Source organism: Bacillus rossius, chromosome 8 (assembly GCF_032445375.1).
Source record: "Bacillus rossius redtenbacheri isolate Brsri chromosome 8, Brsri_v3, whole genome shotgun sequence".
NCBI lineage: Eukaryota > Metazoa > Arthropoda > Insecta > Phasmatodea > Bacillidae > Bacillus > Bacillus rossius.
In genome coordinates this window covers 55,059,837-55,131,925 of record NC_086336.1, presented here as the reverse complement: position 1 = coordinate 55,131,925, position 72,089 = coordinate 55,059,837, and the positions used below count along the sequence as shown (strand labels likewise).

At 39.6% G+C, this 72,089-nt stretch overlaps 2 protein-coding genes across 8 annotated transcripts in view; both read right to left on the bottom strand.

Moving 5' to 3' along the window:
• LOC134534960 (uncharacterized) overlaps positions 1 to 5,698 on the bottom strand; it is a 56,803-nt gene extending 51,105 nt beyond the window's left edge. For both annotated transcript variants that reach the window (XM_063373720.1, XM_063373721.1), the window contains exon 1: positions 5,417 to 5,698. In XM_063373720.1, coding sequence (XP_063229790.1) covers positions 5,417 to 5,600 — 184 coding nt within the window. In that variant the 5' untranslated portion in view covers positions 5,601 to 5,698. The remainder of the gene's footprint in view (positions 1 to 5,416) is intronic.
• Positions 5,699 to 24,066: 18,368 nt separating this feature from the next.
• LOC134534959 (anoctamin-10) lies at positions 24,067 to 70,488 on the bottom strand. Of its 6 annotated transcripts, none has more exons than XM_063373714.1 (14): positions 70,179 to 70,359; positions 55,144 to 55,252; positions 47,518 to 47,804; positions 44,448 to 44,724; positions 42,245 to 42,361; positions 41,126 to 41,301; positions 39,930 to 40,088; positions 37,826 to 38,045; positions 34,726 to 34,856; positions 34,065 to 34,154; positions 31,712 to 31,948; positions 29,322 to 29,513; positions 26,891 to 27,139; positions 24,067 to 24,498 (listed from the first exon to the last, which is right to left on the bottom strand). In XM_063373714.1, exons 1-14 carry the CDS (start codon positions 70,236 to 70,238, stop codon positions 24,421 to 24,423), a joined length of 2,382 nt encoding a protein of 793 aa, XP_063229784.1. In that variant the 5' UTR covers positions 70,239 to 70,359; the 3' UTR covers positions 24,067 to 24,420. The 6 variants fall into 6 exon arrangements, with proteins under 6 accessions (XP_063229784.1, XP_063229785.1, XP_063229787.1 ...); XM_063373715.1 differs by having other exon boundaries at positions 55,144 to 55,249; XM_063373717.1 differs by lacking the exon at positions 70,179 to 70,359 and adding an exon at positions 64,223 to 64,483.
• Positions 70,489 to 72,089: the final 1,601 nt, after the last annotated feature.

Here is a 72,089-nt window from a genome sequence, read left to right as displayed (position 1 = left end):
AGTCGTTGACACCTCCGGAGACAGAGAGAGCGGCCGTGAGGTGCGACGAGAAGGTATGAAACAAGTGTGGAGGGGGAAGAAGAAGAAGAAAGAAGAAGAAGGAAGAGGAGGGGGGTTCTGGGGACCGCATAGACCGAGCCAGACCGAGCCAGAACGTGGGCGGAATCACAAAGCGGGCCCTGCTCTTCTTAACCACGCCAAGGTTGGCCAACCTCTCAGTCCACCAGTGGGACGATCATTGAAGTTATATAAACTCCGGTAGCGGCAAGCCCAGGCGATGACTCATCACAGCGTAGCCAAAGGTGCTACTACTCCCTGCAGTGGGATGCTTGACGGAGCAGGAATGATGATGTAATTCCGAAAATCGCAGTTAACACGGCGACAGTGACAAAAACGGCGGATCGCAGACAGACTTCCAGATTATAAAGTTGTATTTTAAATGGCGTCGCGGGCGTGATGTTACTGAAATATAGCGTAATAATTTGGTTTCCGCGTGTTTTGGCTGAGTTGGTGCAGTGAAAATAAAATCATTGTTCGAGTATTTTTTTTTGAGACTATATATTTAACGAATTCGTTTGGGAAGTCTCGGAAAATACGTTCACGTATATTAACGTTTGGGGAATAAATATTAAAGTTGGATCAAAACAATGTTTATTGTTCTGGTCCGTTTAAACAAACTTATTGTGAACAACCATGGGTGTCGTATGTCGGTTGGGTAAGTAATTACGGGGACGCACCACAACGCCGAACGTACAATAACGCCGAAAACCATAACACCGAAATGCCAAATTGACCACAACGCCGACAGCTAGAAAACTGCTGTGTACCACAAAGCCGAATTACCACAACGCCGAAATACATTAATCCCGAAAAATATCATTGCAGGTTATGTTAGGTTAGCACACAAATTCATTCAGTTGTTTTTCATTTTGCTCCTGTGCACCCCCCCCCCCCCCAGCAACATTTTTCGGCGTTGTAGTACACAGCAGTTTTCTAGCTGTCGGCGTTGCGGTCAATTTGGCATTCGGCGTTGTTATGGTATTCGGCGTTATTGTACGTTCGGCGTTGTGGTAACGACCCTGTAATGACCAGTTGTTTTTTCCGGTTTGCTGTACGATTAAATATTTCATGTTCACAAAAATGTGATATTAGCTGCCACATCGCGGCCTTCATTCTTCGCATCACGTCTGTTTCGCAGGGTTTTTTTTTTCTTCAGTCTCCATGTTTGTTACAGTCGTGAACCTGCGGTGCGGATCTCCATGCCAATTGAATTCATTCTTGAAAAAAAAAAAACTAAATACCATTCCAAGTTAGTATTTGATGTGTTAACTCGGCGAGATATTTTTCTTACGAGTTTAGTCATAACTAGAGACCTGCAAAATTCGCAGAATCATTTCGCGATAGGATACAGTCCAAATACTTTTGACATTATTTTGCTTCGGTGATTGGGCTACAGTTTATCTGAAGGACCCTGGGCCAATGAAATATCTTTAACATAAGAATTAGCGAATCACAATCATCCCAGTCAAAAGGTGTTACGAGTCGGTAACCAATGATCAGATGTAATTTGCACGAGTGCATAGAGGATCATGGAGTCTATTCTTTAGGGATTTGAAATCGCGAATTATACAGGTCTCTAGTCATGGCCTTCTAGTCGTCCAGGGCGTTGTCGAATCACCCGCGAGCCAAGTGACAAAAGGTCGCCCAAAGAAACTAACATTTGCACCATGGACGATCGCCAAAGTAACAACGCGAACAACGCGACTACCGCAGCTCAATGCTGTGTTTTAGTGTTAAAGTCATTTATTGGCTTATGGGCTGTCAATCTTCCTTTGAAGATGGTTGCATCAATTCACGCCGAAACTACAGGTTTCGCAGTTCGCCAAGCCCGTTCTACAATGACGTGGAAACGGGAGACGGATCACGTAAACCGAGACTATGATCTCCCGGAACATGACACCATCTCGTCGCTGCTGCTTCCACAATGCACGGAACAAACGTAACAAATGGCAACCAATGATGTTTCGTGTCGATGTTACGAAGCATTAATTTAATTTTAAAAAAAATTGGTTGTCTGTAAAGTCGGTTTACGGACGATAGTTTAACGTGGCGTCATAGCAAAACATTGATGAAATGATTGCATACTTTTATGAATAAAATTGAATCATTTTTATTGAATTATCACTATTTTGTATGCATACAAAGGAGGAGTGAAATGAAATCTACAATTTATTTGAGAAATTTACTTTGATTTGCACTCATAAATTCAAATGTGTTTATTACTTAAACGAAGAGATTATTTTAACTATAACTTTTAAACATGTTTGCTATTTAACTTCTTCCGATCTGTGTTAAGGATAGGAAGATGATAGGAAAAGTAGGAAAGGAATGGGAGTGTTTCAAGTTTAATGTGCCTCGAAAAAGTCAAATAGATGGTTGTTCCAATCAAGTGGAAGAGAGATAGATGCGGCGCAAGCGTACAATGAGCGTAACGGGACAAAGTGCAACGGGACAATGTGCTTAACGGGACAATGAGTCATCCTTCGTGCGTGCAGCCGGCGTTCATCGATTTATTTGACGTTGTCACGTCAAAAATATATTATATGCTTCGACATTATAGCACGGGCAGATATTACATATATAATAAACGACAAAGTAATAATAGAGTACTATAATTATTATAACTTTTTTTAAACATATTTAGAACATAAACAAACATGGCTACCACCACAGCCAATTACTCGGCTTCTATTGGTCACACGGAGCAACGTAAACGGAAGAACTCAGCATTGTTGAGTCAGTCTCCGTCTGCGTGCCATTGTACAAACTCAGTTCCGTTAGATCCGTCTCCGTTTAAGTGATCCGCATCCGAATCCGTGTCGTTGTAGTACGGGCCTTAGGGTCCTCCGTTGACGTATGGGAAGAAGTCGCTTGCACCTCACTAGGCTTTTTGTATGCAGGTGGTGGAACATTAACTGGCGGAATTTTTTTTTTTTTTGCCACCTCTTGCCGTTAATTTCATGTACCAATTTTGCTGTGTTCGTTTACACCCATAAAATTATGTTCTTGCTTGTTTTGATTAACTATCGTAATTTTGTTCTTCGTTAATAAATCGATACCGAATACGAACTATTACTTTCATAACTATGTTGCCAGCTTAAAATACACTTCTGCAGTCAAAGACAGTTTCCGTCTCTTGGCTCCACTCATTTCACCTACAACCAGATATTTACACTCCAGTTGTGTTCTTACCGTATCCCTGGCGCAAAGTTGCAATGCCCAAGATTCACTTACCCCCCGATTAGTCCCGAACATAAACGAAGTTCGCTGGTTGCTCTTGCAACTTCGCGGTTAGAATTTTTTTTTTTGCAAAAATACAATACATATTAACGATTTTTGATTTGAAATTTCACTGCCCTAATCTAACCATAATGAAAGTAAGCAAAATTTCATCCCAAGAGGAAGGGCGGATGGTGGGAATGACATTTTAAATATTTTTTTGGTGATTCACGGAGGGGGTGGGGAGGGGGGGGGGGGGGTGTAATATCTCCCATTCATTACGCGCCTGCTAATCAAACTTTATCTTTGAACGATTTGTGCAATGGGAGTGCATGACTTGATGTAAGCTTTTGGACATACGCCATTGCTAAACTTTCATTTTAGTTACATTACCTAGGTGCCCAAAATGCGAAAACCTGCCTTCCAAACAAAAATGTTTTCCGGTAATGCTATGCATATACCCACCAGTTTTAACCTAATCAAACTTACAAAAAGAAAGACAAGGGTAGGGAAGCAGGAGGGGGAGGGGGCTGGAATCTGAAGTGTCACGAACGCCGTGGTAGCTATGTTTGTATATGTTGTAAATTTGTCAAAAATTGTTTTGAGTATGAGAATCCCTAGTGTTTTATTAGTACTTTGTCGTTTATTTTTATTATAAGTGTAAATTCCGTTGGCACTAATATCTCGAAAAAAAAAAAATTATAGTTAGTTAAATATTTCGTAACCTTGAAATGAAATCTCATTGGTTGCCATTAGGTTTCGTATGTTTGTTCGATGTGGTTTTACGTCGTACGGTCATGAACAGACACAACCTCAAAGATGAAACTGGGCTTCGAACCACTTACGTAACCAAGTCGGTGCTCATGAAACTCAGTCATAACCAAGGCCGTATCAAGCTGGAAAGGGGGGAAGGTGTGAGGAAGAGAGGAAATGGGGAAGGTGGATGGATTTTTTTGGTACTCGATCTCTTTCATGGCTGTAGTTATTGTGTATCACAGATGACAGTGTGTCTCTTATTTCGTAATTAAGTTCCTTTCCAAGTGCAGAAATACCAATAGTGAATCCGTTAGTAAAAATTTTAATAATACATTTTTTTCTATATTTTCTTTATCTTCTTTTCCACTTCTAGAGACATCTGAGTACGACCTTGGACTCTAATCGAGGCTTCGGGAACAAACCCACGAACCAGATGGAATCCTACCCCAGGAAACTTTCGGAAAATAATTTTATCAAAAACCTATTCTAGTACAAATCTAACACTAAAATATCAAGCAAAAAAAAATTGCTTTTAGGGGAAGTTTTTAAAAATTGAAATAAAATAGAAACAGGACCACTATCAAATATTGTTACAACTACAAAGCTATGAAAATGAATCTCGTTCGTTGACGAGGGGAGAGACACGCAACGTGACCAAAACATAGAAGCTTCCGCCGGAAGAATTATTCGCAATAATTATAACATAGTTTTGATTATATACACTCATCGTTTAATATCCATTTATCATTATAACCTTGCAGTACCACTAGGTAATGAATTAATGTCAACTGGGCTTCTGCGAATACTGCTTCGAATATCACAATATTCATGAACATAGATTATTTTTCTAGTCGAAATTTAGTAAAGTTTTTTTTCCACACACACTTCACAGTAGTCCAAGAAAAATATATCCAAAAAACTGCAAATTAAAAAAAATGGCGGGGGGGGGGGGATAATTTACATGGAACCATAGAATAAGCGTAGAGTAAAATTAATTTAAAAAGAAACCTGGATGTACAAACCAGTAAAATCTTAATTTTGAAAGTTGCTTTGTTGATCTGGTTATAGATGAAAAGAGTTTTATAATTTTGCACGAAATAAATCTAATTTTTGTCAATGAATATTTTTAATTTTTTTCACTATTTTTTTTGTGAATGATTCTGACATATTGATAACACATATTAAAAAAAAGAATAATTCATTTTGAAAAGTCAAATTTTTAAATTATTCACGAATATTTATTTTTTTTCCGGATACTCGCGGACCTCTAATGTCAACTTATAATCAATATATTTTTTTTTTATTTTGTATTTTCTATTTCCTTAATTCTCCCCCCCCCCCCCACCCCACCCCTTTTTTTTCCCAAGATGTCCGACTGTACCTGACGTCTGCATCTCGTCATTGTTGAAGACGAGCCACAGCGAGAAGAACTTGTCCACGTGCAACCTGTCCGTGAGCACGAAGTCGATCCCGGACGTGTCCGGCAGCTTCGGCACGTCCGCGGCTGCCGCCGAGAGCGAACAACACGACCGCGCGAACAACAACAGCAGCAACAACAACAACATGGCGAAGATAGCGCCAAGGCAACTCGCCGCTCGCGCAAAAAATAGAGCCTCGCACTGTCGAACGCGTTCTGCCGACTGCCAGCCCGCTTTATCACGGCTTCCCGCTCCTTCCGAGGTGCCGTCTCCCCTTTCCCCCCTCCATCGCGACGAAAACCTTTCCTTTCCTTCCCCTCTTCCGTAGCGAACGACTCCCGCCGGTCGGCTGGGGTGGCATCCAAACGTACCATAACAATGGCACCGGTACCATTACAGAGTCTTGTGTACCGTAAATCAACTCTTTGGGGCACGTTGTTGAAAAAAAATGACGAGAACGCAACGAAATTTTCACAGGAAGATGGCGGACCCACGTGTTTGGACATAAACCCATATATAGTAAATTTCATGAAAATTAAGGGGCATAACCAAACATACTGATGTGCCAAATGAAACTTTATGATAGTGAAACTAACCCTGGAACATATTTGGTAAACTAAAAGAGTCATAATAGAGAGTAATTTCAAGTTTTAAAAAAAGATAAGGAAAATGGTATTAATTATAACAAGTATAATACATACTTTTATAACAACCTTATATTTGGCTTCATATCTCACTTGTTAAAGTGCGCAGTTAAAAGGCTAAAGGAACTTGGTTCAATACATGGCAGTGGAAAGTTATTTATTTTTTTTTAATTACTAATTATTAGATTATACAAATTGTGCTTTAAGCAAAAATACATGAATACATTTTGTTTATTTATCATATTGCTATAATATTAACAATATACATAGCTCATTCCATTGGATTGATTATTTCATACTAGGTAGGCTATATCTATATGTTTATTTAAAGTAATATTAAATTACTTACATTTGTTAGAAAATAAATTTCCATGAATTCGCATAGGTAATATAAAATAAAACTTTATAATAGTACGATTATTCTTTCATACTTAATCAATTATAGTCATCTAATGTGTGCAGAAAATATTAATTATTAACTTTTTAATGAATTTTAATAAGGTGGACAGTACTTTAGTAAAATTTCTTGTCATAAATCAAGTCTAGGCTGTGGTTAAGTATTTTTTAAGTTTTTTTTTTTTTTTTTTTTCGTTTTTTCGGGAAACAATTCATTATATAGTTTTACCTTCCGCTCTGCAAATCAAATGATTCGATAGTCGACGTATCTGCTGCAGTAGCGAATTCTTGTGGCGGTTGCGGAACTACGAGTGAGTCACGTTCAGAAATTTATTGATTGAAATTGAATACTGGTCCATATGATTAAAAACATTCATTTATTATAAATATTTGTGATAGAAACTAAGTTTATAAACTTTTTAAAGTGTATTTTCAAGGGTATTTATATAAGTGAGGTTATGTTCCCCTACGTATAACTCTTTTGTATTATAAATTAATGGTTAATTTAATATATAATTAAAATTATAAATTAAAATAATCATTCAACATATTTATTTGTTTTCGTTATTAACTATAATATATCTCGACTATTTTAGTAAGTTAAATAATTAATTATACTCACATGTCTTTATTAATACTGTATACTGAATATTTATTTGATTAATTTTTGTTACAAAAATTTGAAGATAGTTCAGTGTCTTAAATGAAAATAAAAGTATAACTTCTAACGTGCGTATGTAAGTACAAACACTTTTTTTTACTCCAACTAAAAATAAATCCAAATAAGCTGTACAACAGGTATGATCATTATGTATAAAGCTATAAAGATTTCTAATATTAGCATGTATATTTTGCGGGGAAAAAAATCTGGCCACAGATTAGACTGCAATAAGCGACTGTTTCCTTGTAATTGGCGGGCCGTCTGGAAACGAATCCATTGCCCTATTTGGCCGTGCCATTCAGGGTGCTTTTGATTCCAAAAATGGATGGCCGTGATTTCTATACTGTAGACTAGTGTCTGATATAAAGCCTGCCAATATTGGAAATTTTTAACACACAAGTGGCCTGAAAATCTTTTCGTGAAAAATAATTGGCAGCAAAATATGCCATTAAAATGAGGGCGCCTTTACCACCAACATTTTCAGAGTAATTTGAAACATAAGAAAAATGACGAACGCAATACATAGTAACCCATTCAAAGGTCAACACGGCGACGTGTTATCTGACCGTAATGTTCACAGTTTTGGCATTACAATTGCGCGTGAGTAGCTTACAACAGATGTTCAAAAATGCTTTCCGTCTACTTGGCGCGCGCTTGGCTGCACTCGGCTCGTGTTGCTATACTCGCACGTGTTGCTACACTGAGATTCACGCCCGCCTTTTGATAACTGTAACCAGGGGCGTAGCCTGGGTGGGGGGTGGGGGTTAGGGGTTCAAACCCCCCCTTAGCACCAAATCTTTAATTAATTTCTTATTTATCACTCAAACAAATTTCATATTAAAATTAAGAAAAATTTTACCATTACAATATTTAAATTTAAGTACCGAAAACTGCTAAAATAGCACTATTTTACACCTTAAAAACCAAAATTTTCCCGGGGGAGGACCCCCGGACCCCCCCGCTCTAATACTGAGGGGAGGGGGGGGGGGGGTGCTTATTAACACCCCCCATTCACAAATCCTGGCTACGCCACTGACTGTAACAGCACGCGTGATGAAGATGTTTGTGCTGTCCTTTTGTGGATAATGTCCTTCATCCATCCTCGTGCGCAATGATCTGTTCATTGCAAAGGCATTTTCGATTTTTCGAATTAAGTCACATAAATTTTGGGAATAGGACCCACGTTGACAAAGAGCATCTCGTCCCCAAATATGCCCCAGGAATAAGCCCAGTGACTGGCGGGTATATTCTCGTTGGTCACCCTGTGTCTTTAAAAATCGTCGTCCATTCAGTCAACGTGCATTTTTCTGATGTGTAAACATCTTAGCTCTCGCTATACGGCATTTTGGAAATGTGTAACCTCGGTGCTGCCATCTGTGGTAAATAGCGTGAACCAAAGTTCACAGAGACAAAGGGAAACTTTATGGTATTTACTGATTAATGAATTATAACAAGATGGGCAGTACTTTAATAAAATTCCTTTTTTTTTTTAAATCAGATCCTAAGACGGGGTTTATTATTTTTGACGTGAAAACGTCTAATAAATCGATGAACGCCGGCTGCACGCACGAAAAAGGATGAATCATTGTGCCGTTACGCTTTGTCCCGTTACGCTCATTGTACGCTTGCGCCGCATATATCTCTCTTCCACTCGATTGGAACAACCATCGATTTGACTTTTTCGATGCACATTAAACTTGAAACACTCCCGTTCGTTTCCTACTTTTCCTATCATCGTCCTATCCTTAACAGAATAACACAGATTGGAAGAAGTTAAATATCAAACATGTATAAAAGTTATAGTTAAAATAATTTGTTGGTTAAAGTAATAAACATATTTGAATTAATGAGTGCAAATAAAATAAATGTATCAATTAAATTGTAGATTTCATTTCACTCCTTCTTTGTATCCATACCATAGTGATAATTCAATAAAAATGATTCAATTTGATTCATAAAAGTATGGAATAATTTCATCAATGTTTTGTTATGACGTTGTCACGTTAAACTATCGTCCGTAAACCGACTTTACAGACCACCAATTTTTTTCCGCTTTCATCGGGAGCGTTTCATTATATTGTTAAACCTTCCGCTATGCAAATCGGATGATTCGATAGTCGACGTAGCTGCTCCGGCGGCGAATTTTCGGTGGCGGGTGCGGAAACTACGTGTGATTCGCGTCAAGAAATTAAGTTGAAAGTACAATGTAGCATATGTTTATCTCTCTCGGCATTATTTTAAAGAACTCTACAATATAAAATTTTTAGTGTCCGAGTTTCGTATTTTAAGTTTATTAGCAACATTTAGAACACATGAATTTGCTCGTTACCGAGGTTAGATGTTACACATCAATGGCGAGAACTGAAAGACAAGCTTACTTTTTTTAAAATCTAAATTTTATCAATATTTAATACGAGTAAATTAAAACTCTTCACGATTATGCAATCAATAATTTATATTTAAGACAATAAAAAAGATTGTCGTAGACGTACCAAATAATTGGCATCGGTGTACCGTTATTTAGGATGCTCTGTACCATTGTAAGACGCAGCGCGCCTGGCGGCGAGCGGGCGAAACGCTGCCCGAGCGAAGGAAAGAGAAATCGATCATCGTCCGTGCAAAGGCCTTGTTTTGGTCGCGGCTACTTAGCGGTTGTTTGCTCGTTTGCTTGTTTGCTTGTTTGTTTGTTTGTTTGTTTGTTGCGGTGGTCACGGAGGCCAGAGAAGGTTTTGGCATTGTCGCGTTAATAGAGCATTGTCTTGTAGCTCCGACTTCCTCATCATGGAAGAGAGTTGATAGTACGTATGGATAGGTATATGGCATAGTGGCATGGAACGTGGCTCAAATATGACCTTTCTCGAAAGAAGTATCACATTCCCAATAGTTACCTGCAAAAACATCCCAGTGATTTTTTGTTTGTTTTTGCGAACACTGTTGACAGAACAACATAGACATTTTGGAACTACGTTTTAAAACTTTGGAATACGAGACCAATTAAATGACACAAACTATAGCTACGTAAAGCGCGCAAGGAACACCCTCTAAGATGTGCTGCGTTAGAAGTGTTGGCGTGGTTCGCCATTTTTGATGTGTACATTTGGTTTACGCCTAGTATTGCGTGCGTGAAAAGAAAATATATATGCTGCTACCGCAGCTATATAGCTCGAAGATAAAACACCAGCATCGTTTACGGTATGAACATGGACTCACCAAACACAACTAGGCCTGGCTTATGAACTACGCAAGAACACAAGAAGTGTTAAATACAAGAAGTAAAACAACGAAGTTTTCAAATACCCGTTTTTAAATTACGGCAAGGAGCGAAAACCTATTACTTATCTCGAAAAATTTTAAAGATGGAGATGTTATGAGAAACTTTCTTTTTAACATACGAACCACGTTTTCACTTATTATAATATCGCAGAGTAAAAAGAAAATTATACTTTTAAATCACATTACAAAGAATTTTACCAATAAAAATTTGAAATGAAGCTTGAAGAATTTTTTTTTTCTGCAGTTTTAAAATTTCAGGTTGTATAATCAGTGATGTCTTGCGACTTACGTTTTATATAACACACCACCGTAGTTATCTTGCATTTATTACGTTTTGCGTTATTGTGCTGTTGCGTTTTTTTTTCTGAAGTTCGCAAACCCAGCCTTGTGTGAGACACTTCCAACATTTTTGAGAAAACTTATATTTAAACGTAAAGTATTGTTGCGAGGCTGCTAGAGACGAGGACGGCCGGCCAGCCAGCCCGACGCGCCAGCCTGCGGCATATCTAGGGAACCCCTTCCATCCTATCCTGGGGCGGGTGTGGTATTAGCAACCGCCTCTTTTTTTTTTAAAAAAAAAAAGATAGAGAGATGCCAGAGAGCCTTGGCCGAAGACGGACGTGAGAAAAGAAGCTCCGCGCTTGATATTGCCAATGTACTCGTACACTGGCCCGAGGTGGTATTCAGGGAGTGTGTAAGTAATAGAGTGAGCGCGCGAAACGCCCGGGGTGTAGCTGCCCCTATAGCCTAGCCGCTCTAAGCGCCTTCCCATACAGTCCGGGCACCTCTCGACCTATCTAGAGGGTTCGGCAGGTTCCCAGACTATGGGCGTAGATCCAAGGGGGGGGGGGCAGAGGAGCCCCCCCCCCATGCAATTAAGAAATTCTTCACTGAGGAGGGCCTACCCGCACTTGCAAAAGAGTAACTGTGAAACGGGTTTTGATGTCAGAAGTATGTATTACGGAATACTTTGTCTATGTTTTAAAGTTTTCTGCTTATTGCATGCATGTAGGCCAAAATACAGGCATTTTACAACATACACACACCGTATCCAGAGATGATGATAATTATGTCGTTTAACCCTGCGTGAAAAACTCTAGGGCCACCTCCCCTTCCTTCTGGACATTTCCGCCCCCCCCCCCCCCCCCCTTGGGAATCCTACAGATTTGCGCCCTTGGCTAGGACACCAATGTTCTCGAAAACTTCGAGTGATACGTCGAGGTCTTTTGGATGACACGACACTCCTGAGGGCTGCGAGACACTTTTTTTTTTCTTCCAAGGACGAACCCAGGGGTATAACAGGCGAGAGCCGAATTGCGAAGATCAGTGAAGTGAAGAGGGTGAGTGACCCCCTTGGCGAGCGATAGCGGGCGACGAGCGACGGGCTTAAGAGTGCGGAGATTGAACAATTGGAGAGTGTGTCGTAAAGCGGGGATGAGTGAGTAGTGCGAGGCATATGTTGGGACCGAGGTGCGGGGTAAGAGACGAGCCACTGTCAAGCCGAGCTCCAGTGTAGGAAGTAGGTTATATAGTGGACTCATTATAGTAAGATTAGTTTGTCAAAATTAATTTAGATTGTGTGACCTAGGAAAAATATAAGATACACGGTAGCTAATAAACAAACTCTAATTAATTAATTTGAGTTATCGTTTCCGGACCCATATTCCAACTCTTAACGGTGTAGTTAGGCCGGTATTCTAAGACACAAAAACAAGGGTTTAGGTGTTGAATATGCTACACCTGTACCCTAAACCGTATTCCTAGTGCACGATAGGACAGGGCCAGTCCGTTATTTTAAGAGAACGGATTTTATAGTGTCATATCTGTGATCTGTCTGTTGCCAAAATTCCGGGCATACGCGGAGCTCACTTTTTCGTTGATTTCGTCCTAATGGCGGACCCGCGTCTGAGGCCAATAACTCGTATATAGTATTAAATTTCGTGAATATAGAGGGACGTACCACTTGTATTGGTGTGCCAAATGAGACTTTATGGTAGCGAAACTATCCTTGTATACATTTTTTTACATTTTAATGGTCATAACAAGAAATAATCACAACTTTAAAAGTACTCCAGAAAATTAGAATAACGCCATTTGATTCTCGTGACGGTGCTGCTATCTCTAGGATTTTTGCCGTAACAATTGTATCGAGGGTTGCCAAACGTCCGCTAGAATGCGTGGAGATTTTTTTTTTTAACTGTCGCCGATCTTATTCCTAACTGTGGATTCGGTTTGTATACGTTCTGGAATACAGGCCGCGAGTTAAGGTTACGGTCGTATCCCATAAGGGCAGTGTTTATTCGCTACCTCACCCGAACGTCTTGGAATACCGCCCTAAGTCTCAGGAGTCTGGCGCCGTGTCGGGTCGTTACCACAACGCCGAAATACCATAACGCCGAATTTCAAAATTGACCCCAACGCCGACAGCTAGAAAACTGCTGTGTACCACAACGCCGAAATAAAAACTGAATGAATTTGTGTGTGTTTCTTAAATGTACCTTAACGCCGAAATAAAACAATCAAACCTAACCTAACCTAGCGTAATATAACCTAACTTAACCTAGCCTATACTAGCCTAGCCTAACCTAGCCTAGTCTTACCTAGTCTAACCTAACCTAGTCTAACCTAACCTAGTCTAATCTAACCTAGTCTAACCTAACCTAACCTTTGTGGCAGTCCTGCAATGATATTTTTCGGCGTTAGTGTATTTCGGCGTTTTGGTATTTCGGCGTTGTGGTATTTCGGCGTTGTGGTGCGTCCCCCCTAATCGGACAGGCCTTGGGCCGCACACGGTGAAACAAAACACCTGTTGTCGATTCGCGCCCGCGATTCAGTTTCAAAACAGCGAGTGCGGAACGCAAAACTTTCCCTTCGCGGGTGAACGACCCCGACACGGTCGGCCAAACGTCTCTCTCAAGGGAAAAAAAAAAAAAAAAAAAAAAAAAGCATTTTGAAAACGTGAGTTCTAAACGGCGCTTGTCGCCAGCTTCACGATTCGAAGCGCCTAATTGCACATTCCCAGGGACGCGTCGAATCGGCTACAGCCGGCAGAACGCAAAACAGCCTTGCGCGGTCTGTAGAAAACAGCAAGACCGAAAAAAATTTATTTAAAATTACGACCCACTTCCTACTTTTTTTTTCACGGAACTGCCCAGCAGGGTTCTTCGAGACCACGCGGGACAGCGCAGGAGAAACAACGCATAAATTAGGGTGGCGAGACGAGAAAAGGAGCACTTGACGGGAGAGAAAAAAACGGGAGAACCCGGAGAAAATCCGTCAAGAGTAAGGGAACGTCCGGCCACGTTACAAACTGCTTGCGGAATATCCTGGGGTTTAACCCTCTGGGAAGAGTGTTTCCAAACCCTAGGTTGAACCGCCGACACGTGCCTGAACAGACCTCTCGTTGTGGCCGCACCTCTTCCTAGAAATACAGTTTAACTGAACTGCTGTTCCGCCCTTACCGTATTTTTAAATGATTTTCGTAAACAGACCTCTCTCGGATATCTTGAGCAATTTTTCAAATCGCGTGTTTCTCTCTCTACCCCCCCCCCCCCCCTCCTCTCCCGGAATCTCAGCACACGGCAAGGCTGGGCTATTACGACATAATCTGCAGAAGAAAAAAAAAACACGCCAAATTTGGATTAGGCTCTATTGGCTCAGTGGTACAACATTTCCAAATTGAAAAATTTCACTCAAGTATTACCTTGTTTCTTAATTTCGATTAATTCACCAGTCGAGTGGTGGTTTTTTTCCTGTTGGTACGGGACTGGCCGTTGCCCAAGACTTGGTCGGCAAAAAAAAAAGATCCACTGTCCGCTCTAAACCCTTTTGTGGCCTCGGCGATGCGTTTGCGGTCACTCGGCAGAGCGGCAGAAACAAATGACCTTGCGGCGGGGGAAAAACGCCCAGAGATCGCCTCTGGCTTCCAACCAAGCGAGGCTCACCGCTGAGTCTTTCCTCGCTCCCGAGAAGGATTGTGAAAGGATGTAGTAAGAAGGGTTTTGTGTGTGTTGGGGGGGGGAGGGAGGGGGGAAGAGGCTAATAAAGCCACCGGTTTATGCCGAACATGCTCGATTCGTGTTCAACTGATAACAACGTTCAGCTCAACCGATGGTTCTGAAAAAACCAACCACATTGTTACGAGTGGGAAAAACAGATCCGGAAAGGTCAGTCCAATTTAATTAGAGTTAATAAATAAAATACTATGTACACTTTTCCCTTAGTTACAACAATTTAAATGACTGTCCACAAATTAATCACGCTTTAATATGTCAACTATTTAGGCTTCTTGCCCAACTGGAGCTCGGCTCGACAGCGGCTCTCTCTGCTGTTCGTCTTCCGAATTCGGGCGTCCGATGAGTTTGGTTCGGCAAAGCTTCGATATCTGCAACATGTTCTCGAAATGTCGAACTAGATTCCAAAGTAATGCCGACCAACTCGATGTGCCTCAACGGCGCAGTCAGTTGCATCTGTCTGACGCGACAGAGCTGACGGTGGAAACGAGAATATGGCATTTGCATGTGGTTGTGGATTGTCAGAAGACGGGCTTGCTGTGATGAGGGTGAAGTCACTTTTTAACCTCGCCATCGCCACATGGTTCCGCCAAAAAGCATTGCGGGAATGGTATTTGACCAAGTCCAATGATGGTTAGTAATCTCCGTTGATGAAAACAGTAACGTTAATAAACAAAGTCACTTAAAACTGTTTCCACGCTGCAAAGACTACACTTCAGCCAATGTTTCGGACGAATAACCAATATGTAGGGGCAGGCACTTTTCGCGAAAAGATCTGAACAGTTATTAGACTGCAACAAGGTATACCCGCACCTGTGGTTTCTTACTTGTGATTGGCGGCCGTCTGCGAGAGAAGTCGTTGCCTTGTTTGACCGAGCCACTCAGGACGCGTTTGCTTCCGCACTGAATCACTGTGATCGGTGTTGTTTCAATCGACGTGTACCTGGGAGAAACTCACCCAATCACGAAAACACAGACGGTGCTACAGTTTTTTAACTTTCATCTAGTCTAGAAATATTTTCGCGAAATCTGCATGCCCCTACCAATATGGCGTAACAATTAGCCCACGTAATCATGCAGGCGTGGCCACCCCTTGGGCATTTGACCGGTTCACGTGACCTGTGACGTCACAGTCGGTCCGACTAGAGCTGGCGATCTTGAACTTCCGCGGCCAGACCGGTCAGACCGCACCGTCAGCATCTGACGTCATGAACAACATTTGCCAAATGAGAAGCATTTTCCAAACAAACATTTTAATTTTAGGTTTTTTTCTTCTTCATTATTTTGTCTTGGACACCATTACGTTGCATTTGTCTTTCGTTAAGTTGCTTTGAATTGTAACGGGAAACAGCGTGGAACGTAAAAAAAAAAAAAAGCGTACAGAAATATAAATAACAGCGTTAGCCCAAACATGTATTAAAATCTGTCAAATTTTTAAAGCAATACATAGAAATTCCATTCATACGCGCTGCATATAATCTCTATTTTGTATATATGTATATGTTTCGATTCACCATACACGTTAACGTGGCACGCTGCTGCAAGAAGAACGAATCGGACAGCATGGTCGGACATCACGGTCTGGCAGATAGGACATTTTTTTCTAGCCTAAGTTAATCTAAGAGTGTAAAGGGGGGGGGGGGGTCCAGGTTAGGAGAGGATCAAGTGTCTCAGGCCGAAGCCTATACACTCGACCATGCAGAACAAGGGCGCGTGCATCGTGTGCTTATTGTGGTTTATTGGCCAGCCATGGCACCGTTTTAGTAATGACTGACGCCCCCTTAGGTTGCCTTAACCTAAAAGCTAACTAAAGTGACCCGACACAGGAAAAAAAACCCTGGGCCGGGTCATGCAGGGGTCAAATAAACATGCATCAAAGCAAGCAAGAAAACTACTGGACAAGAGGGGGAAAAAAGGTCCAGGTAAGAAGAGTTGGGCGGGGTAGAAAGAATCAACCATGCAGCGCCCAACCCCTGCACCAAGATAGGACAGACGCGACTACTTGAATGTGTGGCAATCGCTCTCATGCAAATGGTTTAAAGGGGTTGGGGGGGGGGGGCGGTAATTCCCCGTGCACGCGTGTTTTCCCGCCTCTCAAGAGATGGGATCAACACCTTGGGTATACCCCCTCCACTTCCCGTCAAGGCACAATGTCGGAGTGTCGCGTCCGTCGCATTCCAGAGACGAACCGTCGCCGCGTTATCGCATACGCGAGTCGCCCGCTCTCTCGAGCGCTATAGCGTGTCTCGCGCTTAGTTGGCAGTGCGCCCATTGTTGCCACATCGACATCACAATGCTTTACATCTAAACCATCAATAATCGTAATGTTCGCGGGCTTTCACGGCCATTGTCTGAAGTAGCTCGACTTCTGGGCTGTAGCCGTGTCCTTGACGAATAATTCACCGATGTTTCGGTCGACATTGCAGTCGCCATCATCAGGGAGCACTACTAGTAGGTAACTGACTGCTCCCTGATGATGGCGACTGCAATGTCGACCGAAACGTCGGTGAATTATTCGCCAAGGACACGGTTACAACCCAGAAGCCAAGCTACTTCAATTATTTAGATTGTTGTAATTTAGGAAAAAAGTGTACATAGTATAAAAAATAAATTTAGTTGATTAATTGGGCTATCCTTTCGGACCTGTTCCCCCCAAATTAACGGTAAGGTAGCTGAGCCTAATATGGCGCAAACTAAGGTTTGATAACTTACGTGCATAGGCCCCACTTCCAATGTGGATGCCAGCATTTCTAACAAAAATCGTGGCTTAGTGAGTAATGTCACGCACAGATATCTCAGGAAGTCTCTGTACTGTATCTGTACTGCAGTTGTGTACTTGTGACCTTGCTTACTTTACTTGCCCTTGTGACGTACTTTACGGATCCGGTTAGATTCAATGTTTGGTCTCTTCAAACTTTACTAGTCAGTCAAACAGGTTTTTACATTATTACATTTTTCAATGAATTGTTTGTAATGTTTAACAGAATTTTGCTTTTTAACCACTTTATTGGTGTCACACGAATTTACAGCAGTTTACTTTATGATTCTAAACTTTTTTAATAGTTATGATCGGTATATATGCATGTTCAGTATTATTAAAACTTCCTTATAAACTTTATTTTTTTATTAATTGTAATAACACTAGTAAAATATAAAGTGAAAATGACTTTGCGAGTCTTTAAAATATTTCAATATTGTAACAAATACAACCTACAACTTTTTTTCTTCAAAATTGTGATGTTTCTTCAACTCAAAATACGTGAGAAATGAAGATTCGTTTACCTGCACATTTCACTTCCAGTTCGGACAATCTTTGTGATGCCATTTCCGGGGACAAGTATATACTTCAGGCGAATTCGGGCACGGCCTTATTTTGGAAATATTCACAATTTTAAAAAAATTCGTTTTTACTGCGCACGATTCTTACTGGTCGATTCCGTCAAACATCCGACATATTTTTGAACCAGATTCGTACACGAAATATTTGTTGAAAACTCGTCATCCAAATATTCAAACAATGCCAAAAATTGAATTTTTTCCCATCCTAATTATAATTATGATGGGAATGAAAGTTTAACAGAGTTACAAGGCCTTTAGTCACATTTATGTTGTCATCATAACCCTCAAACTTAGATTTTTTTAAAAGAGATAGCTATTGGAAGCGAAAGTTTTATAGTGTGACCGAACCTTAAGGTTGGTTTTACAATGACGCGTAAACGGAGGCGGATGATCTCCTGGAACTTTTCACTATCGCGTTTGCTGCTTCCACAATGCAAGGAAACGTAACAAATGGCAGGCAATGAGAAAGCATAATAAAGGTTACGAAATATCAATTATATATAATGCTTTAAGGGGCCCACCTCGTCAGGGGTGTAGGTATGTGTGTTAGTAAGGCGGGATGATAAGCGCGACGCTCGCTGGTGCTTCCAGCGCGGTAAAGCCTCTAAGCGCAAGGCTCTGAACTGGCGCGCATTCGTCTCGTCGTCACAGGATAACTGTGAAATTTGAGCGGTGACCGTAACATTGTATGGCGGAGAAATGAAGATGAAGGTGTTATGCAAGCTTTCAAGAATCTGTACTGATTGTTTAATGCCTAAAAATTACTCTGAAAACATGCGTTTTAGCCATTTTATCGCTTCTAAAAATACAGTTTAAAAACTTAATCCGAAATTAAAAGTACTTTTCGGCCCTCAGCGAACTCTTAAATGCTATTCGTAAATAGGCCCCACTCGGATATCTTGAGTAGTTTTGAAATCGCGTTGTTTTTCCTGAAGCTCTGCACACCGCATGTGTGCCCAGGTAGGAGGGGCCCTTAAGATCATTGCATGGACAGGTTTACATATAAATTAAAATAAAACGACAAAATTCATAACATAACACTAGATAATCTTTAACTTGTACTTGAAACAAATTTGAACGTATTTAGAACATAAAACAAACATGGCTACCACAGCAACCAAATACTCCCTCTGCTTCTATTGGGCGCACGGAGCAACGCCAACGGAAGAGATCAGCGTTGCCGAGCTAACACGAGCAGGCCCGCCTCTACGTGCCATTGTAGAAACTCCTGTTCAGCTTTAGATCCGTCTCAGTTTACGTGTCATTGTAGAACGGGCCTTGGTGACTTTACCGTTGCCATCGTTATCTTCCAAAATTATTTGACCTTTCCTTATTGGTAGAGACCGGAAAAATTCGGTGGTTCATCGACCTTCAGGACAGACTCCAATATCCTCTGCACACTCGGGCAAATGCCAACCGTTCATTGGCTGCTGACTTGTGAGTCGTCTCGACTGGGTGGCCTGTGATTCGACACTTCTATGAGTGAGCGTCTCTTAATTGGCCCTCAGTCCTCCAGATTAACAGTGAACCAATGGCAGAAGCAGCACTTAGGTAATAATTATTTGAATTTTAGCATAACACGATATGAAGCCGCGAATTTTTCAGGTCTCCACTTATTGGAAGATGCTGGAAGCGAAACTTTGACAGTGTGGCAAGGTCTTTAAAAGAATTGGGAAGGATAAAAAATAAGAGGGAAAGAGAGAGAAAGAGAGAGAGAGAGAGACAACATACTCCGCGAAGTTTACTGTTGACTCACATCGATGAACGGTACCCGCCTCGCTGTCCTGTTACCGCACCGCTCTCCCCCCCCCCCCCCCCCCCCCCCTTATCAAGGTTACATACAAAGGTAACGCATCCCACGTGGTTCAAGGACCCGTCTACGGCGTGACGTCACACAGTCCCGTCCTCGGGGAACCGAAAGATGCGCAAGACAGGGCAGGTATACCGAATACGACGGGACAGGGGCTCAATTTCACCAAGGTAAATTATTTTATTACACTCATGCACACACACGCACGCGCGCACTTTCTCGCACACGCTCGCACACGCTCCCACACGCTCGTGCGCACTCATGCTCTCTCGCACACTCGCTCTCTCGTTCTTTCGCTCACTCGCACGCGCACGCCCACACACACACACACACGCACACACACACACACACTCGCGCAAACACACACACATACACTCGCGCAAACACACACACACACCTACACACACAGAGAGTGAGAGAGTTAAAAAGAGAGCGAGTTAAAAAGAGAGAAAGAGAGAACGAGAGAAAAATACAGAAAGAGAGAGGAGGAAGAGAGGAAGAGAGAAAGAGAGAGAGAATGAGACACAGAAAGTGAGAGAGAAAGTGAAAGAGAGAGAAAAGAGAAAGAGAGTAAGCAAGAGAAAGAGAGAGTTAGAGAGGGGAAATAGAAAGATACAGGCTTTCAGTGTTCACCAGTAATGTGTAACATCTAACCTCGGTAACGTGCAGATTCATGTGTTCTCATTTTGCAAATAAAATTATAATATGAAACTCGGGACACCAGATCGAACGTAGAACTTTTTAAAAAGTGCAGAGCGTGATCAACATATGAAAAGTATCCATTTTTTGGTAAAACAGTAAAATATTTTCCCTTTTTTTTTAAAAAAAAAAAAAACTGAACTCTAATTGTGATTACCAAGATGGTACAATTGATTTCTCAGGGCTAGCTGAACAGGCGTACCGAATGTGTATGCATGTAAATTCCTCAATGCTGGACGCATGACATTTTTCCCTAGACCGGAATTATAATCACCTGCGTTTTTGAAGTTATACTTTTTTAGGAATGTTGAGGGTGAAATTTTAGTATGCACCAGAAATGAAATAAGCAAGCATTATGCAATGGAAAATTTAACAGGTTTACAATCCAATGCGTTGGCATGCAGAAACTGCTATAGCCACGAGTCGAATTGTCAAGATGGCAGACCCATGTGTGACAACATGCACCTGTAGATATGATCTTTTGTGAATAAACACTTTGAATGCGGCGTTATCTTTTAAGTATTTTTCAAACTAAAAGTTGTGTTCAATAGATAATTTAAAACAAAATTAACCTGAAACATTTTAAAACATACATATATCAAACTAACAATATCTATGTATATTTGTTTTTCCTTAAACTACAGAAATCAATCTGTTAACCCTTCCTACGAACAAACATTAATTTTATTGAGCTGATTCAACATTTAAGTTTTAATTGTAAAAATTTTATCACTAAAAAAATCCTTTTGGGCACAGCCTACAGACGTAGGTATATTTCAAAGTAATCTTTTCTTCTGGAAATGTTCTGGAAAGTTTTATTAACATCTGGACCATTTTAATGACATCCTATATGTTGTTCTCCTATATTCCAAAATGATCAATAAAACCTTTTCTCATATTCCATGCAGTGAAAATGTTTAGCATGTTTTTAACTCAAAGCATCCAGCATTTCATATTATGCCTACTAAAGTACTTATGAATTTTTTTGACCTTCAAACACTATTTTTCATTCCTTGCACTAATACGTGGTTATAAAATGTTTGCTTTAGACCAACGTTTAAGATAACATTAAAATGGTTTAAAATAAATTAGAACAAATTTGATAGTAAGGAAGTTTTGATTTTTTTATTTCAACCCCGGTTTTTTATAGTAATAGTTTGTTTCAGCATTGGGGTGCTTTCTTCTTTCATTTTCATAGTGACTCTGTCCTAAAGATAAGCCATTTGTGGTAGAAAATTTAAGAAATCTGATATGAAGCGTATGTTGCGGTCTTCTTTCATTTCCTTAACGACTCAATCCTAACGAATAGACATCAGTGTTAGAAATTTTAAGACAACTGATATCAAGCACCGTATGCTTTTTTTCATTTAAATTAATTGATTAGTTTATTAATTGAGTCTTATTTTAAGCTTATTAAAAAAATTACATCATACAGAGTTGTAGTTCATTCTTTCACTTTTGAACAAATTACTTAAATTTAAAGATTTTTTTTTTTTACTTTTTAGTTCATACAACATAGAAAGCATGTTGTTTTATAGTTTTTTAAAATATAATTTTATTTAAGCTCTGCTTAGACAACTCAAAACATGGTGATTTTTGTGTTAACAGTTTACGATACAAGTTAGAAAAAAAGTACAGTTTGGCTATGAAAACAACATTTTGTCTGAAAATTAAACAAAATGAATGAGCAAAACACAAACTTTAAACCTACATGTTTTGTAGTGTGAGTTCAGTCTTCCCAAACACCTCTCAATAAAATGATGTCACCCATGATGAATTGATAATGCTATACAGCTTATCCTTAAAATTATTATATAGCATCACCACACAATGCAGTTCACTTAAAACAAATTACAAGGGCAGAGCAAGAGGGTATGCGTTGAAACATGATCAATACAACATACGCTGTCAACGTACGAGAGAGCGTGGGGTCCGTTAACACGAGAGAGCAGTACGCAATACGATGCACTCACCCAACGCTGAGGTCCAAAGTCACACTGAGCTTTCAGGTTTCGGTTTGTGGCGACATACCTAGAGCACAAATGGGCAGAAATCTTGAAACAATGTGCTGGCTGTATATCAACACTCTCGAACACCTTGGTGTGTAACTACAGTCTGACACATACACACAGTGGCATCTCTGCTAGGAAACTATTAAAATGTTAACTAAACTTCTGTGAATTCAGTTTTTTTAATTAAAATTTTTAAATATAATATCAAATTATTCACGAATGTCAAATATTTTAACACATAAGGAAACAGTTTTTTTTCTTCATTTCAAAGGAATCCACAAATAATTTACGCAAAATACAGTAAAATAAAAAAAAAAATTAATATATCTGGAACCATAATAAATAAAAATTAAAGACAAAAAAACCTGGCAATGCATTTTCTCAAACCAGTAAAATTTTAATTCTGTAATTAAATTTGTTGATCCAACTGATTACATACATAAAAAATAATTGTATTTAAAAATTTAAATATGTTTTAATCATAATAGCAGATTATTTGTTACATATAAGAAGCAGGTATGTACTATGTTGTAGAAAGAATCCAAATCTCTCAAAGAATCATCTTAGTTCCATACATAACAACACTATTTTTATTTTTTATATTTTTGTGAGCTTTTTTGTATTTAACGGTAAATAATAACTAAAAAAAAATCAATTTAAGCTGCTGAATCAAAAAGAAATTATTCACAAATATATAATATTTTATTGAAACTCACTGACACCTACTCAAAATCACAATGATACTCAGATGCACACTGTAGCTTGAAATTATGAGCTTGTCGTGTAATTATGCTGGGAACAAATATATCATGGGTGGAGGATAAGTTATGAAAAAAATTTGCAAAACAACAGTGAAGACAGTATGTTACAGTATGTTACAGTATGTTACCTACGGCTACTATTGTGAGCCCACAGATCAGTGTGTTGTGTCAATAGTCATTTATATATATATATATTTTTTTAAATTTCAAAATTCTTCCTGAAATAAATTCCTGTCTGTATCCACCACAGATATAAATTATATTTTAGTCTAAACCTAGCAACTAGTAACCTTCACTTGTACCTTTATAGTGATGGAAGCAGGGCCATTTTATGAAGAGGGGAAGGTAGAGGAGGGGGGGGAGGGGAACAAAATCCCATGGCCTAGGCTCCAGGAATGCCTGGTTGAGTTAAAAAATTTTTTAATGCTTGTGTGAACACTGATAGGATGAAAATTACAAGTACTACATATATTGTTAACAGAATTGACAAGAAACATAAAACGTTATGCAATTTGCTCAGATCATGCAGTTAAGGACACAATAATGTTTACAGTTTTTAAATTTTTAGTTAAACAAAATTATTTGCCTCCAGACACTTAGATTCTTTCATTGACCTTGGATGGAAGTGCTATATTATTTTATTTATAGTTAAAAACTGGTCTGGCTGGATAAAAATATTTAAGTATCTATACAATCTATGTCATGCCTTCACATTAAAAAAATTATTTATTATTTTTCCCTGAAAATATAACACAACATCGGAAATTCATCACTGTCAACAAATGTTCAAAATTAATTTCAAAACATATCCTGGTTTAGATCAGTTAAAACTATCAAAAAATAAGACAAGTAATTTTACATTTAAACTTTTTCTAGACTAAAAAAAATTACTCTTACAGGAATTCTAAAGAATACATATCAGCTTTTAAAACATCTGAGAATCATTAGCCTCCAAATAGTGATAATACATGTCAGGTGTGAAAATGAAATATATAAACGAGAATAACTTAACTATTTATTTATTTGTATTGTAAAATACAACACCACAATGTAGAAAAGACTAGACAAAAATAGATGGAAGTACAATTATTTTAGTAACAAATTTAATATTTTGGACAGACCAAAATACATTACAGTAGGTACTTTTAAATTATTTACACACACGCCCAACAAACACACAAAATAACACTTATTTCATAAGTACAAAACTTCGAAATATGTGAAAAATATTTAATGGAGTAGAGTGTTACCCTGAGTATTTAACAACAGTTTCGAGTACCAAATAATTTTCTTGAGCATTGCTGGAGGGAACACATACATTTTTAAAAGTTTTTTTTATTTTTTTTTTTTTATTAATTATCACCTGGCAGTGTTCTTATGTGGTCCATGCACTGTTTTGGATCGCCTGTGAAAAATTTTTCTGCGAAGTATCATCCTCTGCAACAGGAAAAAATAACCACAGTTAGCATTATAATTGTTTTACTACGAAACAAAAAAAATAATATTTGAGTTAGGCCAATAAAATCCTCAAAGATCAACCAAATCCAAATATTCAAATGGTTCGATTAGCAAGGAAAAAGATTTAAGAGAAACATTAGCGGAAATAAAGAAAACAAAAAAAATTTCAACACTGATAATCTCTGAAGTTTACTAGGTCAATTAGTTTCTTTATACCTATCCTGCTGCACTTTTAACAATTAATATAAATGTTTGTCTCGTGGCATTAGTATTGTCTGTGTTTGGTGATTGGTTGAGTTTCTTTCAGCTACATGTCTTCTGTCAGCACACCAATCACAATTGTTCAGTGTGGAAACAAACAAGTCCTGAATGGCCCAGTCAAAGAAACAGTTTCTCTTGCAGACGGCTGCCAATTACAGGGAAGAAACCATTTGTTAGGGCATACCATATTGATATCTAATGGACATTCTAATTTTTTTTCTTCGCAAAAAAGGACCTGCCCCCACCCATTGGTAACTGAAATATTTTCATCCGCTGATATAGAATGTCCTGCTGGGAAATCTCCAGCCAATAGCAGCTCTGTGTGTAAATGATAGGCCTCAGTCGATAACCATCATTAATCCACGGAACAGACTGTGTGATCATATTGTAGGCCCGTGCGAAGCTTCGACTGAGCGAATAAATCAGAGAATTATTTTTTTTAATACTCTATTTGACTTCGCCAGAAAATCTGTTATTCGTTTTACTCGGGGGCTTCGGACGTGATGCAAAGGCTTCGCCTTTGTCGCAAAGTTAAAACGTTGGAAACCTGGGATTTGCTTGTGAAAATACCTATTTAGCTTTTTTATTGTGTTGTATACATTCTGCTCGAGTGAAGTTGGGCACTTAAAAAATTCGAAAGAATATTATTCATGATTTTTCTATAAATTTATTGAATTATGTTATATATGTATGTATAGCCCAATTGAGTAATCATTTAATCAGTTAAAATATTAAAAAAATGTTTAATGAATATTTTTTTTTTTCACTTCAATCCTGTGTTTAAAAGATGTACTCGTAGCAAAGTTTCGGCAGAGAACAACGTTTGTACGGGAGCCGAGCCGGTAGCCGCGGTGTAGCGTCGGATTCGCCGCAACTTTGCTGTGTTTATTAACAATTTAATTGATTCTTGTTAACCTAATTGGTTCTGCTGTTAACGTGTTCATTAATCAGTTCTTTTTTGTGGCCTAATAAAACGCCAATGTTTAAATAATTATGTTAGTATGTCATCAAATACCATTCCTCAATCCTTGCCATGCTATATGGCCTCCCTCCTCGTATCCAAGCTTTAGGCTTTCAGCGGGGCCTTTGAATATATATACTGTATAGAAGTCGCGAGTGGATAGAATTTACTCTACGTTTTTCAGAAGCGTAAGATGAGCAGCTTGGGAACTTCACCGCTGCAGTGCGCCGCCGTAACGCCCTGTATCGTCTTAGGTTGTTATTTACACGTTAGAGCGCAGCACTGTCGCCTACTGTCATTCCCCGCACCACCCCACCCAACATTCACTGCAGCTCAAGGTCGTTCAACGGGAGGTGGAAGGGGTGTTTGAAGAGTTCGACACTTGTCCGCTAGGGACCACCACAAGTCGATGCCCTAGAGATGGTGCGATTGCGGCGGTGAATTAACCAACTACCTCAAAACTGTACTAGAAATTTTAACCTGGGCTGGCGACTTCTATACAGTAAACTAGATAATGCCCGGCATGCGTTGCAATGCCTCAATCAATTTTTTTTTGTAATTTTTTAAACGTATACTAAGCATCTCTCTTTATCTCTCTAATTCTCTATCTCTCTATGTATATCTCTATAACTCTCTCTATCTTTCTATTTATATCTCTATCTCTATATATCTTTCTACATATATATCTCTATATATCTTTCTAGCGGTCCCGACAGACATTGTCCTGCCCAAATGTACATATGGCGGTAAGTTTTCTACGCTGGACATTTTGTATCTTCTCATTATACATACCCCTCCTCTTGGACACGCCACTGCCATTACCAAAAACCTTTCCCATGTTTACGCAGAAGGCAACAACAATGCAAAAGCCCGTTGCCATGGAGGCTAATTATCAACAATGCTTAGTTTTTTTTTGCTTTTAAAGCGTGTTTTTTTAGTTTTTTCTTAACTCAGAATCGAGATAAAATATCCATTTGTGAATCTAAACCATCCTCGAATCCCCGTGAACTCACACAAAAAATTTCATCAAAATCGGTCCAGCCGTCTAGGAGGAGTTCAGTGACATACACACGCACACAAGAAATATATATATAAAGATATATTCATGGGGGAGGGGGGGGGGCGGAGCAGGAGGAGAGGAGGGCCCACCTCGTGCTTGAGCGCCTGCCTGGACTGGTAGTCGAGCCGGGCCAGCTGCAGCCGCACCCACTCGGGGCTGTCGGGGATGGCCTCGTGCAGCACGTGTCGCACGGCCAGCAGCACGTGCTCCAGGCACACCAGCGCCAGCACCCACTCCACCGGCGAGGCGCGCGGCGCGAGCCCGCGCAGCTGCGGCGACATGCAGAGCAGCCCGCAGTTGGTCACGATGGACAGGGCGCCCAGCGCCTCGAACGCCCGCTGTCCCCCCCGGACGACAAGGCAAAAATTAATATCAACGCTACATTTTCTCAAGTTCACATTGCGTGCACCACAATGAAAAATTCCCCCTGATTTTAACAATTTCCCACAACAACAACAACAACATCAAATTGGTTGACTGTAAAGTCGGTTTACGGACGATAGTTTAACGTGACGTCATAACAAAACATTGATGAAATGATTGCATACTTTTATGAATAAAATTGAATAATTTTTATTGAATTATCACTATTTTGTATGGATACAAAAAAAGGAGTGAGAAATGAAATCTACAATTTAATTGATAAATTTACTTTTATTTGCACTCATTAATTCAAATATGTTTATTGCTTTAATGATCAGATTATTTTAACTATAACTTTTATACATGTTTGCTATTTAACTTCTTCCAATCTGTGTTATTCTGTTGAGGATAGGACGATGATAGGAAAAGTGGGAAACGAATGGGAGTGTTTCAAGTTTAATGTGCCTCAGAAAGTCAAATTGATGGTTGTTCCAATCGAGTGGAAGAGAGATAGATGCGGCGCAAGCGTACAATGAGCTTAACGGGACAATGAGCGTAATGGGACAATGAGTCATCCTTTTTCGTGCGTGCAGCCGGCGTTTATTGATTTATTAGACGTTGTCACGTCAAAAACTGGTATGTTTCTGTAATATTTCAGAAGCATTGCACAACCATTTCGGACCTTTTTTGGTTATGTTGTTGGAACATGCACCCATCAGACTGAATAAATTGGGGGTTAACATCCCACGGACATCGAGGGTCTTAAAAGATCATGAGGGGGGAATACGATGAGAAGGCATATTGATGGAATGAAAAGTTTTGGAGGAATTTGTAATGTCCCAAGTCTTTGTGGCAACATCCCACATGCGAAAAATATCCTCGGGTCTGACCCAGCTCTGGGAATCAACCATCATTGCCTCGCGTAATATTTCAGGAACATTACACATTACGTTTTGGTAACGTAGTGGAAACATGAAGTTTCAGACAGATGTGATTTTTTTTGGAAATATATCCATAGAATGTATTAATTAGGAGTTTACATCCCGTCGACATAAAAGGTCCTTAAAGATAATGAAGGGAGATGATATAAGAATGACATACTGATGGAATGAATTTTTGTGAGAATCCTTACTGCCCTGAAAACTCACTGGTTAATGGTACCATCCCATCCACAAAAAGTCCCCAGGTTTGACCCTTCCGAGAATCCACCATTCTGACCTTGTGCAATGTAACAGATACATTACAAATGCATCCATCTGAATCTTTGTGTGTTGTGTGTAGGTTATATAACATCAAAAAAAATTATAATAAGTACTTTTTTTTGACAAAACACATGAGTACATATTAAACCTTTTTACAAGCATTATGTTTCATAAGTGTTTCCACAAGTACAATATACGTAGCTATTTTCTACATAATTTTACACATACATACTTTTATGCAGGAAAATGGTGTTTGCAAGTTTATTTTAAGAATTTGCTGTTAAGAAAATTTTAACGGAATAAAATGGTGCGCGATAACAAAATTGATTCACATTCAAGGGGACCCAGTTACAAATCCTGATCTCACCATTCTGATTTTTGATTTTCGTGGTTTTCTTAAATAACTCCTGGCAAATGCTTGGACGGTTCTCTTACAATGGGGACAGATTCCTGTCCCAATATTCACAATTTGTGTTATCACATGCTACCTTCTGTATTTACTTCACAATGACAATAATTAAAATTAATAAAAATAAAATTAGCTAAATTTAAATACCATTAAATGTTTATTAGTCCCTGTTATTTGATATGTAAAGTATATAAAAAAATAGAATCAATATACAGTATTGCAATGGGTGGATATACTAATTCTCCTTTCGCATGGAATTAATTAGCTAAAATTTAATAGGCTTAAATGTAGTTCAGCACAATGCTTCTGTTTCCTTCAATGTGACAAAAAGTACCCAAGTTACAGAGCCATACACTGTGGTGGGGTGAGGGGAAATGGGGTGCCGTATTTTCCCCTCCTGTATTGAAATCCTTAAAAATATATTTTTTCCACCAACACATGGAAAGAATTTGAAAGCTTGAAATGAAATTCTGCGTAAGCTTTTGCCTATGTAGAGTGAGTAATTACAAGTACTTTGTGTATATTAGAAGTTTTCGTTAGTGGTACCTGCCAAGCTCCAGTGTTTTTCACCCTTCTGGCCGAGGGCCTTTGGTAGAGTCGACACAACTTGAAGGCATCTGCTCGGATCTCCAAAACGTTGTTGAAGACTGCCCAAAATGCTGCCATTGGGTACACAGAAGAAAACAAGATCACGTAGCCAAATTGGATGAACATCTCCAAATAGTCATCATATGTGCCCTGTGAAACATAACAAAACAAAACGTTTAATTTTGGAATTCTTAATTTGATGCTTGTACATTTCCAATTTGTGCAATCATATTATGCACTACTTAAATGAGCATTAGAATTTATATGCATTTTACTCAACCAAAAAAGTGCCGCTAAAACACATCCTTGATAAAAAAAAAATGTATAGCCCTATGACATAATATTATGTAATATCATAATCCTTTTCAATTGTGCACCTATGAAGAAGGCTTTATTGGCACACACTCCCTTCTCTATCAGATATACGTAGTATTAAATTATTTGAACTGTAATTCATTATCAATTCTTCTAAACTTGAAACCTTTAACCTATTTAATGTGGGCAGGTTTTTAATAGTGATTTAATGACCACTGGAAAGTGTGGCTGGACCTAAAGAGTGATTCAGAGCTGAATCTATGAATTTAACAAAAGTTATTTAACTATTTATTTTTTCTGAAAATTAAGATAAAAGATAATTTTCCACTATTGTCTTAAAGAAAGTGTTTCATATTCATATCTATATAAAGTTTTGTAGGTAATAAACTTCAATGCTATGCAGGAATTTTTTTTTGACAGAATAAGTGTTCACATATGCAACTACATGCCTCTCAACCTACTATCAATATATATATTACTTATATTAAGGGTGTACTGTTTAAGACACCATTCATTTGAAATGGTTTATGTGACTATAACCATAAATAATCGTTAATGGTCAAATTCAATAACTAATCAGTAAGTAATCAGTTTCTGCATGCTCAGGCTGGTAAAAATTGTTTTGAGTTATTTATTACATGCTAATAAATAATAATCATTGCTAAGTATTGAAATAAGAATTTAACTTATACATATAATTTTATTTTTACATGCTCTAACATTTTGCATCTATTTATTTATTATTTTCTTATTCAGTTAATATATTTACTTATTTATTTAATGAAATTAGTTATTTATTTAATATTTATACTTGTACATTTTTATAATAATAATTATTTTTTTATATTTACTTTTTTTATTTATATTTATTTTAATATTAATTTATTTTAATTTAATTATTTATTCGTCCATTCCATTGAGCCTTTATTCATAAGGCTATGGAACAAATCAGTTGTACACCCAACAGCATACTAAAATAAATGTGAGACATTGAGAAACTGAAATATACTTTTTCAAAAAAATAATATTTACATACCCTTAAAAGATAACATGTATCAGAATTTTTTACATTTAGTTCATACAGATTAAAAAAATATATTTTGGATACACACACAGGATTCTCATTATCAGTGAAATAATCAGCTGCAATCGATTTACAATAGCAAGCATTATACAAGGGGTTTTGTTATCGGTACACAACTTACGTATAAAGGGGACATTTCGCATACCCCTATATCCAGGGCCGGCGCGTCCACATAGGCAAACTAGGCAACCGCCTAGGGCGCCAAGTAGCTGGGGGGGAGGGGAGGGGGGGGGGGGGGGGCCGTGCGGCACGACACATAAACAGCTGATATACAACATGTTTTAACGATTATTGAAAACCAGATGAAAATGGGATTTTTTTGTAACAGCAGTTTAGAATGTTCACATTGATATAAGTATAATCATTTAAAGTCCACGGTGACCTGTTTATGATTTGTAATAGTAATAAGTAAAAAAGTAAAAAAAAAAAAAACACAAGCCTGCTTACATTTTTGATTGTTGACAAAATCTTAGGATTACGTGATGTATTTTGAGGCAAAGAAGATTTTTTTTGGGGTGTCCAGCCGGGGGGGGGGGGGGGGGGGGGGAATTCGGCGTTAAGGTTTTTCGCTAGGGCGCCAATTGACCTTGCACCGGCCCTGCCCAGGGGCATAGCCAGGGTGGGGGGGGTTTATGGGTTCAAACCCCCCCGCCTTAGCACCAAATCTTTAATTAATTTCTTATTCATCACTCAAACAAATTTCATATTAAAATTAATAAAATTTTTACCATTACAATATTTAAATTTAAGTACCGAAAACTGCTAAAATAGCACTATTTTACACCTTAAAATCCAAATTTTCCCGGGGGAGGACCCCCCACTTTAATACGGGGTGGGGGGGGGGGGTGGGAGCATGCTTCTTAACACCCCCCATACACAAATCCTGGCTATGCCACCGGCCCTGCCTACATCATCACACAATGCTCAATAGCAAAAGGAGAGTCGCTACCTCGTAGTTGTCCATCTCCAGCTCAACGGCGGTCTGGGCGACGCGGGGGTCGTCAGCGTCCAGCAGCCCCACGTGGGCCAGTGCGCCCCCCTTCGCGACCTCCCCCTCCGCCCCCTTAGCCCGGGGCTGGCGGTCCCTGTGCAGGTCGTGCCCCGGCTCCGCGGGGGGCAGCCCCAGGATCGTGTCCAGCTCCAGCAGCCGCAGCAGCTGCACGGCGCGAGACACCAGCGCCGACATCTACGCGGGCACAAGACACATGTGTCGAGCCCCCTCGTCGTCGCACGCTTGGGGGGGGGGTCACCTGTCCACCGAGAGCTTCCCCGAGGCGTTGAATATGTATACTGTATAGAAGTCGCGAGTGGATAGGATTTACTTTACGTTTTTCAGAAGCGTATGACGAGCAGCTTGGGAACTTCACCGCTGCAGTGCGCTGCCGTAACGCCCTGTATCCGTCTTAGGTTGTTATTTACACGTCAGAGCGCAGCACTGTCGCCCGCTGTCATTCCCCCGCACCCCACCACAAATCATTCACTGCAGCTCGAGGACGTTCAACGGGAGGGGGGAAGGGGGTGTTTGAAGAGTTCGACACTTGTCCGCTAGGGACCACCACAAGTCGATGCCCTAGAGATGGTGGCGATTGCGGCGGTGAATTAACCAACTACCTCAAAACCGTATTAGAAATTTTAACCTGGGCTGGCAACTTCTATACAGAATATATATTCAAAGCCCGAGGCAGCGGGAAGGTACGGCTGAAGCGTCAACGTGTTTCATCGCATAACTGTCGCACATTTTACACTAAAAATCAAGTTCGGAAAAGTAGGGTTGCGTCTTTTATGAGAAATTTTTTTTTTGTTAGGTAATGTTATTCATAAAAACCAAACCCCATTCCTGGAAAGTACGTTCATTTAAAAATTAAGAGTATACAAAAAGCACGCCAAACAATTTGAATTAATAAATCATGCAATGAAAACATCTCTTCAAATTTAAATGGAAAAAAAAATAATCTGTGACCCGAATGCGAGCCTGAACACGTAACTATCGTCATAGTAGTACACACTTACCAAGGGAAGAGTGCGAGCCACCAAATGTAGTTAACTCGGCACTAGACAAGAGAGTGCGTGTTGCATGCAATCGGTGAGATGTCGATATTCGACTACGTGTGTGCGCACTAGCGCTGGCTACATTGTTATAAGCGGTACACCGCGGCGATGCACACGAACAGACATAGGTTATAACATTTAAAAACGTCTTTAAAAGCAAATGTACACATCAGACAACTTCGTATTTCCGTTAATTAAATAAGTAAGTGATATTGTCCGAATAAATATTACATTTATATTTTAAAATACAAAGTCTTATACTGAAAAAATACTACCTACACAAAGTGCTCCGAACCTTATAGCGGGACCAAAAACATCATTCGACATTTACGCAGGAGGTTTTAATTTTTTATCCAAATTTGGACGTCCTAAAATATCGGTGCTACGATTATGCGCGTGCGACGATTATACGATAAAACAGGGTACGACCTGCATGTCAGCAGCACGGAGATGCGAGAGCCTAGTTTTGGAAACCAACCACAGAAAAACAGAATCTCCCTGACAGCAGGCGCAAACAACGTCACACCAAAGAACAGACAACAATGCACTCGACAGTCAAGAGAACAAGCATGTTCTATACCCGCAAATACCGTGGTAGGAAACTACTGAGTACTTCACCATCACAGGAAAAAAATAGTTGCAGACACCAACCACAGAAATCAAGACTTAAATCACAGCAGTCACAAATGACGTCACAACACAAAACGGACTACAGCACACTTGAGAGAGAACCATCTTGCCGTAAGCTCATTTCATTATAGACCCGCAAATCTTACGGTAGGTTCTTCGCAAGCAGAGAGATGCTAGGTTTCGGAACGAACCTACAAAATCGAGACTTCTTTACGGCAGGCATAAATGACTTCACAATACAGGACGATACACAACACTCTCTACAGAGAATAATCTTGCAGTAATTTTATTTCATCACATTCTCTGTCTAAAATACTATACCTGCATATCTCATGATATTAAAAAAGAAAAAAAGATAGAAGGGGCAAAATACCTTGCTAGTTATTTACTGTCACAAATCTATAAATTTTATTTAATTGTGTTTAATAGAGAAGCAGATTACAGCAAAAACTGAACTGAAATAGAATACATGAAAATTGCACCAATCCCCTTGAGTGGAAATAGCGACAGATGTTTTCATACTGTACTAACATAGAATATGTTAAAGGCCAAGCAATTTTCGCAGAAAATCGGCAGCTAGAGAGCAAAGGTAGAGAGAGTGACTTCATTGATCTTGAACTTACCTTCTTGCCATACTGCTTTAAGAGGAGTGGTAAAAGAGCCTCCTGAAAGTTGTTGATTGCTTGCAGAACTATCAGCATAATCGCCAGTTGCTAAACAGACAACATAAAAATCAGTGACACACAACCTTTGAAAGCAAAATATTTACCAAGTTCTTCAGTTAATCCAAATCTAGTTAAATTTTTTCCAAGCAAAGAACACACAGTAGTATTACTTTAAATCAGTTGCACCCTAGAATGAGCACCTAGAAGATTTCTGGGTGCATCCTGTAGTATTCTAGAGAAATTTATGCCCACATATAAAATAAATATAGTTACTCCATTATATTATTTCATTTTGGATATACCACACTTTTTATTAACACATAATTATTATGTGATTTGCTCAAAAAATGATTTAGTTCAGTATGGTGCCGTAATCACTCTTTACTGGTTGTAAATAAACAAGCCTTGAGTTGACCACTACAATATATATCTGTGAGGCATTAATTATCATAACATATTTCTCAAAAATTTGTTTATGATACACCTGCAATTATATGCAAGACATGAGAAACACAGCTCTAAATAATGGACTAACTAAGAACCCATTTTCATTGTAAATACTGTTTAGGTTAAGCATAAATTTTTGATACACAAAACACTTTGCTGATAATGAACTTACACTTCTCAACATGTCCATGTCCCGAATGTAGAAGGCAATGTAGAACAGTGACATGAAGTTGTTCACAAACTCAAAAAGGACAAGTTTGGTCACTCGGTGCCTGTCAAACTGTGACTGTGTCCGATGGTTCTCTGGAAAAAAAAAAAAAAACTTAGCAAGATTTTTCTTTTCTTTATTGGTATTAAAGGTAATAGAAGTGCAATTTCGATATCGAAAATTAAAAAGATTACTGCAATCAAAAAGAATTTCAAATGAAAAAGGAACAGGTGGTGATGATTTAGGATCAAATCAGTATTCAAAGGATATAATTATTTTCACTTTCCACCCAATATAATATGGGGAAACTATTAGGTAGAGAAAAATTTGTAGAATGAATGGGAAAAATAACTAGGCTCACAATAATTAAATAAAAAATTAAGATACTTATCAAATAAAAGAATTTAAAGTTTTAAGTCCGAAATCTTTCCCAAAACTGACTAAGATTGTAGTTGGTGTAAGACTTGCAGAAGTGTTTTCCTCTTATACTTGAGGGCCCCGCCAACTCGGGCACACATAAGATGCGCAGAGCTTCAGAAAAAATCTACGTATCTCAGGATATCCGAGTGGGGTCTGTTCCTGGATTTTGTTTTCGAACTGTATTTCAAGTCAAATGAAAAAGATTCAAAGCGTGAGTTTTTAGAATAATTTTTAGGCTTGACACATAGTGATACATATTCTCAAAAACATTCTAGGGATCTTTTGTTGCACTTCCTTTATCTTCTTTTCTTGCCTATATAATGTTATTTGTTATTGCTCAAATATAATAGTTCACCCATGAACTACGAGACGACTGCGCGCCAGTCTAGAGGAGACACCGCGCTAGAAGCACCTGTGAGCGTCGCACTTATCATCCCGCCTCACTAATACACAAATACACCCCTGACTAGGCAGACCCCTTAAAGCCAGTCCATAAAGGAATCTCCTACACAATCGTGGGTGGATGAAGTTACAGAGTTTATAATATGTGGTACTATCCTCGAGAGATAGGATGTTCTCCAATCGGATCACTGGTTTTTTTAGTTGGCTGATGCATGCTACACTAAGGTCTTCTATGAGCACTATCTAGCACCAAGGCGAGCTCTTTGTGTCGGCAGACAAAACACCAAGGACATAATGAAATTGTATAACCTTTTCACTCTCACATTAAAATGCCATTTTTTTTAATACTTGGGGTTTCTCTCATCAGGAAAAGAAACGGCCATGCTTTGAATGATTTTGGAAAAAGCTTGGGAAATTAAATTGAGGATAGTTGGACCAGTTTTCAAACACAGGTATTTTTGAATGAGAGCATACTTTTAAAAAATTAAGTTTGTCCAGTTGAGGTTCTCTTTCTTCTCCTCTGGAGTTGCTAAAGTCGAGGGCAAAATAGCCGGTTAGTTACCAAAAGAGCACTTTAGAGATACTTTTGTCTTAAAAAAAAAACACACACACACACACACGGTTGTCGCAGCAAAAGTCTTTTGAACTATATTTTTACCTTCAACGTATTATATATTACTATATTCAAATTATGTACCAATTTATTAAACAGTTTTTCACCTGTACACAATACTCAAAAATGAATTTTTCTTTAGCAAACATTGTAAATATTAGGTGAAATGCTATCACATTTTGTATTCAAAAAAATATGACATAGCTCAACCACTGAAACCAGCGATCTCAGCCACAAGCCCTATTCCCTCAATATGCTGGTTTCGTACGTGATATAAACACAATCACATCATTCAACAAACAAAACATGATTATATATTATAATTTTAACATTCTATTTTCTTTGGAGTGAATACAAAACACTGATAATAAGATAGCAAAAATACACACAGCATATAAAATTAGCTAAATCATATTTGTTACGACCCTCATGCAGCCGCAAATACAGTACAATTGTAGGAAGTTGACTATGTGTTTATCTCATATAAAGGAAATTAAGAAAGTTACATATTATTACCAAGAGTAAAGTCACATCTCGTATACAGCTGTATATACTAGCCGCCTTTACAAATTCAAGATTACGGTTATGGAGCGTGTCGTAGCCCGACATGTATACTATACATAATTACATAGTTACATTCTTAATCAACATTACAATTGCTTTCACATATAAGTCATTCATGTGACGTGCTCGAGCTTCTTGTATACTTAATAGCTTTCATAAAAAAAGTAACCAGAATGTAACTCAACATTAAACAAACATCAGCAGTTTGCCGAATCTAAACAGTACCCTAGGGTGCTAATTTATTACGCGACCAAATTGATTGCAAGTAAACTCCATTTAAATTACGATAGAAAAGACTCTATGTATATTAGTCTAAAATGACATAGCAGACTAAACCAATGCATCATAAAAAGCCTGATCGAAATATCGCTCGGGCAACATGTTCATTAACTAGTACATAAAAGATAAAAGTTACATTCAAATCAATTTCTAAGGGCGTGCCGAAACGAATTAACTAGATAATCGTTCCTACGATCCGTACTCACGCTAAGTGCTGCCCAGACACCCAACTGCCATCACGACCTAACCAGACTATGTCATGTCAGTTACAAAGTTACGCCAGAGAAGAAGGAGCCAACCAAATTTACGAGCTTATATAAACTTGATGTGACGTCGGCGCATGCGCAGAGTGGACGGATCCAATTCAGGAGGGGTAAGGGAGACCTATAGGAGGGGATATCAATCTCTCATCCCGCAGCGGGCACTTCAAAATATCCGCCATTACGTCGGTCTGCCGGCTCACCACAAAACTCCTCATCAGGAGGTATAGCGTAAAGGGCATGACTAAAGTTACCCCAGGAGCATTATGAATCTGCCAATTCAATGCCTGCCATCATACCGCTTTCGATAAATTGAATGTCAAAAGTATGAAAAGTCAAAAAAGAGTTCTTCAAACGAAGAAGCCTGCGCAAATTAACTTGATGGATCATGGAAAAAAAAGTCATAAGCTGTTGAACATCGGAGAACCACTCAGCTTAATTGTAGGAGCATAACAAAAAAAGTTGAAGTTGAAAGGTTTTGACTCAATTTAAATTAATTTACTGACGAAAGTTTAATCACACTTACCCCATTCTGTGAGGTGAGTGGCCAGGCGGCGGTAATACATGTTCATGACGTAGACCAACCCGGTGTACACAACGCTGGGCAAGGTGACTAGCAAGTTGCCCATTCGCACGCCTCTTTCCCTCCGAGCCATCATGTACTCCTCGGTCCAGAAAGACAACAGCATCACGTAGAATGCGCCCAGCATACACAGAAACACTATGGGAAACGAAATGCAGTACATCTGAAACAACACGAGTGATGCTGAAAAGTTGACTTTCCTACATGCAAGTCAGTCACAGGGTTTTTAAAAAACTGCCCTATCACCACTCAAGCATACATTTATGTACGTAGTTGGAGAGAGAAAAGTGACAGAAATATATTATTTTACATCCAAAAAATTAATTTATTAGAAATATTAGACGGAAATACTGGAAATAGCTTTAACGAAACTAATAGTTTAAGGATTGGAAAGTTATAAAAAAAGAAATAAAAAAAATCATATTTGTTAAATAAAAAAAAAGGTGTTCTTTAATCAAAACATATTTTGTGTATATTATAAATGTATAAATATAGTCATGCTTACAGTTAATTTAATGAAGTAATAACTAATCATATCTGATGTTTGGTGAGATCAGCATGAAGGCTTTTTTTTTGTATCCTAGAAATTACCATGGTGAATCAATGAACGAGTATGGGTTAGCATCCCATCACCATCGGGGTTAATAGAGACCATGAGAGGTGATGAGATGAGTCTGGAGCATGGGCGGAATGAATGGGCATGGAGGAAAACGGGAGAATCCGAGAAAAGCCAATGGGATCACTGCAGAGTCCGCCACTTGTGAAAAACCCAGGTTTGACCTCTGCAGGAATCAAACCCCTGAATACCTTAGTGGGAGGTGAGTGATATGACCACTCTACTACCGTGACCCATATCAGCGTGGTGTGACTACAGCACACTAGGCGAGATGATTCTGCAATGGTTTGCTGTTGCCTTCTGCCCATGAGGAGGTGAAGGAACAACACAACATTCAGCTCTGGACCTGGGAAGGAACTCAATTTACAACTGAAAAACCCCCAGCCAGGCAAACTCACCAACTTGAATCTCTAAAAAGGGTGGAGGCTGGTAAAGGACTATACGATCTCTTGAAGTTTTAAAAAAAATACAAGTTCTTGGTGATGGCAGAATTTAATTTTGAGTGATGCAAGGACCTGGCATTAGAGATGTGAGTGGGAAAATGTTCTATATTGAAATTTTCCTTTTTTTCATTGCCAACATAGGTTTATGGTAATTTAAGATATGTTGATACATGTTATAAAATAATTTATTTATGCTAATAAGTAACAAAAAACTTTTCAGTTTTGCAGAAAATGGTTTGATAAAGTAACAAAAAAAAATCCTGATACTAACATCTCTACTCGAAGCACAAACCACGAAGTCAGCGATGCTGGTTTTACCATGTCAAAACTCATTTTTGTTGAAGTAGGTGTTTTGAATACAATAAAAATAATATTTATTTTAAAAACCCCATCCTGAAATAAATTTCTATATCTGCCACTGTATCTAACGGCTAAGCTAACAGTTCCAACTTGCCATGTATTATAATTATTTAATTTATTTTTAAAAAATGTTACATCGCATTTGCTGTATAGTGATGGGTAGCATGAAAGAAAGTTACTTATCTCTTAATACCCTTACTTATGAACTTATTCAGCTTACCCACTTACGAACTTAAAAAAATATGCTACAATGCATGGACAAAAATCTGTAGGATTCTCAGGGGTGGGGGCACATGGGATAGTGTTTTTCTTTCCCATTTCACAGTTACAATTTTGCAAGCACAAGTGGGCCACCTCAGCGAGCTGCTTTTTGATTCTACGGGGGTCTGGGCACCCTTACCCCCTCCCGGGATCGATGCCAATAATACAATGTGCATGATTCAAAGTGTACAAGAAAGGACTGTAATTTATCATGAGTCCAGAAACTAATAAGCCAACACAGGTTTAGTATTTTAACAGTATTCTAATGGAATGTTTTCATTCACAAGATATCCAATAAACCAGTTAATTTTTTTACACATAAAATTATCTATCAAGTATTACCATGCGGTAACACGGCAGTACGTACCCTGACATTTGTTTTCCAGCGAGGAAACTGAGGCTGTAATCTGCCGGTCACGGCGTCTATCCCCATCGTCCCGTGATAGTTTGGTCGAGGTTCGTCCAAACTCGTCATGCCAATTGTCCCCCACGCGAAGGCCAACTCACTGCACTTCCTTTTCCACGCCTGAAACAAAGCAGACATACAGGGATGCAACTGGAATAATTTTCACCCGGGGCAAGAACTCCTCTTGACAACCCGGTTTAATTTTTCAAAGCAACCAAACCAAAATTTTCCCGACAACACCTCATTTCGCCACTACATATTAATTCCACTTTTTGATTCAACTTAGATGGTAAATAAATAGATTTATCTGCAGTCATTTCATCCTTAATACATATAAAGTTGGATAGTATGCAAAAAAATACAAGCTTTTAAATATTTGACGACATACATGTATGTATCATTCAACACAAATTATTGAGTGCGTCTGCACTCCAACATTTTTAGGTAGGTTTCAAAGAAATAACTACCCATTGTAGCCATTACCATGGTGTGACTTTTGGACAATTTTAATACAGTTTTTCGATTCATGGTCCATAAACCCCAAAACTATCACCAACTCAAAAGTTGATATATGTATATATGTATGTATATGTATGTATATATATGTATATATGTATGTATATGTATATGTATATATATATATGTGTGTGTGTGTGTATATACACACAAACTAATCTATAGACTTAACATATATACTGTGTGTGTGCAGTGGCAAAGCCAGAATCTAACGAAGTTGGACATGGGGAGGGACAAACTAATCCTTTTTTTACACAGTTTTTTACTTCTTTTTAAACATAAAAAATTGAGATTGGAAAGATAAGAATGAATTCAGTTCTTGAAGCCCACTTTGGAATGCACCAGTCACTTTTGGAAGTTCTGTCCATTTCGAAGCATGAGATAAATACTGCAAGAACTTTACAATTAGACCAAGACTAGTTATATATATTATAAAAAAAAACCTACATTAAGTGACTGGTAAGAAAGAGGAACTTCAATAGCACTGACATCTTTAGTATTTTGAGCATTATTAAAAAGCCCAGTAAAATGTTTACAATTTTTGAGTGCTCATTTTTTAGTTAATAAATACCGATCTCACTACTTCCACCACCATTTCCCCTGTTTGATTCTTGTTGTTGGTGAATGACGCCACGGCTTACCTCTAGAAATATGGTGACCCACAGCACGTTGAATATGCAGAAGAAGGCGAGACTCTCTGTGGACAGGAACATATGGAGCAAGCCGAGCGTCATTGGCGCGATCAGGGCGGTCGTGTAGAAGCCCAGGAATGCGAAGTACAACGCTACGGCCTCGCCGAAATACAGACGAATCTCCTCTGCAAAACAGGGCGAGCTCACACTCTCAGCTCATCGGCACAACATGCACTCACCAGAGTTATCACGACTAGTCCAAGAAGACGGCAAGGGATGAAGGTAATCAAATCATTTCGAAAACTTGCTTAGTCGAGAGAAACTAAGGGCTCAGAGGGCAAATAATTTTGTTGGGTCCTCCTAATCTTTACCTAAAATACAACTTTTCAAATCCCACAACTAAAAAAAAAAAAAAAAAAGCAATTCACTTGTAATTTTAACCTACTATCAGGTTAAACACATGCATAAATAAATACCGGGCCTAGGGAATTTTTCCTCCTCGGCCCCCCTCCCCCCCCCCATCAATGACCCTGCTGGGGTATTAATAAATTTAAATAAATATAATTTTCAAACCTCTACAGAAACAGTCTTATAATCAAATAATTACTTTTAGGTAGGTAGCCTAAAACAAATGTCAAGGTCTTAGCCAGGATTTTGTCAAGGCGGGGATCCATTTTTTATAAATAAGGTTTCTTTATAATTTAATTTTAAAAGAAAATTTACTGTCACATTAAAAAGTAGAAAGAAATCTAACTTTCCATGCAGCAAAAAAAAAATTATTTTAGTTTTTACTTAATTTTTTTTAATACTTTGTTTTTAAGTCAATTGTTTGATGATTTTTTAAAATCAAGACATATTTAAATTATAATAATACTAGGAAACACAATTCTTGCCGCTTCCATCATGTATGAGCAATGTCAGGCTATAATAGGGAGGAAATACATTTTTGTAGCCCACTAAAGATTACGATCATACTTCTAAAAAAATCTCTTTGTTAACTTAAGTAGCTCAGTTGCTATGAATTTCTTATTCTATCTGTGCTTTTTTTTTAATTTCAAACCGTAGCTATGTCCTAGACACTACTTACCAAATTTTTTTTCTACAAGCCTTAGGTGTTTTACAGCTTACCTATTGGCTGGTACTCGAAAAACGAAGCGTACCACCGTCTACCGAGCTTGTCCAACGCCTCCTGGTCGTGAAGCGGGAACACTTTCTCAATTAGCTGCCACTGCACGCACATTTGCACTGAGGACAAACCATATCATGTAACCCAATTTGACAAAAAAATGATACACGTTCATATATACAGTGGTGGGATCCCTAATGATTTCAAAGTTTTGATTAATAGATATTAAAAAATTTGTTCCTTCAATCAAAAAGCCATTTATTCTTAAAAAAAATTGCATTTCAATTTTTATCAGTTAATAAACTGTTTAACTAAGAAAAGACACATGAATGACACGTTCATATATACAGTGGTGGGATCCCTAATGATTTCAAAGTTTTGATGAATAGATATAAAAAAATTTGTTCCTTCAATCAAAAAGCCATTTATTCTTAAAAAAATTGCATTTCAATTTTTATCAGTTAATAAACTGTTCAACTAAGAAAATAGACACATGAAAATATTAATGGTGATACATTTATGAAGGTATTTAAAAATGTCATATACACATATACAAATGGTATCCATCCCTTGGTACACAAAAATCATTCATTGCATTAAGTGTTGAAAATTGAATTTAGCCAAATTACCTGTTTGAGTGCTACCTGTTTTACAGAGCACCATACCACTGTTTCAAGGTCGACCGAGATGGGTTCACGTTGAAAACAGCAGCACTGTAAATTCAAGGCGTGGTGAAGTGATAAGTGACTAAGAACGGGCACACTAAGCACTAACTTCCTGTTACGTAGGACCACTTAGCGTAGCTTTACATCACATTCTCACTCACACAAACTCATTCTGTTAAGCTATTCTTTGGGAGTAGGCTTAGCCCAAATTATTTCTTAAGGCATGCTTTATTTGGTGAAAGCTTCAAAAAGCATATTTATTTTTAAAAAATCTGTTTTATCCTCATCCCTAAAATATTTCTTCCTTCCACATTTATAAATTTTACTTTAATCCAGACTAATGTTAATACAATATAATTCTCCCACCTTTTATAACATTTTTCACATAAAAGAGTAAACAATTAAATAAAATAAACACGAGCGCAAGTCTTTCAGTACTTCCCAGAGATGTGCAACATCTATCCTCGGTAACAGTTAATTCATGTTTTTCTCATGTTGCAAATACACTTATTATACGAAACTCGGACACAGAATTAAATGCAGAATTCTTTAAAATAACGCTGAGTATGATAAATATATACGAAAAGAGTGTTTTCACCTACATTTCTTGACGTGAATCACGTGTAGTTTTTAAAACCCACCACTAGAATTCGCTGCTGGAGCAGCTACGTTGACTATCAAAAAATCTGATTAGCAAACTGAAATTTTAAACTGTATATAATGAAACAGACACCTTAGCTCTCGGTACCTATACAGAATTTGGTAGAAATTATTTCATGAATGGAATGGAAGTCGATTGAAACAGTGCTGCCACCTGTGGAAGTCTCAGAAATCCCCAAAAAGATGGCATTTCTGGTGCATACCAATATTTCTTCCTCAATGTGCCTAAAGAAGTATATGATAGTTCCGGTCAGGGAATAAATGTCTCAGGTTCAGGGTTGAGGCATTTACTAACGACGTATTCACTACTCCTGTTGTTTGGCTAGCCCTGAGAATTCAATAGTATCATATTGTCAAGGTAAAAAATTCATTATGTTTTTTTTTTTTCTTAAAATTAATTCTTTTTGTACATTTACCATGCTCGGAATTATTTTTAAAGAATTTTACGCTCAATTTTGTGTCCGAGTTTCATATTATAAGTTTATTTGCGACATGAGAACACATGAATTTTTCTCGTCAACAAGGTTAGATGTTTACACATTTCTGGCGAGTACTAAACTCACTCACATATTTTTTATTCTTCCCTAAAGTGCCTCAGTCCCAAAAAACAGTCCTGTAAAAAAATGAGGTTCGGGGTGAGGTATTGGGGTAGACGGGGTGGTGTTGGTGGGGAGTGGGGGTGGTGGGGGTGGGGGGTGCTGAGGGTTGGTGGTGGTGTTGAGGAGGGGGAGTTGGTGGGTGAGGTGGTAGTATAGGGGAGGGGAGTTGGTGGGTGTGGTGGTGGAGGGGGAAGTTGGTAAGTGAGGTGGTGGAGGGGGGAGTGGTGGTAGTGGAGGGCGGAGGGAAATGCGAAAGACTCCGGTGGAGAGCGCCCACGCACCCACGGACTGGCCCTCGTAGAGGCGGAAGGCCGGGTATCCGGGCACGCTGGAGTCCTCGGGCAGCGCGCGCAGGTTCTCCAGCTCGTGCTGCACCACGTGCTGGCGCTCGGCGAAGGTCAGCAGGTCGTCCACGTGCATGCCGTCCAGCAGGAAGTCCTCCATCTGGGCCACGTTGAACTCGCGCACCAGCCCCGCGCGGTCCCTCTTCTTCAGCTCCAGCTCCTCCGCCACCTCCAGGAACTTCAGCTTGCTGGCCGACACGTGCAGGATCAGGTCCTGCGAGCCCCACCCCCCACTTGCACTCGCACGAAGCATTCCTCCGGGAAACAGTTCGCGACACTACAGGGGCCTACTGAAACTGCTGAAACTACTGAAACCTTGAAATGGGGGCAAACGGGGGGCAAAGAAAGTGCCGTGTAATTTTAAGATAGTAAAACTGCTTAAACGGCACCATTTTACTCCTTGAAATACAAATTTTCCCCGGGGGAGGACCCCCCGCTTCAATTAGGGGGGGGGGGGGGGGTCGATTATTCTTTATAAAAAAGGTATGTTGCCCCCCCCCCCCCTTTTTTTGGAAATTTAGTTGTGGCGCCCCTGCGGACACTGCAAGAAAGTTACCGTAACTCTGGACAACAACTATTCCTTACGACATAATTATATAAATGCGAAAGTCTGTCTGTCCTTCTTTCTCACAGCAATGGAGCAACGGATGAACACGATTTTTTTTTTAATGTACCTATACAAGATGACACAGAAAAACGGGGAACATGTGGCAGAACAGAATACATTCAACAACACAAAATTTTACTGACAGTAATTGAACAATTGCAACTTGGTTTTCAAGGAACAACAACAATCCAAATGATCCATTTTTTTTGAAAAATTACGTCCTGCAGATGGCGTCCTCGTCTACGCATGCGTTCTTCTATGTTGTTCGGGTTGCCCCGTTGATCGCTGCTACATCTCGGTTGGGATGCCACAAATTTCGTCTTCAATTCTTTGTTTCAATTCATTCGGTGTGCTTGGCCGAGTCGTGTTAGACTTGACTCTTGAGGCAGACCCACAAACCGATAAATCCGCTGATCTTGGGGGCCAAGGAATGTCACAATTACCAAACAATTCTCGCAAAGCTGCAGTTCATACCCTTGCAGTGTGCAATGTCGCACCATCCTGCTGAAACCAGGTTCCTGTTTTTCCGTGTCACCTTGTATATAATTTATAGGCCGGAGAGTGACATAGACTACGTATGATTATAACATTCTATCCCCTAGAGAATTGGGGGGGGGGGGGGGGGAAGAGGTAAAATCAGTTAAAAAAAAAATCATAGAGGGTAGGTCACAGACACACAAACAGTGAGTTTATGTCATTTCTCCATGTCCGCCACACGGTCACTTAGTAAGACCTGTCAGCTTCATACCCTTCTTTGAAAAAAAAAAAAAAAAAAAAAAAAAAAAGCGTGATAAATATATACTAATTGTGTTTTTTTATCTACATCTCTGAACGCGAATCACACGTAGTTTCCGCACCCGCCGCTAGAATTCGCAGATAGGATCGACTATTGAATCATTTTATTAGCAGACATACATTTTAAACAATACAAAGAAACGGCACCGATCAATACTAAAAAAAAAAGGACTTGAAAAATTACTAAACCCCGGCTTCCGACAAGAAAATTATATTTAAAATATTGCCCATTTTGTTAAAAATTCAGTAAACAGCTAATATTATAAAGTTTGTCATCGGGTATTCGTGAACTTCGGGTTTCCGCGCCATCGGCCACAAGATGGCAGCAGCGTAGTTGTTAACACACGTCTCCGTTTCCAGAGCGAATTCCGTCGCACCACCAAACGCCGCATACCGAGAGCCGAGATGCGCCTGGCGTGTCCCCCCCCCCTCACAAAGCCTCTTCCTCTCCCGCCCGACACAGTGTGCCGCTCAGTGGCGGATCCAATTGGGGGGGGGGGGGGGGGGGCACCAGGGGCAAGTGCCCCGCCCCCCCGAAAAACCAGTTGTCTGCTACATTAATATTGCCGACAAAAATGATTGTTTCTGAAACCAATAAAATATTTTAATATAATTAATGAATTTCTTGTAGAATCATAAAATCTGGTGGTTGGATGTTATGTGTAGTGTGAGTAGATTAAATACAAATTTAGTAATTTTAAGACATTTTTTCTCTGGCTTCTCTGAAATCCTAGAGTGCCCCCTCCGAGGTGAACCTCTGGATCCGCCACTGCTGCCGCTCCGAGGAGGAGAGCAGGTCGCCGGTTCGAGTCCCCGTCAGAACCTGCGCTGGTGTTGGAAGAGTTCCTGCCCGTTCCTCTCGCACTACGCCGGAGATCTGTCCGGGCGCGGCGGGGGACAACCCCGGGACCGTTGGCAATCCTGACAGGAGGAGTGGCTGTGGCTCAGACCAGCTGCTGGTGCGGACAGCGCAGTCGGCGACCAGCGCGTCGCGGAACTGACACTGTCTTCATTGCCGCCCGGTCCGGCATGCCTGTGTCCGTGGCATGGATCCAGGGGGCTGGCGGGGTGCCGCACATCACCTCTTGGCATGTGTCTGTGTGTACGTTTTTGTTGTGTTCGGGTGTACATGATTCTGGAGTCTGTGGTAGGGGATGGCTGTGGTGGAATGCCGGTGTCTGGTTGCACGGATGAATGTGGTGGGGAAGCCATAAGATGTACATCAATCTCTGTCCCTGCCCGATTACACCCGGACAATTCACCTTCTGCCAACCACGGGCTTATTTATATATATATATCTTTATTTATATTTCTCTGTTTATTTTAATGCAGCTGTACTAACCTAACTGACCGTCCATAGTGTTTTAAAGTGTTTTTAACGTAGCTAACCTTAACCGACCACTTTTAAAATTTGAATTCATTTTTTTCCTGCGCAAAAATAAAACAAATCCCGAGGTTGGCCGACGGTGAATTGTTCGGGCGTGTTCGCGGGCAGGGACTGTACTCGATGTACATCTTGGGCTTCTCGAATGCTGGTGGAGTGCGGACAAGCAGGGGGAAGGTGGTCGGGGGGGGGGGGGGGAGGTGGAGGGGAGAGAGCCTCACCTCGCCGTCGCCAGGGGGCTGCCGCCGCACCAGCAGCTCGGCGCCGCCGTCCATGCGCTTGCCGGTGATCTTGTCGACGAGCCAGGCGAGCGCGCGGCCGTGGATGTAGCGCGAGAACTGCAGCACCATGTAGCTGGGCGGGAAGGCGGCCGCCTCCTCGTGGGGCAGCGCCGCCGCCGCCGCCGCCGAAGACGACGTGGGGGTGGACGGCTCGTCGTCGTCCTCTCCGCCGCCGCCGGCGCCCTCGGCCGACGCCTCGCGCTCGTGCGTGGCGCGCCGACGCATGCCTGCGAGCCCAAGGCGAACAACCTCACACCTCACACACCTCACTTATCCTGGAAGCCCTTCGACCGCTACCTTAACCCTCCCCCCTCTTCCCCCTCCTCATTTCTTCAGCGACCGACCAGAGGCTTCGAGCCGGTTATGAACACGCCTTCCAGTTCGACTGATCGTCCTCACCCTTAGAGTGGGAGTGCCTTAACACGTCATGTTATGGTACTTCTTTAGGCGCGTTATGGAAAAAAAAAGATGAGTGAATTTTTACGATGCTCATGCATCATGAAAAAAATAATACTACACGCGAATAACATTTTTACATGATCCTTTAGATCTTATACTTTAGTGATTGATATTGAATACGGGTCCATACCATTAAAAACATTTATTTATTATTTATAAATTATTTTTTTAAGTGTATTCATATAAGTGTCCCGTTATGAATAATTTATTTGCACTATAAAGTAATACTTAAATATTTTAATAAAAAATTAAATTAGACCAAAATAAAAAATAAGCATATTAAGATATTTTCATTATAAATTAAAAATTTATTTTCGATTTTTTTACTAAAAAAAATTTATTTTTATACATGTGTTTATATTTATATTGAATATGTAGTGAGATTTAATTTTAAATTTTAAATTAGATTAAATTTATACTTTAACAACCGTATTTATAATAGCAATCCAGTCCTTTTATCACACTAAGTCAGTATAACGTCTACACGTGAGTACATACGCACACCCACAATATTTGTCTTTGTCTCGTAATTTAAATTACTTATGAGATATTTCTGCAAATTTAACACTTGATATCTCTTGAAATTGTGTCCCAGTTACAAATATTTTCAACAAAAAAAGGTCCACGTGGTTAGAATGAGACAGACTCATATGAGCCAGCTGCCCTGTGATGAACATACCTGTCGCTGCGGCCACCATGGAGACCGCGTAAAGGCGAGATGATATGGGGCGTGGTAGAGGAAATGGGAGAACCCCGAGAAAACCCACAGTCCCCGGCAACGTCCGTCACGTTTCCCGCTTGCGAAACATCCCCGGCTACCAAGTGTGAAATGACTGCAGTTGAAAGTGGCGCAAGTGATAATCATAAACAATTGAGCGACATTTACATCCATTATATAACACGACACTGGTGAATATCTGTTGAAAATATTTGTGACGGATAAACAAATGCAAAAAAGTGGTTGGCTATTACGAGAAAATGAAAAATTAAAATAAAAACAGTGAGTCATTCAGTACTCGCCAAAGATGTGTAACTTCTAAACTTTATAACGAGCGAATTCATGTGTTCTCATGTTGCAAGTACACTTATACTAAGAAATTTAACGTAACATTATTTAAAATAATGGTGAGCGTGAGAAATACAAAAACGTTTTTAAAACTACATTTCTGGACGTGAATCACACGTAGTTTCCGCACCCGCCGCTAGAATTCGCTGCCGGAGCAGCTACGTCGACTACTGAATCATTTGCTTAGCCCAGCGAAAATTTAAAATATATAACAAAACGGCTCCAATGAAATGGCTCCGATAAAACGCTAAAAAGACACGAAACAAATTATAAACCTCGGCTTTTGGACCTGATTTTCGACAAGGGAAATTTTTATTAAAACACTGCATATCTTGTTAAAACTTCATGAAACAAGCTAACACCGTACTGTTTCCCTTTGTCTTTGCGAACTCTGGTTCGAGCCATCCGCCATAGATGGCAGCGCCGTGGTTACACATTTCCGTTTCACGCGACTTCCGATCTATTCACGGAATATTACTCCCAAACCAATTTGCCGTGTACCGAGTGTTAAGTTGTCACACATTAAAAAAAAGAAAAAACAATCAACAGGGCATGTGTAGAACCCACCTTAAATTCAGACGGAAGAGTACCTACCGTTCTGGTGACTCATCACTACAGAGACCCGGGGTTCCTCAACAGTAACGATCTTCGGTGGTGCGTAAGAACAACTTTTATCTCGGAGACCGCCGAACGCAGACTGGCAATTTTAATTTTATTTCCTCCTTGTCTTCGCCGCATTCACGAGAAGAGTACTCCGGGTACGACGCGGATGTTAACGCCGTCTGACGGAGCACTAACAGAACAATCGTCCGGGAGCGCAGAGGTACGCACGTTCCCCCTGATCCCTCGGCAAACAGAACCCGTTACGCGAAAGGATATTTCTTTTTTTTTTGTTTGCTCCCTGGAGCGTCACGACACTCAGGCGGTTCGAAAAACGTCTCCCTCTCCGCGCTCATTATCTTATCTTCACGCGAAATGAAGGCAAGATCTAGTACCGAGTTCATGTTACTCGTCTCACACCTGACAATTCCCGAAAGGAAAAAAAAAAAAAAAAAGGGTGCTTGTACTTAGGTACGCGCGTAAGACGTTATACTTCTTTGGCATCATTAAATAATTCTCCATGGTAGCGTTATTCTCCATGGTAGCGTTATTCTCCATGGTAGCGTTAAACGTTTAACGCATTAGAAGTATAACTTCAAAAACATCAAAATGGGTGCGTGTACTTAGGTACGCGCGTGAGAAGTTATACTTCTTTGGCATCATTAAAAAATAGTTTTTGATTGCATGCAAATAATTCTCCATGGTAGCGTTATTCTCCATGGTAGCGTTAAACGTTTAACGCAACCTTGTTGGAAGTCACATTAGAAGTATAACTTCAAAAAATTAGTTCCAGCTGTACCAATTTCCCGAAACGACGCATCACGTGATGTTTGTTTACAAAACTGAGAGAGCCACGGGGTAGTTGTTTACGCACACTGTCCACACTCTCGGAAATAACGGAAAGTTTATGTGACTTTTCAACGAAGAATTCACCTCAATTTAAATGAGGCGTTCTTTCGTAATTCTATATAACAATCTTCGTAGAAACTACTTCGTTTTCCTACCTCCGAGTTATGTTTTTAAGGTAAAACACACTCGTAGAAAAAATAGCGGTGTTTTCGCTAGAGTCTTAACAAGTTTTTTTAACGTTTTGCTGGTATACCAAGATTATTTCCGCGGATTCATGTTCAAAGTATATAAACTCAGAACCCGTTAATGTATGCACATAACGGTAAATTTACGAAGATCCCCGGATAATTTGTAACAATCGTTCTTTGTAATTTTAAGGTGAAAATATTTTAAGGCACAGAAGGATACGTAGACCATTGGTGCTGGCTGCTCTTGAGAAGTTTCAAATTCGAGAGAGTTCACACGAAATCAGACAATATTTAGAAGTAGACGCATTGCTCTTTTAACCATACACCTTAACACAGGAATATTTAATATGCACTGCAATTTTTCTTTAGATGAAATTCGAGCGACGTAGTTCGTATAAATTTGGTTGGTGTGTGACGTAAAACCACGAAGTACTTTGAACCCGGACTCTGCTAGGTGTGTTTGTACACACCTGTCAACCTTTTTTTTTTATTGCTTACGCGGGTGAGATAGGTCATATATATATATATATATATATATTCAGTTTTTATAGTATTTTTCACTCAGTTGAGACACGATAAAGTTATTAAACTGAATCGATAATTATTGCCCAAAAACATACATATATTACTTCGAAGTTGAAATTAGAGTTACAAAAATCAACCTACTTGCTAAACTAAATCAGTTTTAGTAAATAAGTACCTGGGCGTTCGAACTTCGCTCGACGTATTATTATTATTATTTTTTGTAAAATCGTTGTTTTTCAGGGAATAAAAATATTTTGATAAACTTAAAAAGCAAAACGTTAACTAAATACAATTTTTTTCCATACAAATCGTTTGTGACGTTACCGAGATACGAGAGATTTTTTCTTTTATTTTATTATTTATAAAAAATTGTTATGCATGTATGTATTTATACGAGCAATTTAAAGTTTAATGTTTTATGCAGTGATCAGAATAGGTAGAGTTTACCTGTTAGAGTTTACGTATAACTCTACCTATTCCAATCACTGGATATAAGACATACACATATATTACATATACAGAAAAATACAATCTTCACTACACTTCATAACTATCTGCATAAGAACTGCAGTCGGCTTACACCGCCAGTTCCTTATTTTTAGACAACCGATTTTGTTGTCCTATCTGTTGCTGTTATGTTGCCCAAATTACGTGCATACGCAAAGCTCGCTTTATCATTGATTTCGTCCTGATGGCTGAATCGCATCTGGTGCCATTAACTCGTATATAGACAATTTTATGATCATCGGGGGATGTACCAAGTGATTTGGTGTGCAAAATTAATTTTTATGTTGGTAATAAAAACAAATAATAGCAACTTTAAAAGTACTTAACCATATTAAAATTAGACAATTCGTACTATAGTGCTGCTATCTGTAGGATTTTTTTTTGTCGTAGCAAACGTACCGATGGTTGAAAAAAGTCTGCTAGAATGCACTGAAATCAGTTTATAGCCTTGTGCAGGGCACAGTTTATTAAAAATTGTCGCTTTTTCGTTACATTAACAGGGATTGGGGTTCGGGCACGTTCTGGAATACGGTCTGAGAGTTAGGGTCACGGTTGCATCGCAAGAAGGTAGTGCTTCTTCGCTGTCTTACACAAATATCTTGGAATACCGTCCCTAGTTCGACTCTTTGACTGCAGAGGTGACATCTGCCGACACTTGTAGACGTCTCTTGGCAGCCCACGGACACGCAACGTCCAAGCAAAGAGTCACAAAAATCAATTCCTCCCCTCCCCCCACCCCGAGCGCGGTACTCTTTCGTATTATTTTACCGTCAGCCAGTGCGCCTAATTCGTCGCTATACCGGATGATCCTAATTTCGTTCGAATAACTTCGGCTGCAGGTTCATCATGAAAAAATAAGCTAAAAACAAGTATTTGTTGAAATTGAACAAAAATGTCAGTCGTAAATAATAAAGTATTTAACATGGAGTACTAAGGGGTTGTGTAATGTTTAATTGAAAAAAAAAAAGGTTCCTCAACACCCGCAAAACTTGTCGCTGCCATAAAATAATATCATTGAAATAATTGGCGCTAAAGCCCCTAATTTTTTACAAGTATTTTTGTGACGTGTTGCACAAATTATTTCAGTGAAAAAATTATTTTACGACACCGATAAGTTTTGAGGTGGTTGTAGAACTTTGCTCAGTTAAATATTGTACAAATATGTAGGTACTTGTTTTCCATCATGAATACGTTTTTTTTTTTTTTTTTCCCCATTATTTACAATTAGTTTTCAGCTCCGAACAAGCAAGGGGGATGCACTTTAAAACACATTTATATATGTTAACTTATTTTTTCGTGGTAAATCTGGAGCTAAAGTTTTTCAGTCGAATTCAGACTCACCTTATATTTCACAAGTGTTCCGTTGAAAGCAAAAAAGAGGCTTGGCTTCGCTATATTTAAACATAACTTAAATTTAGGGTTATATTACTGATTTTTTTTACACAAAAATGCACAAATATGATTTTCTCGGCTTTTACATCTTGTTGACATTCTGGTATTAAATATCATACTCCAGTATGTAACTGCCGAGAGAGAAATGTGTTATTTCGTCAATTATTACAGGTGTCATTAAAGCCACGATAGTCCATGAACATAACTACGTACCACATAAAACTACCGTTTACGTTCAGCCGTGCAATTGAAACTTAATGCCAAAATGTGTTGCAAGATGACAGGACCTAATACCTCTTCGATTCCACTATTATTGTTTTAGCTACACACAAAGATTTCACAGCATTAAAATGAAAAAAAAAAAAATTCTACAAACGCAGAGGCTTTGAATAGTTCAAAGTAAACGTTATATAAATAAGACAAACTTACACTGATTGCTTCAATGACCCTTCTTCAATGGTTTAATTTTCCTGATAGTTTCCACATTACTCCAGCCAGTAGACGCATAGTCACTGAACTTCCAAACAAAATTTAGTTTTTTTTTTTAACGGAATAGACATAAAAAATATCTGAAATGATGAAATCATGCAATGAAAACAATGCGCAAAGAATGTTTTATGAAGGAGACGAACAACATGCGAACTTCAAGAGGAGATTGCAAACACCTGAAAGAAAGAAAAAAAAAACAAGCCGTGCAGAAAACAGCTCAGCAACGACGTGCAAAAAAAGGAAACATGCAAGACAGATAAAGGTTATCATACACTACATGCATACTAATGACAAATAAATTTGACAAAATCCTTCACTTAATCGTAAGCAGACATGCAGTAGAGATGTTATGCTAACAGAAAACCCGATTTAATACTATCACAGCCACTCGCTGTGCGAAAATATCTATTTGCATTCTTTTCGCATCTCTCAGGCTCGAATTATAATCTCTTCTTCGCGCTCTTAACCAAGCATGTCACGTCTCTGGAACCCCCCCCCTCAGACAACCCTGGCCGAGGTGCATCCAACCAGCTCACCGGGCTAGTACCGGAGCGGTATCGCCGCTCACACAGCGTCAGTCCGTCGACGCAGAAGGAGACTCCTCAAGTCAGCGATCAGCGCCACCGACTGCAAGTGCGTCGCTTCACCACCCGACACCGGCACACACCGCCAGAAATCCACAATCAGTTAACGGACTTTCCAACAAAGAGTTTTCTGACAACTGGATCTTCGTAGAAAACATACTTCCGAGTTTCGCTTTTGAAAGGGGGAAAAAAAAAACACACACAACGTGGAAGAAACACGAGTGTTATTTATTTTTTTTTTGCTGGAGTGTCAACAAATTTTCTTAATTATTTTTTAATGATATACTAAGATTATTTGTTCAAAGTTTTTTTTTCCTAACCTAAGTTAAAACTATGTGTGTAAGGGAGGGGTCTAGGTAGGGAAGACTCTAAGTGCGTCTCAGGGCAAGCCCTATACGCTCTGGTAACTACAAATTTACGCAGCTCCCCGGATGATTTGTAACCAAGGTTCTTCATAAATTTAAGATGAAATTTTGTTTGACAGTGTAGAGGAAACCTCGGCGGTGATGGCCAAGATCAACAGCAAGGGGTCGTCGCTTGGCTACCGCCATGCACAACGGGTCGAAGAACAAAAGCATGCGGCTTCTGGGAGGGGTGGTGCTGGGGGAGGGGTGAAGTGCTGGGGGAGGGGAGAAGTGCTGGGGGAGGGGTGAAGTGCTGGGGGAGGGGTGAAGTGCTGGGGGAGGGGTGAAGTGCTGGGGGATGGGGGAAGTGCAAGGGGAGGGGGAGGGGGGACGTGCATGGGGAGGGGAGGGGGAAGTGCATGGGGAGCGGGAGGGGGGGAAGTGCATGGGAGGGGGAGGGGGGAAAGTGAATGGGGAGGGGGAGGAGGTAAGTGCATGGGGAGGGGGAGGGGGAGGGAGGTAAGTGCACGGGGAAAGGTAGGGGAGGGGGGAGAGGGACTCACCTGGGTCAGGGTCCCGCCCCGAACCGCGCGACTCTTCAGGCGCCGAGCGAGACCTCCTCCTCCTGCTCATGGCCGCGGCGGTCCCCGGCCGTCGGCTGTGGCCCGGCTGCTGCCGGGAGACCACACGGCGTCAGCGACGGGGACGCACCACAACGCCGAAATACCACAACGCCGAATACCATAACGCCGAATGCCAAATTGACTACAACGCCGACAGCTAGAAAACTGCTGTGTACCACAACGCCGAAATACATTAAAGCCAAAAAATGACATTGCAGGACTGCCACAAAGGTTAGGTTAGGTAAGGTTAGCACACAAATTCAGTCAGTTGTTTTTCATTATGCTCCTGTGCCCCCCCCCCCCCCCTCCCCGAAGCAACATTTTTCGGCGTTACTGTGTTTCGGGGTTGTGGTACACAGCAGTTTTCTAGATGTCGGCGTTGCGGTCAATTTGGCATTCGGCGTTATGGTATTCGGCTTTATTGTACGTTCGGCGTTGTGGTATTTCGGCGTTGTGGTAACGAACCGTCAGCGACCCTCCCTCCCCTCCCCACCTGGTCGCCACCGAGGGGGACGCCGTCGTCGGGCGACAATCTGATCATCAGTTGTTACTTCCTCGACTGCCGGGACGGCCACTACGGGGGCTTAAAAATGGCGCCCATGTGATAGTTTGTGGCAAATTTGGGGAGTGGGGCGGGGAAGCATAGACCTGGTAGTATGGGAGTATATTTTTAAAAATATTTTGGAAGAAGAATGGCGACTTGCAAGTAGCCATAAAAAAAGTTCCAGTTCCGACCCTGTTGAAAACTTTTGGTCATGTTACTAAAATACCAAGCTAAAGGTACTCAATAATATTCCAGCAGAGAAGACACTAAATATCCATCTACCAACGCACTTAAAAAAAAGAGTTGTCTAAAAGAAATTGATTACCAGAAGGAAAGTGCATGATTTTGCCAATAAAAAAAATGACTTGAAAAATCCTAAACCCCGGCTTTGGACCTGAATTTCGACAGAAATTTTATTAAAATACTGCCAGTCTTGATCAAATTTACTAAACAGTTAATACTTTAAAGTTTTCGCACACGTTAGAATTTATACTTCTATTGCATTACTGAAATATTAACCGGAAACATTAAAAAATATATATTAGAACACTAAGTATATGTTGGTGTATTTTTTTGCTTAATGACTGAAGTAAATCTAGAAATAATTACTACAAACGAACATTAACATTACTGAGTTGATTAAATATTATTTTGTTAATAAAAATTAGTGACGAGAATTGAACCACGTCCCTTAAGGTTAATAAGCGCGCGTTCTACTGCTGTGTTACCGTGGCCGTTGACATATAGCAAAGAGAATATTAATAATAATCATTGCAATGGTTTATTTATAAGGTATTTTAAAAATTGAGATTACTTTTACTCTGACTATTTTAGTTTACCAAATATTTTCCGGATAGTTTCACTATCGTAAAGTTTCATTCGGCACACAAGCACGTTTTGTAAGTACCCTAATGTTTACGAAAGTGACTATACACGGGTTTATGTTGCTAAACGTGGGTCCGCCATCTTTGTGCCAGATTTCCGTGCATAGACTTTCGTTCCGTTTTCACGAAATTACTCCAACCAAATAAATGCATACACATGAAAAAAAAAAGGCCAATAACAGGGATGGATGGACACTGAACTGCCTCAAAACGAAAGACAAAAGACAAACGGTAATAACCGTCAAGTACGTCGTAGTAGCCCAGGCAAATTAGACATATGCTTCCCGAAAAATCGTCCAAAGCTGGAAAGTGTTTTAATACCTTTTCGGGGTCCCAAATAAGAGTCCTGTGAGTTTGCGACGGATTCTGACTTCTGCTTAAGTTTTGGGAGTCAAAAAACCGCGGAATTTTCACACTTTGTTTAGTTTTTCGCTTATAACTCCTAAACAACGCATTCTACAGAAAATTTTATTTGAAGCTTTTTTAAATGACATTAAATTATGCTTCGAATGGTGTTTAGTTCGTCAAAATCGGCTTAGCCGTTTAGCCGCAATCGATTTTCAAAGTTGGGCCATTTTTACCAACTTGGGTAAAAAGTTGATTCTTTGTTTAGTTTTTCGTTTACCACTCCTAAACGACGCACCCTGAAAAATATTTTACTCATAGCTTTGTTTAAGAGAATTAAATTCTACGTCGAATGGTTTTTACTCCGTCAAAATCGGCCTAGCCATTTAGCCGCAATCGATTTTCCGCCAACGCTGCTGTTTTGTCACTTTGGACCATCCACTCTGGTTAAAAGCAAGGAAAATTCTTGCTTCTGTCGGCCCAAATAGCGAGTTGAGTTATGTTGCCATGCGGCTTGGGGGTTTTCATTTGCTCATGTCCTACATGGGCAAAATTGGCTTCATTATGGACGGCAGCGGCCTCCAAGATTTCTGGAGTTTTGCTTCGCGATGGCATCCACAAAACAATGATGTCAGGCCACTACTATTCCAGAGCTATTGTCATTTTTACCAACTTGGGTAAAAAGTTGATTCTTTGTTTAGTTTTTCGTTTACCACTCCTAAACGACGTACCCTGAAAAATATTTTACTCATAGCTTTGTTTAAGAGCATTAAATTCTACGTCGAATGGTTTTTACTCCGTCAAAATCGGCCTAGCCATTTAGCCGCAATCGATTTTCTGCCAACGCTGCTGTTTTGTCACTTTGGACCATCCACTCTGGTTAAAAGCAAGGAAAATTCTTGCTTCTGTCGGCCCAAATAGCGAGTTGAGTTATGTTGCCGTGCGGCTTGGGGGTTTTCATTTGCTCATGTCCTACATGGGCAAAATGGCTTCATTATGGACGGCAGCGGCCTCCAAGATTTCTGGAGTTTTGCTTCGCGATGGCATCCACAAAACAATGATGTCAGGACACTACTATTCCAGAGCTGTACGAGCTCATATATTGGCCCAGCTCGCTTTGGCCAAAATAATTCTACAGACGATGTCCACATCTCAAGAAACAAAGCTGACAGACGAAGAGACTGATGCACAATCGTATCTCATAAAGGATTTTACATCAGAAATATTTGACATTAACAACCCAAATGTTGACAGTCTTATGGAAAAGTTCAAAAGACAATTGGAAATCTTAGAGGAACGAGGAAGCACAGCACAGCTGTGGGTGCAGTATTTCAGGATGGTGTCAGTCCTCAAGCGATTTATCGAGGCTGAAAGAACTGGGAATTGGGTGTTACACCTGCAGAGCATAAGAAACATGATTCCATATTTCCACGCCAGCGGACACTTCAACTACGCAAAAGCTAGTCAACTCTACCTGCAGGATATGGAGGAGCTCAATAAAAAACTGACCCATGCTGAATATCTACAGTTCGTTGTACAAGGTTACTTCACAATAAAGCGTAGAGAAAAGCATTGGTCCGGAATATGGTCAGATATGACTATCGAGCAAGTGCTCATGAGAGCAATATCTTCTTGTGGAGGGCTATCCCGTGGGCGGGGAATCAGCGATGGGACTCTAGCCTGGTGGATCGCTGGCATGCCCACTGCAGTGGATGTTTTTCATCAAATTGAGAGTACTGTGAGGTCTCCTTCTCAACATCCGATCAGCATGTTGACACGACAAACTCCAGAATATGGAGAGACGACAGCGATTTGCAGAAATTCAGCGAATGGTTTCAGTGCCATGACCCATTCCCTAAAATGAGTTCCCTCATGTCCATCAGCACAGGAGTTATAGCAGATGACAGCATCAACTGCCACAAAGCTTTTGAAAAGGGCACAGCCAGTATGAAAACCATTGAAGGGAAAAACTTCAAAGAACTTCAACTTAGCAGAAAAAATCTAGTGGTGCCTCTACGAGCCGTGAAGGCTACAGCAAAGATCAACGGAGAATCAGCCCCTATCAGTCCGGACACGATTTTCCGCCGCATTCCATTTCACATGAAATCACAGCTTCAGCTTGAATCGTACTTTGGATTCGAATTGGCCTCGTACCCACTCCCAATGTTTTATGATGACGGCATGATGCGGAAGAGTAGAAAATCTGAACTGTACAAGCTGTTCACTCCAATCAAAGTGGATTTCACTGTGATTGCAGACTACGTAGTGGATGGTGGTTTCCTCCTGCACAGAGTTGTGTGGAACAGCGGAGAACAGTTTTCCAATATCATTCACAAGTACGTAAATTACATGAAATCCAACTACAAGTCTGACAGTATCAACAGAGTTTTCGATGGATACTCAGAGGATGTGGCCGAGAAGAGTATAAAGTCTGCTGAAAGAGCGCGAAGAGCCCGTGCTATGTCATCTTCGTCGGTTATATTCCAGGAACATACCAAGGCCACAATGCCGAAAGATCGTTTCTTGTTGAATGATCACAACAAGAAATGTCTCATATCGATGCTGACAAACAAACTGATGGACGAGGGCATTCACGTGAAACAAGCCTTGGAAGATGCAGATTCTCTAATTGTGAGCACAGCAATGGAGAGGTCTATAGAGGGAGGCAATGTTTTCATAGTGGGAGAGGACACCGATCTGTTGGTCCTGCTTTTTCATGTTGCTGTCTTTGAAGAGCCCATCTCCAACGTGTTCCTCATTAAACCCGGGAAGCAGAACCAGGAAACTGTCGTTTACAGTCCGAGCAATTGCCGGCTGCCTCAAAACATGAGGAAGCATGCCCTGTTTCTCCATGCCTTCACGGGGTGCGACACCACATCCTCATTTTTTCTGCCAGGGGGAAATTCAAGAAATTCATGGCAGACCAAAACCTCCTTCATCAGGCCTCTATTTTTCTTGACCCGATCGCAACTCCTGATCAAGTTGCAGAGGCAGGCGTTCACTTCATAAAAACCTTGTACACGGGTGGCAGCAGCAAGTCCCTCAATAAAGTGAGGTTTGACCTCTTCCAGAGGTCGCTTTCAAAATAGAATTTCGACTTGGTGTCCTTGCCTCCTACAGAAGCGGCTGCTCACCAGCACTCCTTCAGAGTTTATTTACAGGTGCAGGTATGGAGGAGTAATGTACTAGATCCAGAGAGATGGGGATGGAAAATAACCACCAATAGGTTAACTCCCATCACAACGACTGATCCACCGGCCCCACAAGAACTTCTCAACTCCATATCGTGCACATGTAACAAAGGGTGCAAATCAGCTTGCTCCTGTAGAAAGGCAGGGATAAAATGCACCACCATGTGCATAATCTGCAAAGGGCACGCATGCCTCAATTCCATCTCTGAAGACAAGGATGTTATACTGGATGCCACCCAGTGTGACGAGGAGATTGATATCATCGAAGGAGAGCAAGAAATGAAACCTCATTCTCAAGATTCCGAGGATGAGGAGCTAGATGACGTGATCGGCGAAGAGCGACCATCTTCTCCTAAACGGCGAAAGAAATCGTCAACATGAGTACCTTGTACATCTTTCATATTATGATCTTTCATGTACACAACTAATACATTTTCATGTACACAACTAATACCGTTATCGTTTACATGTATACATATTTTGTTACCATCAATAAAACATTATTCATTATAATGCCTTCTTATATTTTGAAACCACATAACATCATTTTGGAGTGTCCAAGTGCGGATCCAGTAGGAGGGGAGGCACAAATCCTATAATTTCTGAAACCCCAGAACAATTAATATTTAATATTTTATTAAAAATAAGGATTATACTTGAAATTCCAAAGGGGGGCTGCCCCCCTTCTCTTCACTCTTGGATCCGCCCCTGGATGATTGTCATTGAATAAAACATCATCAAATGATTCATATGATCCATTCAAAGGGCATAATCAACTTTTTAGCCTAGTTGATAAAATATGGCCCCACTTCAGAAATCGATTGCGGCTAAACAGCTAGGCCGATTTTGACGGACTAAAAACCATTCGACGCAGAATTTAATCCTCTTACAAAAACGAAGAGTAAAGTTTTTTTCAGGATGCGTCGTTTAGGAGTTGTAAACGAAAAACTAAACAAAGAATCAACTTTTTAGCCAAGTTGGTAAAAATGGCCCAACTTTGAAAATCGATTGCGGCTAAATGACTAAGCCGATTTTGACGTACCAAACACCATTCGAAGCAGAATGTAATGTGTTTTAAAAAAGCTTTAAATAAAATTTTCTGTAGGATGCGTCGTTTAGGAGTTATAAGCGAAAAACTATACAAAGTGCGAAAATTCCGCGGTTTTTTGACTCCCAAAACTTAAGCAGGAGTCAGAATCAGTCGCAAACTCACAGGACTCTTATTTGGGACCCCCAAAAGGTATTAAAACACTTTACAGCTTTGGACGATTTTTCGGGAAGCACGGCCCTTTTTTGGTCTAATTTGCCTGGACTATAGTGTTTATACAAGTTGACACTAATGAAGGAAAGAGAAATGGTTCAACATGATCTATAAACAGTTAAGTTTGCATTAGTTAAGTGTAAAGAATAGATAAAAATCACCCACTTATAAAATCTGAGCCAAAATATAAATTTTCAAATGGCGCACATAGTAATGACCATGAAGACGTAACTAAATAAGCAAGGTAACCAACACCTACATGTAAACTCAATCACGATGGTACACATCATGAAATTTTTATTACTTTCCTGAAAAAATTCCGAAAACCATTTAACGGAATTGTTACAGGGGGAGTTTTCATGGCATTATTTATAAATTATTTTCGCAACAAGTCACATAAACGAGGAAGCATCAAGCACTGAAAACGCAGCCCATATTGTCTAAAAAGAAGAAACACCAAGAATGAATTACCACTCATACAACAAAAAGCAAGCCCGACCACCTTAAGCTTTATAAAATGTTCCAAGCTAATGCGTTAAAACAACCGAACAAAAAAAAAAGATAACCAACTAATTTACAAGCGTTACACTATCACTGAAGTGCAGCATTTACAGGAAAGTTTAACATAAAAACTATAGGCCAAAAATACTTTTATGATGTTGACTATAAGACGCGAAACCATCGACTTCTCTAGGAGATCAAAAGTAAAACTAATTTGCTGGTTAATAATTTTTTTTTGTTATCAGAAACCTATGATCAATAGGAATGTGTTTCCAGATGGACAACATGAAAGTGCATGTTGTGAGGTGTAATTTCAGTTTTTTTTTAATTGGGGGCAAGGCGTACCGGGGGTCGGGGGGGGGGGGGAACGGAATGTCCCCACGTGTAAGGGGGTCAGGGGTCCTCCCCCGAGAAATTAAAAAAAAAAATTTAGCATTATAATTGTTTGTAAGTTATAAATATTTTTATTTCAAAATAGGGTGGCTAAATACGGTGTTCCGAAGATTCTGGAGTGGCAACTACCACCCCTTGTCACCCCCCGAATTACGCCCAATGCATGTCATTCTTGTTTTTTTTTTTTTTAATTTTCAGTTCAAAGCATACGCCACCTCACGATTAGATCAGCTAACACCACACGATTGTAAAAAGAAATAGTGCGTGGAGTCCCTCCGCGCGGAAGAAGTGAAACTTCGTAATGTGGAAATGAAAATAGGAAGGGGTAGAAATTGATTTTTAGTGAAATCATACTGTATCAAATCAAACTAAAATAAATCATGAAATCATTCAACGAAAAAAGCTGTTTATTTAATTAAGCGGACGGGTTCGCCCCAAGGAGAAAATTGACGTGGCGAGACTTCGTGGACATAGAGAAATGACACACACTCACTATTTATGTGTCTATGAAACACGCATTCACTCTCGCTCTGTCTCTTTCTATTCCCCCTCCCGAGGAGCGTTAAACGTTTAACGCAACCTTGTTGGAAGTCGCATTAGAAGTTTCACTTCAATAACCAAAAGGCAAAAGTAAAGTTTAACACCAAGTCCATCTCGCATCCCAGAATATAATCCTGAATTATCCTTAAACTGGCTGTAACGCATAATTTTAACACAGTGCTGCCGGCGATACTCCAGCACACCTAAACAGACCGCATCATCGGCACACGGTTAGCAATTTTCCTGAAGAGCGTAAACCGCGTTCGTAAGCGGTAGTGTTTCCAGGAAACCTTATCTGACGTGTAACCAATTCAGAACCCCGTAAAACCAATTACATCCCACACATATCTGTTTCAAAATTAGTGGTACGTAATAAATCTATTGACAGGCTTACTGCGAATACTGTTTTTTTTTTTAATTCGAATCGAATTTCCAATAGAAATGGCCGTATCTACGAGCATTTTAGCTGCGTGTGGTACATAAACGAGATAAAAATCACTGAACAAAAAAAAAAATGACATTGCAAACATTTCTGAGTATACTTTTGGCCATGTCGGCGTGGACAGATTCCTGATGACCAATGCACAAGAACCACGACACTACAAGTGCAAACAGGTGACGAATCAATAAAATTATTAAAGGCTGAGCTATAATCCACACACAAACACACATGGATAGTCATATCGATACGCATCAGTAACACAAAACAACAACAAAAAAATACAGAGGCCCGGCTACAATGGAACTAAGACTAATCCCATTCATTTGTTTATTTATTGTCGTAGTTGGTATCGTACAACACCGTACTGCTGAAATGCTTACGTTGATCATGTCCGGGCCTTCCGAGGAGTTGGGAAAGACCTTCAGATTCTGCATTGCAGGTGCGTACTTTCACATAGATTAGGTACATCTTTAGCTTACGACAAAAATGACACTTATGATGATTCATTCATGTCTACTGTTGACTGTTCTCAGTTGAAAGGCGCGTCATTTTAAATGTGACGAATTCAGTAGGTAACAATTAATAACTTGATTCTCTATCGGATATGGAAAATTGGGGGCACTCGCCTTCTTTCACCAAAGAAGCAAAATATATTAAAACATCTCCGAACCTCTGTACGTCAAAAAAAAAACACGACCACACTTCACATTGTGGCCGATGTTACAGGATCTGTGGCTAGAATTGTGTCGAGCTAAAAGCGATGACCACAGTTATGGCCTTCCAGGAATTGTGTATGCCTTTTCCTGTTGGCGTCACGCAGACTTTGAAAAAAAAAAAAAAAAAAGTGTAGTGCCAAGTCATGAAACATTCCTGGCGATCCACAGGTGAAAGATAAATACTCGGAAGCAACTGACTTACTTTCATTTCTCCTGCGGCGTCTCTTCTGCCTCTTTTTTTTAGAAATTTTTAATGCGAGCACACGGAAGGTCTCGTTGCGACCGCAAGGAAATAATACCACGACGGGCAGACGGAGCCAAGCGCGCCGCGACACTGAACAAGACACGCTTCTCGGGGCCAAAGTCTGTCTGGGAGCGCGTTACGACGAACCCTCGCCCGAATAACAGCTGGCGGTTATTCCCGGCCACCAAACATTGGGCAAACCGCCATTTTAACACCGCCTTGGTTTATTTCTGAACAACAGACTGAAATAAATAATAATAAAAAAATAATCCTCGCGACAGATTTTCGGCCGACTTCAGCGCGGTTTAAACATTCGGTTAGATAATTCGAAACCATAGTCGAGAAAGGGGGAGGGGGGGAAACTAGTATTTCGGGGTTTCAGCAAGTCGGAAAAACTCCGTTACCTACCTCACGGTCTTATTTCGCGAGCTTAGTTAATGTCAGTAATTTGTGTCGTGAATAAGCATTTGCACCAGTTTTCTGATAAACGTGAAGTTACGGAAGGTAACACACGAATCCATGGTAACACTCCTACATAAGTAAAATTCATATGAAATTTATCGTAGCAAAGGCCCACTAAAAGCGCTAATCTCTCATCATAGTCCACGCACACAGTACCTATATTATTCCTCTGTGCGCTAAAAATTAAACAGCAACGCGTATTTACAGATATACTTAACGGATGGAAAAGTTTTCATCAGTCGAGATGAATTAAAATAAATAAAATACATAAACAACAGAAGTAACTTTCAAGCGTTTAAAAAAAAAAATCTCATTGTTGTGCTTTTTTTTTGCTCATGTAAGATACTAACGCGGGGTTGATTTAAAAAAGCAAAAAAATGTACGAATTTAAATTATGGTCACTATAAAACATATGCACATTGTTTCAAGAACCTGAGAACATTATTAAAGTTAAAGACTATTACCACTTTTCTTCCAAAACGAAGCCAAAACTGTAGTCACAAATATCAAAATATAAATTAATCGGGCTAAAAATTCTCATGAAATAGGCGTTTTTCAGGCCTGTCAGAGTGAACACAGTGAAAAAAAATACAGTCTTCCAACGATCAAACTCTGGGGTCAATTAGCAAACCTAACGAGGTTAACAGCATGGCGCTACCTGATTAGACGTACGTAATGTACACCTCAGTTCACAGAGATGAGCGCCACAACCACAACCCGAACAGTTCCGAAGCTCACCGAAGTAAAAGGAGGTTATGTTAGGTTCGGTCCGTGTAATAAATAATAGTTATTTATTTTATTTTACGGGAGGGTAGGTTAGGATCGGTTAGGTTATCGGAACTAAAATGAAAGGGTGGTTAGATTAGCGTTAATTAAGGTGCTCTTAAGACCGTAAAAAATATAAATCCTTGCTATATATATATAAACTGTTCGGGTGAGGCTCTCATCCCTGTGAACTATAGGCTTCCCGAACCTCACGTTCTTCGAGCTCGCTTGCAAAGGCATTCTGCACACAGGAGATTTCTCATCGCTGATCTTCAGCTGAAGCCCAAATAAGTTAAATGTGTCTTTTGGAACCTAGTTTAGTGATGTTCAGGTTAGGCTTCACACGTCAAGTTGATTATATTTTATTTTTATCGTAATTAATATTATTTAAGGACGCATTGTTCCATTTGTTGTTCACTGCTAGTTTTTTCGTAATCTTTTTCGTGAAATTCGTTAAATTAACTATCTTACGATAGCATAACCATAAATCATAAGCGGGGATCAAAATCTGTGTTTCCCGCGAATGGGAAACGGGGCGGAAATCATCCCGGGTCTGTGGGTTTTCTCGGGGTGCTCCTTCCTAATACATTTCTTTTAAATGCTCCGTATCTTATCATCCCTCAGCGTTTCTAATTACCCGACGCGTATGAGGCATTAGAACCTAATTTACTTGTTTGTTTTCGCCGACGGGAAGTTAGTAAAGTTTCACGTAACTTGTCTCAAAACTGACAATTCTAAAAAAAGAAAGTACATTCCTAAACTGTCCTAGAAAAGGTGCTTTTATTAAAAACTATAAATTCAGAAAATTTTATTTTTGAGTATTATCTGTACCCAGGTATTTTAAATGGCACTAACCTAACTAACCGTTGACACAAATTAATAACAATATAACCAATCAAACCATTTCATAGTTTTTTGAATGAAGTTTACCTAACGTAACAAACCTTTCACACGATTTACTAGTATTTTAAATGTCACCAAACCAAACATTTTTAATCGTCCAAATAATTTTTCAATATTTTAAATGTAGCTAACCAAACCTAACAAACTGTTCAAATGGTAAACTACAGGTAAACAACTTGAAATATCAAAATGCCATTTTACAGAAATCATAACATTTGTTGAAAGTGATTAAAAAAAATAATACAATTTCCAGAATTTTAATATTTTTTTCAGAAGAGAACCTACTCTAGAAAATGTCAAAAGTGGCTCAAGGGGTTCACATTTTCCAACTGTCACTTGCAAATCATCACATGAAGTTCTTTCCGAACACTATTCACAGAAAAACAGTGGCGGGAGGATACGTAAGTAGACAAATGCATAAAAAAAAGGGGGGGGGGGGGGGGAGATTGGAGTGGATGTATCCCCACCCCTGGAATTTGGGGAAAAAAATTTGCATTACATCAGTTTCGGCAGTATGTTATTTCAACTGCGTGAGAAATCACGTCAACCACGGCTATTACTGTAGGCCCAAATGTCAGCGTGTCAGTGTCGATAGTCTGTATAATTGAATCGGCACGTGCTAATAGGGCCTCAGTCACAAAAAATGGCAACGTGAGTTAAGCATGAAAATCGGATGTTATAGGATAGCTTCAATTATCTATGATAAAAGGAAATGAGTCACACGTGCGGGTTAGCTAATATCAGCTAGGGAAATTCTTAACGTACGCTAAAAGGGTTGCTTAGAGACAGATTTATTCGTTTTTCCTCAAAACTGGGTTGGTTGGACTGACGCCCTTTTAGCATGTGCAGATTTAATTTATTTAATATGGTGTTGAAAAATTTAAACTTCTGAAATTTTCTCTCTCTCACCCCGAAAAACTTAAATGTTTCCACCACTGGATACGTATATAATAATTGGTCCTAAAAAAAAAGAGCTGTTTAAATAGAGTCAAGCCACACGACCTGCCCAGTGTGGTCGAGAATGAAGTCGACACCATTCCAAGACAGCTACCTTTGAATATATATACTGTATAGAAGTCGCCAGCCCAGGTTAAAATTTATAATACGGTTTTGAGGTAGTTGGTTAATTCACCGCCGCAATCGCCACCATCTCTAGGGCATCGACTTGTGGTGGTCCCTAGCGAACAAGTGTCGAACTCTTCAAACACCCCTTCCCCCTCTTGTTGAACGAACTTGAGCTGCAGTGAATGATGGAAGAGGGGTGCGGGGAATGACAGCGGGCGACAGAGCTGCGCTCTAACGTGTAAATAACAACTAAGACGATACAGGGCGTTACGGCAGCGCACTGCAGCGGTGAAGTTCCCAAGCTGCTCATCATACGCTTCTGAAAAACGTAGAGTAAATCCTATCCACTCGCGACTTCTATACAGTATATATATATTCAAAGCAGCTACGGAGGGAAAGAGGCTGTCACGCGGCTGTACGTGACGTCAGCCCGACAGGACGGCAACATTACTCACGCCACGCCCACAGCACGCGGTATCGATAGCAGCCACGGTCGAGTGTGTGGGCAATTATCGTCTGGGTTCGTATTCCGCTTCTTTTTTTTATTGGCGTAATTAAATTTTATAACTCATGTAAGTGTAATATGACCATCCAGCTCAAAACAGAAAAGAAAAAGAACTGCGGGGGGGGGGGGGGGGGGGGGGGGGCGAGAGAGAGAGAGAGAAGCCTTTTCCTTCAGACTTCTCACATAAGACGCAGTGTGTCTATTCCTACTACGTGAAAGGGAGTAAGGACTGCTTACCCCCTCTCAGTGCCGTAGCCAGGATTTTGTTGAGAGGGTCCAGTATAGCCACCATATATATATATATATTTTTAAATTAAATGTTCTTTGTACTTGCATTTAAAAATAATATCGATTAACATACTTAATTCACACGGGAATAGTATAATTTTAGAACTCCAACGTTTATACACAGTAATTTAAGAAATGATTTTTTTTTTTTTTAAAGAAAACTGAACATTTTATGTTTTGATTTTTATTTAATATTTTTTTAATATTTGGTTCTTGAATCAAATATTTTTAGACTTTGCTAAAAAAAAATACATATATTTTTATTAAATAAATAAACCATACATGCCAGATTTGTATGAAAAACATGCGTATGTTACACCTGTGCAAATCGGCATTACATACAGCTTCTGTGTACGAGGCATGTCAATATCGTCCCCAAATAATCTCTCTGTAATATCATGCAGTTAAATTGCTGTAATTTTCTTATTCTATAGTTGATTTTTTATATTGAATCCTGGATTGGAGGGGTTCGGACCCTACGGACGTCTATACCCTTGACTATGACCTCAAACAGTGGGTAATTTCCACCTGTACTGTTTTGGCCTTCTCTGGAGTAACATACTGTCGTGCGTTCTTAGTAGGTATTAAATATTTTAGTACAAAGTAAATATTTGTTAAAGTCTTCTCTAACTATAAAAACTATAAAAATATTATTGTATGAGTGAAAGGAAAAAGGTTACGCATTAACTGCGTCATTATATAACACACAATATTTTACGTTATCCGTGTTAAAGATTTATCTATATGTGAAATATGTCATTAAAATTATTACTAATACATTAGGTTTTTTTTTTCGGCTTACCCTAAACCGTTAGTTACCTTTTTGAAGGCGATAAACTATGACATTTTTACCCGGTCAAACGAGCTGAAAAACAAAACAAAATATCCGCGGGGCACGTCCCATAAATCACGCGCTGTTGTCATTTTTTTTGCGGAGGGGGGAGGGGGGGAGGGGGAAATGTTTGCTTTCGTTTGTCTTTGTATTAGAACGAGCGCAGTAGCTTCCGGGAGAAAGAGGCGAGTGTTCACAATAATCTCGCTACGCGGCGCTGTCGTCTACGCAACATCAAGACATGCTTCGCGCGTTGGTTCTTATTTTGTAAACAAACACCCGATATCGATCTACGTCACCCACAAGTGAAGTGACATTATTTGGCGAGATATTCAACATTAAAACAGTGGTAAAACTTTTTTTTTTGTAATTTTTTCTTGCATGATTATAAACTAACACCAGGTGACTTTTTTTTATAATTGTTAAGCATGGAACGCCTCAAAATGCCCCACATATTTCAACTATTAACAAAATTTACTAATAAAAAAAAAGAATGAGAATACCTCTGATACAAAAAAATATGCACCGAGATTACATAATTACGCACGCAACTTTGTTTTCAAAGCTACGGGTAAATTTAAATTCGTGATACGGTATGTTTTGCAATTTTAGAATTTTTACTCGTGTATATATGAATTTAAACGAAGAAAATAATATAGGTAGGTACGTTGCTATAAGGAAAAAAACTGGTTGTCTGTAAAGTCGGTTTACGCACGATAGTTTAACGTGACGTCATAACAAAACATTGATGAAATGATTGCATACTTTATGAATAAAATTGAATCATTTTTACTTTAATAATAAAATAATAAATACTTGAAATTATACTAGTAATCAGATTTTTAAAATGCAAGAATAATTAACCTTTATTGCCGAAATTGTTGTTGTAATAGGTAAGCAATGAAAACCACATCAACTTTTTCACTTCACTTTATAAACAGTCGAGTGGAAGAGAGATAGATGCGGCGCAACGCGTACAATGAGCGTAACGGGACACTTTTTCGTGCGTGCAGCTGGCGTTCATCGATTTATTAGACGTAGTCACGTCAAAAAAAAAATCTGGATATAATGCTACGTGTTCTAAAGGAACTCACCCGTCGCAGAACTGTCAGAAGGGCCCCTCGCGACCTGCCGCAACAGAACGCCCACAACATGGAGGCATAGTGTGGCGACAGTCACCCACCAGCCGTGCACGCCCCGGTACTTGGGTCTCGGCAGCGCTGAAACCGCGAGCACACGGCTTAGTCTTCCCGCCACGAGCCCCATCGCTAAATATACACGCGCGCGTCGTTTTATAATGCGTGTGCAGGTCAACCGTCTCCCAACTGCACGACTATTTGGACGGACGCCACGACCATCACAAGCGACACGACACGTCGCTCTCGGCGGGTTTCGTCATCGTGACTGACCGCGCCTGTCCGGTGCTAGTTCGGACCGCCGCTGCTAGATGGCAGCTCGATCGACGGAAAGAGTTCCGGAGTAGCCCGGCTAAATGGGGGTGGCGTTGTACGAAATTTCCTTTCAAACATGTCACTAAGGTTGCAGCAGCAGTCAACAATTTTTTTTCATTCTCTTACGTCACTGACGAACTTTGAGTGTTTAGGAAACACTATTTTCAGTCATAATTATGCAAGGGAGGTGAAGCTGCCTTTCGTTCCGAAGTGTAAAAAAAAATGAAAGCAAGAAGTTGTAGTTCGAAAAAATAAAACAATAATAATTTGTAATAACATATCATTTGGTTATGGTTTTTAATGTATGGCAACATAGACCGTTACTGCCTCCTTTATATATAAAACTATTTGTATTCCAAAAAAAAAAAGCCCCCCCCCCCCCCCCCTTTTATCCTTTCTATTGAATTACAAAAAATTTTCCTTTCCTTCTAAAAAAAAAAAAATCTGGTTTGAGCATTAACCTAATATAAAATGTTTGTTTGTTACGTTTACATTCCTAAAACATTCATACGATTGTGATGAAACTTTGAAACTCTACCTTTGAAACACGTTAAATAAATATGAAAGGAGATAGAGAGATAGACTGATAGATAGATAGGATGATAGATATATATAGAGGTAGCGATAAAGATTTATAGGGATATAAGTAGAGTTAGAGGGAGACAGAACGATGATAATAATAAGAGATAGAGGCATACAGAATGAGATGGAGAGATAGATAAGGATATAAATATATATAGAGATATAGGTATATATTGTAGATATATATAGAGGCAGATAAGATATATAAAGCTCTAGATAGATAAGAGAGATAGAGAAAGGTAGATATGTACATATGTAGATAGAAAGATATAGAGATATGTATATAGATAAAGATATAGAGAAATTTAGAGATATACATATATAAAGAGAGAGAGAGAATGAGAGAGACAGAGATGCTTTGTCTATGAGTACATACTGGAAACAAATTAAAAAAAAAATAATTAAATGAGGCATTGCAACGCATGTCGGGCATTAGCTAGTTCAAAATAAAATGGTAATGTTATAAAGTCTGATGTACGCGTATGTTTAACTGATACAAATTTTTAGAACGAAAGAAAGAATGAATGAATGAATGCTAAACGTATCGTTGATGTAGGGGCGTGAGAAACGCGAATACCTCGAGAAAACTCATCGGCTCACAGCAACGTCCGCCACGTTTCCCACTTCAGAAAGGTTCTGGTTTGACCCGGCCAGGAACAGAACACGGATCACCTTGGTGGGAGGGCACGTTTTTATTTTTTAAACATCAGTTGGCCCGTCTACGACAGTCCGAAACTATATGCGGCCCGTGATTGGTTTTGGTTATTGTTATAATGTGTAGGTACGCAGCTAAGAACTGAATACTCATTTAACTCGTGCAAGTTGTTGTGGGACTTCAAATATACTCTCAGTTATTCGTTAAGGCAAGCGTATTATAAAATGATAAAAAGTTTTGTTTCATCTGTTTGTTTGCAACATGAGAACAAATGAATTTGCTCGTTACCGTGGTTAGGTGTTTAAACATCACTGGCG

Bases quoted from the DNA above. Each gene is read 5' to 3' on its own strand.
- LOC134534959 (XM_063373713.1), bottom strand. From the start codon at position 70,350: ATGGGGCTCGTGGCGGGAAGACTAAGCCGTGTGCTCGCGGTTTCAGCG. The intron at 40,089-41,125 runs GTAAGCCGTGGC...GCTTTGTTTCAG, and splicing joins GGGTCACCATATTTCTAGAG to GCGTGGAAAAGGAAGTGCAG. The intron at 31,949-34,064 runs GTAAGTTCAAGA...GTGCCCGCGTAG, and splicing joins TAAAGCAGTATGGCAAGAAG to ATGTCGGCGCTGGTGTCTCG.